This window comes from Microchirus variegatus, assembly GCF_963457635.1.
Source record: "Microchirus variegatus genome assembly, chromosome: 2".
In the NCBI taxonomy this organism is placed as follows: domain Eukaryota; kingdom Metazoa; phylum Chordata; class Actinopteri; order Pleuronectiformes; family Soleidae; genus Microchirus; species Microchirus variegatus.
The window spans coordinates 41,537,830-41,609,125 of NC_139803.1; the positions used below are offsets into that span (position 1 = coordinate 41,537,830).

The 71,296-nt window shown below is 42.8% G+C and overlaps 5 protein-coding genes across 5 annotated transcripts; 3 read left to right on the forward strand and 2 right to left on the reverse strand.

Annotated features, from left to right (window-relative positions):
• Positions 1–11,387: 11,387 nt before the first annotated feature.
• On the reverse strand, positions 11,388–19,239 carry LOC310940154 (vang-like protein 2; the record flags this gene model as incomplete). Its single annotated transcript, XM_083905086.1, has 8 exons — positions 19,145–19,239; positions 14,141–14,391; positions 13,913–14,036; positions 13,205–13,812; positions 12,643–12,779; positions 12,418–12,553; positions 11,870–12,125; positions 11,388–11,645 (listed from the first exon to the last, which is right to left on the reverse strand). The coding sequence occupies exons 2-8, from the start codon at positions 14,209–14,211 to the stop codon at positions 11,388–11,390; spliced, it is 1,590 nt and encodes a 529-aa protein (XP_083761212.1). The 5' UTR covers positions 14,212–14,391; positions 19,145–19,239.
• A 5,317-nt stretch (positions 19,240–24,556) lies between these two features.
• arhgef11 (Rho guanine nucleotide exchange factor (GEF) 11) lies at positions 24,557–49,232 on the reverse strand. The gene is made up of 41 exons (XM_083885908.1): positions 48,724–49,232; positions 46,370–46,461; positions 46,177–46,281; positions 45,354–45,403; positions 45,221–45,278; positions 44,936–45,135; positions 44,783–44,854; positions 44,539–44,646; positions 43,313–43,361; positions 43,182–43,219; positions 42,951–43,043; positions 41,187–41,252; positions 40,979–41,083; positions 40,182–40,280; positions 40,014–40,056; positions 39,828–39,924; positions 39,616–39,738; positions 38,332–38,355; positions 38,093–38,219; positions 37,272–37,365; positions 36,964–36,993; positions 36,710–36,839; positions 36,114–36,323; positions 35,078–35,125; positions 34,740–34,888; positions 34,519–34,659; positions 32,924–33,000; positions 32,720–32,845; positions 32,479–32,596; positions 32,235–32,383; positions 31,470–31,545; positions 31,197–31,379; positions 29,709–29,790; positions 29,526–29,606; positions 29,375–29,430; positions 29,109–29,276; positions 27,135–27,383; positions 26,799–26,897; positions 26,429–26,685; positions 24,813–24,948; positions 24,557–24,726 (listed from the first exon to the last, which is right to left on the reverse strand). The coding sequence occupies exons 1-41, from the start codon at positions 48,756–48,758 to the stop codon at positions 24,677–24,679; spliced, it is 4,293 nt and encodes a 1,430-aa protein (XP_083742034.1). The 5' UTR covers positions 48,759–49,232; the 3' UTR covers positions 24,557–24,676.
• Positions 49,233–55,312: 6,080 nt separating this feature from the next.
• Positions 55,313–56,265, forward strand: LOC310939573 (myeloid-associated differentiation marker homolog). Its single transcript, XM_083904354.1, has one exon. The coding sequence runs from the start codon at positions 55,402–55,404 to the stop codon at positions 56,251–56,253; it is 852 nt and encodes a 283-aa protein (XP_083760480.1). The 5' UTR covers positions 55,313–55,401; the 3' UTR covers positions 56,254–56,265.
• A 6,557-nt stretch (positions 56,266–62,822) lies between these two features.
• Positions 62,823–66,651, forward strand: LOC310942077 (uncharacterized protein; the record flags this gene model as incomplete). The annotated part of the gene is made up of 4 exons (XM_083907360.1): positions 62,823–63,044; positions 65,722–65,882; positions 65,985–66,549; positions 66,635–66,651. The coding sequence occupies exons 1-4, from the start codon at positions 62,867–62,869 to the stop codon at positions 66,649–66,651; spliced, it is 921 nt and encodes a 306-aa protein (XP_083763486.1). The 5' UTR covers positions 62,823–62,866.
• LOC310944439 (uncharacterized protein) lies at positions 66,640–70,547 on the forward strand. The gene is made up of 5 exons (XM_083910229.1): positions 66,640–67,847; positions 67,973–68,209; positions 68,314–68,538; positions 68,780–68,822; positions 68,894–70,547. The coding sequence occupies exons 1-5, from the start codon at positions 66,675–66,677 to the stop codon at positions 70,000–70,002; spliced, it is 2,787 nt and encodes a 928-aa protein (XP_083766355.1). The 5' UTR covers positions 66,640–66,674; the 3' UTR covers positions 70,003–70,547.
• Positions 70,548–71,296: the final 749 nt, after the last annotated feature.

A 71,296-nucleotide genomic window follows, 5' to 3' on the forward strand; every position in this document is an offset into this window, starting at 1 on the left:
ACTAACATCATTTGATTGTCTCAAAGTTTTTTAGTGTAAATACGGCTGAGATATTGCCCAACATAAATAAATGAGTTGGTTGAAATACACACGCATTTGACAATTGTGTCACTGTTGGTTACCCATACAAAGACCAAAATATAGCTGCAACAAAAATAGATTTTACTCTTTTTAAGACTTTTGTTCCCAGAGCGAACGCTCAAATAAACACTAGATATGTTGAACTAACACAGAACTTGTGTTATGTCGTGGGCGTGTGTGTCGAGAGGTTTGTGACACCCACAAACACACACACACACACACGTTAGCCATAAGTTTCCTGAGAAGCAGTTAAAGCAGCAGCACTGACTGACAATGAGTCACCGATTCTAATTTCCACTTTCATCGCGGTCAGTGTTTCACGACTGTGCTGCTTCTTCTTTGAAAACGCTCATTGTGTTACTGTATATTTGTGTGTGTGTATATGCCTATATATGTATATATTTATATACATATATGTGTGTATACATATGTGTATATACGCGTATATATGTATATATTACAATGCAAACACTGTCAGTTGCTGGTAAAAGAGTTCCTTTAAAAAAAAAACTTACCAATTTGTTCCTCGTGGCAGAAAATGTCACTTTCCTAAAAACAGCTGTAGAAATATTATATATTATTTTTTTCCCCACTTTAAACAAATCAGTCTTTTAAAACTACTTCAGCCTGAAATATACATGTCAAATATTCTTTTTTTTATATATATATTAACCCTTTAAAGGTCAGTATGTATACACAACTCCATTGTGTTTTTTATGCAAAAAAGAATATATATAATAATTTCCATGAAATACATTTCAGGGTAGAATTTTATAATAATTATTATTATCACAAATATAGGTTTTATAAAAAAATATGAATATATTATGTTTTTAACGTGTCTTTTGGGAAAGTGGCATTTTCTGCCCCTAGGAACAAACAAAGTAAGTTATTGCATAGCTTAGCCACATTAGGCTAATTTAAGGAACTGAGATGACGGTTCTAAACTTTACCAACAATTAATATCGTCTGGGAAATTTGAGCGATATTCATCATTCAACACAGCCAAAGTGGCTTATAATGGCAGGAAATGTCCCGAGGAGCTGTGTTCAGGGTTGAGTAGGTGTGCAGTTTAACACACACCGACTCATATGAGCGTTTTTCAGAATCCTGTCACTTTACTACACGGTTGAGTCAGGAACCTAAAATTAGCGTCTGAGGTTATGGAGATGTCATGTGAAGGAAACAAGAGCTGACTGTTGACAGGAAAGAAAGAAAAAAAAAAAAAAACGCACAGTGGGAAATTATATTGTACTCTAATATTCTGTCACATCATGTCGGTGTCACCACATAAAATTCCCTGCCTTCACGTCTTGTACTTGACAGAGTTAAAGCCACACTCTACATTTCTCTTTATTCCAGAGCGCATATTGGTCCTTATTGATGTAACAGTCAGTGTGTTTACATTTTTCTAGAATAGCTTTCCATATCTGGCTGTTATTGGCAGTGTACTGCATGTTAAAATAGTGTATTAGCAATTTAAAATTAGGTTGTTTTTTTTTAGAAAAGAACACTGAGACGGTTGTACACGAAGACAAGATTTTGCATGTTAAATTTGAAATTTGAACAGTATTATAACACATATTTAAAATTTAAACATTTGTTTGAGTATTTGTCCCAAAACAGGCCAAAAAACTGCGCGAGTGAGATTACCGTAATGACCACTTTTTCCAATCGTACAAACCGTCGTGCAATTACGGCAATAAGTCCAATTTTAGTCGGACTAAGACAATAATAAGTCCCTCTTAACCCCTCCTTAGTTCGACTAAAATCGAGCAAGTCTTAGTCGGACTAACGTACCTGGATAATGCGACTCATAGTCTGATTACTCCTGCATGTATATGCTTAGTCGGACTGGAGTCAGACTAAGCCGGTTGCCTTTCTTAGTCGGACTACGGCCTTAGTTCAATTAAACCGTGCATGATTTAACACTTTTCGAGAATGTATTGAACTCTTCAAATGTTAAAATATGATTTTACTATAGTCTTAATCTGAATTGGTGTCTGTGAGCAAGATAACTCGAAAAGTCGCGGACGGATTTGGCTGAAATTTTCAGGAAATGTCCGGGACACGAAACAAGTGATTAAATTTTGGCCGTGATCGCTGATCGCTTTTGTGTTTCAGATGTGGAGGCGTCCGAGTGTCCAAGTGTCGTCCATAAACGAGTGGGAGACACCGTGGAGTTTTCGTCGTGTTTACCACCTGAAGGCGTCAACTATGCTATTTGGAAGTACAATGATGAGATTGTTGCAGAATTGAATGAAGATGTAAATGAAACTTCTCAGTTCAAAGACAGAACGAGTCTAAACCCTACAAACTTAAGTTTAACATTGACACGTCTGACACTTCAAGATTCTGGTGATTACAGTTTTATCTCCGAAGTAAACGACGTACAAAGGACAACGGTCACCATCACTCTGCAGGTTCACGGTGAGAGGCTATTTGTTCAGTGTCAGTGATTCCTAAAATGTCCCAAAAAGTTGTGTTTGTGCGATGTCATGTGGGAATCCTCAGACCTTACTGTATCCTGTTTTCCCCCAATCTCCCCATAACAAGTAATATTACCATCACAATGACTCTGCCGCTGTAAATCTGTGGTGAAATTGTGCTCTGGTCAATTCACTACAAATTCAAATGGCCTTTTTTTCTCTCCCTGTTGCCTCATTAGCACCCTTAACTCCACCCGTCCTGACTGTCAACTCCAAATGGAACGCCTCCACTGAATCCTGTACTGTTCTGCTGGATTGCAGTTCAACGTCCGACAGCAACGTCAACTACAACTGGACTGTGAAGAACCAGACCCACAGCGGCTCCAGGCTGCAGTACACCGTCACGCCACAGGAGGGAGGAACCACATTCACCTGCACCATTTTTAATTTGATCGCCAATAAATCTGCCTCGAAAACGGTGAATTGTGACAACAGCACAGCTGAAAAACAAGGTGAGTCGCGTCGATTGATGAATTCATCACAGGGATAAAGTGACTGTTAGCTGCTGTTATAGATGGCTAAATTCCTGTCTTCTTAAGGCCCTGGTATACTTCTGCGCACAGACCCAACACACACAGTGCCAATTGCGTCATCAACGTGAATTCCGTCATCAACGCAAATTGCATCAACGCTAACTGCGTCTTTAACGCAAATTGTGTCAACGGCGCGAATTTTGTCATCAACTCGAATTGTGTCATCAACACAAATTCCGTCATCAACGCAAATTGTGTCAAAGCTAACTGCGTCATTAACGCAAATTGTGTCAACAGCGTGAATTGCGTCATCAACGCGAATTCCATCATCAACGCAAATTGTGTCATCAATGCAAATTGCGTCATCAACGCAAATTCCATCATCAACGCAAATTGTGTCATCAATGCAAATTGTGTCAATGCGAATTGTGTCAACGCTAACTAAGTCATTAACGCAAATTGTGTCAACAGCGTGAATTTGCGTCATCAACACGAATTCCATCATCAATGCAAATTGTGTCATCAATGCAAATTGCGTCAACGCGAATTGCGTCATCAACACGAATTCCGTCTTCAACATGAATTCTATCATCAATGCAAATTGTGTCATCAACGCGAATTCCGTCATCAACACGAATTCCGTCTTCAACATGAATTCCATCACCAACGCAAATTGTGTCATCAACGCGAATTCCGTCATCAACACGAATTCTATCATCAATGCAAATTGTGTCATCAACGTGGATTCCGTCATCAACGCAAATTGCGTCGTCTACGCGAATTCCGTCATCAATGCAAATTCCGTCATCAACGCAAATTCCGTCTTCAACGCAAATTGTGACAGCGCTAACTGCGTCATTAAGGCAAATTGTGTCAACAGCGCGAATTCCATCAATGCGAATTGCGTCATCAATGCAAATCAACAACTCACTGCCATTTAGAATCTAATGAATAGAAAATGTTGCATGTACGTTTTTTTTGTCAACTTCTGGCTCCTGATTGGAAACATTTCTATTGTCGTAAAAGAAGAGAAAATGGTGAACAATCTGTGAATAATAACTTAACTGGTGAACGCCTAAATGAATTGACTTCAAACTAAAGATAGCAAATGACTGGCTTTTCCCCAGTGTAGATTAAAGACACTTAGCCACACCCCTTTGTTGTGATCGTCCACAACTATTGGGTTAGGACAAATTCCTCCGTTAGCGCTTGACCGACGGCAGCTTTGAGGAGCCATTTTGACATTTGAATTATTCCACCAGAAAACTTCCCTTGGCTCTTGACTGCGGTGGCAGCGGGAGCTTGTTTGTCCATCATCATCATCATCATAACGCTTATCTGCGTCTGTCTCTGCCAACGGAAACAAACTGGTAACAAACTATTATTACGCCCTTTTGTTTCAGCACCTTTAGTTTCTTTATCCTTTAACCTCACTTCCTTCTTTAAACCTACAGCAGAAATCGACTCACACGACCCGACGGTGTACGCCGATATCTCTGAATTTGTAATTGAAGATGTAAGTATTGAGGTTTTTGCTTTTATACTTAACCGGATCGTACCAGAAATCGATGCATTTACGTTCCTGTGCAATCTCCAGAAACCCACTCACCCACAGTCGGAGTATGCCTTCGTAAGAGACCACAGACCCAACCCGGACAGGCCGATGGTAAGAACAAAATAAACAGCAGAAACAGATCAAGTGTTTTGGGAATTAATTCTTGCTCTTGACGTTTTTTTTTCTTTCCACTCCCGCACGTCTAGCCCCATTCAGTGTACGACAAGATCCAGCTCAATCGTGTGAGGATACCTCCGGAATCGCCCTACCAAGACGTTTAAGTGAGCCAAGCCCACAGCAGACCAGGATAACATCACCCTTTTTTTTGTGTATTTAATGTGTAACTGTATTCTCAGAATTTAAGAGTGTATATCTGTAAATATACAAAGTCACCCACGTTAAACCGTGTTTACTCTCGTTACTGAATTGTACAGATGTGTTTTCCGATTACTTAAAAAATCTTCCAATGGCTTTTTTTTTAATTTGATATAGAATTGTATATATATATATATATATATTAATATTTATGTGTGTATATATAAAAACATTCTTTTCACCTACATACACCGTATAAAATGAGTACAATACACAAATATTTCAATATTTGACTTCCATCTGGTCCCCCACTTTTCAAATTTAATAATAATGTACATTTTAAGGATGGTACAAAAAACAACAACAAAAATTAACAATGACTATAGATATATATGTGTATATATATATATACAGTGTAAAGAAAGTCATTGAGTGAGTATTGTAATGGAAAATTCAATTTCTTCGTCTCAGAGCGAGACCTTTTCCTAACACAAGATGCCAGGTCCTTTTGTGTATTCAAATTATGTTGTCGAGACTCAACTTTGCACCTAATTATACAACGTCCTGCAGGATACCGCTGTGTGGGGGTCGGCCCACGATATCTGCAGTAGACAAAGGGGTCTGAAAGCACGGCCTGAAGGGGCAGACCCCTGTAACAGACAAAGGCCATGCTCTGGGTCTTTCTTCGTCCTTTGCAAACAAAATCAAACCGTGGCAGAAGTCTCTATTTTCATTCTTCACCGGCAGCAGAAGAGAATTTCCACAACAGTATACAAAGTATAAAAATAAAAAACTATAAGAACAGACGAGATCAAAGCTCCCGAGTTTCCTCGACAGGAAAAGCCCATGGACACAGTTTGTCTAAAACAGAATGGAAAAGGAGAAATTATTTTGTGCAACAAACAACATTTCCATCTGAAAAATGGTCACGATGAGAACATACATACCTTTAAGGCACGGCAGTGCTATTTGAATAACTAGAGATACGAGGACCAAAATCAGTGTCACGGCAGCACAAAGGCCATATCTGCAATTGCAGCAATTCTGACCAGTCGGACTGGCTGGATTAACCTCTGCAACTGGAAAACACAAGAGCCTGAAATCGACAACACTCCTCACAACAGACTGACTCCAAGTCACAAACTCAGAAATGAACTGAAATTCTGAATAAATAGTTTTTTTTTGGTTGTATCGAGTTTAAAGTCGACGTATCGAGATTAAATGATATATTTTGAGATTAAACACTGTACTTTGAGAATAAAGTTTCATGTCGAGATTAAAGTCCATATATCCAGATTAAACTTTGAGGATAAAATTTCATATTGAGATTAAACTGGACATTTTGAGATTAAACTTGAATATTTGAGAATGAAGTTTCACGGCGAGATTAAACTCAATATTTCGAAATTAAAATTTCATGTCCAGGTTAAACTCTGTACTTTGAGATTAAAGTCGACATCTCGAGATTAAACTTGATTATTTTGAGATTAAAGTCGGCATGGCGAGATTAAAGTTGATATTTCCAGATTAAAGTCGATATTTCCAGATTAAAGTTGATATTTCCAGATTAAAGTCGATATTTCCAGATTATAGTTGATATTTCCAGATTAAAGTTGACATGTCTAAATTGAACTCGGTAAAATGATGGAAGGATGAATTTCAAGAACAAAAGTTTCATGTCGAGATTAAATTTGGTGTTTCGAGATTAAAGTCGACATTTCCAGATTAAAGTCAACGTGTCAAAATTAAACTTGGTATTTCAAGAATAAAGTTTCATGTCCAGATTAAACGCGATATTTTATCTCGACATCATATTCCAACATGATCTAAATCTTTAACACGTCATGTCCAGATTAATTTTGTCATGGCAAAATCGTTTTCTTCTTTCTTCCGATGAAATAGCGAGAATATTAATCCCGAATGTTTTTACCACAGTTTGGAGTGACAGACGTTGAAGTCGTCTCCCGGCTTGTGTTGCTGGTGCAGGTGAACTCCACGGGGCTCGTTGCGTTGCCGAGAACTGCTACGAGGAGACCCGACGCCGTGGTTAGCGTGACCGGGGGTTTCGCCTCCCAGGAGAAGTCGACGCCTTCTTCCTGAGAAGAGCATCTCAGCATCACGGCGCAGCGTCCGTCGTCGTACAAACTCACGTGTGTCTCCACAGACGGTTCCTGGAGGCGCTCTGTGCAGGAGAGATGACGACGTATTTACGTTATATGTTATATCCTCAACAAAATTGCTAAAAAACCGTCCTGTCATGCTAACATGCTAACACGACTTAGTTTGGACTTAAGGAAACGTTGAGTTTTAGAGTCTACGTATATTTCTATTCTGGTTGTCATGTTATGTACATTGTGTCCCTTTGTGGCTTGTCAGGCGCGACTTCCTGTTTTATTTTTTTAACTTCCTGTCTCATTTTCCTGCCTTCATGATTGTCTGCTGATGTGGTTCACCTGTGTCTGGTGAGGTTTCTCCCCTTGTGTTTCATTGTCAGTTTGTCTCTGGTCGTTTGGATTCTGCGATTTTCTTTTAGCTTTGGATTCTGCGATTTTCTACCGTTGGATTCTGCGATTTTCTTTTAGCTTTGGATTCTGCGATTTTCTACCGTTGGATTCTGCGATTTTCTTTTAGCTTTGGATTCTGCGATTTTCTACCGTTGGATTCTGCGGTTTTCTTTTAGCTTTGGATTCTGCGATTTTCTTTTAGCTTTGGATTCTGCGATTTTCTAGCTTTGGATTCTGCGATTTTCTAGCTTTGGATTCTGCGATTTTCTACCGTTGGATTCTGCGATTTTCTACCGTTGGATTCTGCGATTTTCTTTTAGCTTTGGATTCTGCGATTTTCTTTTAGCTTTGGATTCTGCGATTTTCTAGCTTTGGATTCTGCGATTTTCTAGCTTTGGATTCTGCGATTTTCTACCGTTGGATTCTGCGATTTTCTAACGTTGGATTCTGCGATTGTTTAGTTTTGGATTATGCGATTTTCTACCGTTTTATTGTGCGATTTTCTACCGTTGGATTCTGCGATTTTCTTTTAGCTTTGGATTCTGCGATTTTCTAGCTTTGGATTCTGCGATTTTCTAGCTTTGGATTCTGCGATTTTCTACCGTTGGATTCTGCGATTGTTTAGTTTTGTATTATGCGATTTTCTACCGTTTTATTCTGCGATTTTCTACCGTTGGATTCTGCGATTTTCTAGCTTTGGATTCTGCAATTTTTCTAGCGTTGTATTCTGCGATTTTCAAGCTTTGGATTCTGTGATTTTTCTGGATTCATTTAGAGTCTCAACAGTTGGGTAAGTTTCTTTGTTTTGTTTGCATTTTTTGGCTAAACCTGCGTGACATTTCAGGCCTGTGTTTGTGGTTGAGTTAGCTTCGCATATCGAGTCATCAAACTACCCCCACGACCACGCAGGGACTGCAGTTTCCTGCAAAACTCGACACAAAACTCAAGAGTAACCGACCAACCGTACAATTTGACCAACGTGACGATGCCTCGATCAAAGGGAATCGATAGCATTGCAGTTGATGCGTCAACCACGGGGGGGCGATCATTAAATCATCGGTGGCTATAACATCGTTGATTTTAAGTAACGTGTTAACTGTTTTTTAGCAACACAAACCTAACTTCAGTTCAGTTTCAGAACTTCCTAACCCCCCCCAACTTACGTCGAACTGTGAGCTTGCTCTTGTGTATTTCGTTGTTTTTCTTTGAGTTCACGAGGCGAACGCTGTATTCCATGGCATCTCGTTCGGTCACATGATCTATTGTTAAGTCACCTGGACGGAGAAAAATGAAGAAAAACAATGTTGTAACAACGTTAAGGCCCATTTACAATCGTCCGTCATTGTTTTCCTTTTTCACTTAGTCTTGTTTCAAATGTCCTTGTTAATCTTCGTCATATTTAATCATTCACATTTTTAGAATTCAAGGTATTTTAGTCTGAATATTTCTGGCTTTTCTAAATAAGAGAAAACAAAGTTTGTTACTGTGCTCAAGTACAATGTTCATGTGTTTTTGCACTCTTCGAAATAAGGGTTCCAAAAGGGTTCTTCTACAAGGGCTGAGGTTCTACCTTGAACCATTTGCTTTTGGGTTCTTGGTAACACTGATGGTTCCAGTAAGAACCATTTTGATCCAGAGAACCCTTTAAAACCCCTTTGCTGAACAAGGGGTTTTAAAAGGGTTCCTGGTGGAACCCTTCAAAATGGTTCAGGACAAGCCGAAGAACCTTTTACTTTAAAAAAGAACCTTGTTAAAAAATCAACTGAGTAACTTTTACTTTGAAACAATCTACTTTTTAGAGCAGTACCTTGACTTGTACTTCAGTAAACTTTGATAAAAGCGGATGTGAAAGGGACAAAGATCTCTCACCTGTGGAGACGTTGAGGCCGAGTCTTCCGAGAAACTGACTCGCGCGGTTCAAGTTCATGAGTCTGTTCCGATATGTGGCGATTTGTGTGTTGTTGGCGAACGTCCACCACTCGATTTTCTCCAGAGTCCACGTTGGGTCTGCTCTGGAGGGCAGGACCACGGTTTCCCCGTGATACCCGCTGACTTCAGCAGCATGAGTCTGAGTCAGAGCCTCTGTGAAGACGCAAAGTGAAAGAAAGTGAGTTTGACGGGAGACGTTTAGAGTTCAGCTCCACCTTCTTCAGACTCTCTATCGTAACCGTAACGGAACGTTAGCTGACTTTTCACATTTTTAACGTCCTGAGAATATTTTTAGAAAACTGAAATGGAAATAACCTACCTTTGAGAATTAGGAAGACGAACAGCGTTGATCTCAACATAACGGAGGCAAATTAAAACAGGAAGACGGGGAGTTCCTCTTAACTGACAGCATGTGCAATGTGGCTTTATCACACACACACACACACACACACGCGTGCGCAAAAGGAAGAAAAATAACCTTGTGGTTATTAACAGTCATTTACTCGTAAATGTGAGCGTGACACTTAGTCCCGAGTCAAACATGGACCGTGAAGGCGGTTTCTGCCATAAAAAAAGAGCTATTAAAAGTCATAATTATGAGATAAAAAAAGTCATCATGAGATAAAAAGTCAAAATTACGAGATCAAAGTCATAATTATGATTTAAAAGGTCAAAATTCGGAGATAAAAGGTCATAATTATGAGATAAAAAGTCAAAATTATGAGATAAAAAGTCAAAATTATGAGATAAAAAGACGAAATTATGAGATAAAAAGTCGAAATTATGAGATAAAAAGTTGAAATTATGAGATAAAGTCGAAATTATGAGATAAAAAGTCATATTTATGAGATAAAAAGTTAAAATTATGAGATAAAAAGTCAAAATTATGAGATAAAAAGTCAAAATTATGAGATAAAAAGTCAAAATTATGAGATAAAAAGTCAAAATTATGAGATAAAAAGACGAAATTATGAGATAAAAAGTCGAAATTATGAGATAAAAAGTTGAAATTATGAGATAAATCATATTTATGAGATAAAAAGTCATATTTATGAGATAAAAAGTCAAAATTCTGAGATAAAGTCAAAATTATGAGATAAAAAGTCGTATTTATGAGATAAAAAGTCGAAATTATGAGATAAAAAGTCGAAATTATGAGATAAAAGGTTAATTATGAGATTAAAAAGTCAGTATTATGAGATAAGAAGTTGAAATTATCAGATAAAAAGTCAAAAAGTCATCATTTAAAAAAGAAGTATAAAAAAAGTCAAAATGATGAGATAAAAAGACGAAATGATGAGACCTTATCAGCTTGTATTGTTTTCCATTTTATTATTTACTACTTTATCTTTACCAATGGTTTGTGCTTCCAGGCCACCGTAGTGCATAGGAAGGGAGGGGGGAGGTCATGGCAAAAGTCACAGTTCATTATTATTTTTCTTTCCCATCTTTATTTACAGTCTGCGTCCACACAGCAGTGCTGCTTCATTCTACATCATGTATGTCTATACTGCACACGTGTCACCACAACACAACAACAAAGAGCAGGTACAATCAGACGTCCAGTGTTTTCTTCATTCTTCACACCTCGAGTGGCAGAAGTATTTATTTACGAGAAGCTTTGACCTCACGTCTCAGCAAAACTGTCCCGGGAACAGTTTCGTGTTCAAATGATGACGTTTTTTTCTCCCGAGAGAGAAAAAAAAGCTGGTGGGAAACGAAGCTTCACGAGCCTTTGAGCTCACGTCTGTTTGGTAGAACAGGAAGTGGAGGCGGTGTGAGGTGAGCTTTACTTTATCATCAAGTCAACAGTCAGTGCTGCGAGGTCAAAAAGGGAACAACAAAGTCAGTGAGGAGTCATTTCTGTGACCTCGCCCATCGACAACATGAAAACGTCGCACAGTAGACGCAGAAATGGACGTCTGACTTCAAACTACTCAAATAATCCACATTTCTACACGTTTTGTACAGTACGATAGCAAAATGTTTATTAAAAAAAAAAAAAAAAAGAAGACAGATACGTAAACGTTTCCCCGTCCTCTTACACCGACGTTTCCGACTGCAGCTTCATGACAAACTTGTGATTCTTGGGGTCGACGAACTCCTCGGCCAGATGGAGGAAGGGCAGCGTCGTCACCGTGGCGACCAGGGAGAAGTCCGGGCGCTTCAGTGTGAAGACCTGGCCTTGGCGTAGCGACGCCGTCACTGGCTCCTCACTCACGAGGGTCCACTGGCGCCCCCTGCTGCCGTCCTGGTACTGGAGGGTGGGACCTGGGCTGAGGTAACACTCAAGGAAAGCCTTTATGGACCAAAACAAAACACATAGTTTAGGATTAGCTGTATTTTTAATGTTTTTGTTTTTTTTCAAAATATGAAATATATTAAACATTTTAAATAAGTGTTTAATAGTAAAATCTGCGTTTTTAGCTAACGGGCGACACAGGAGGCGCTACGGCCGATAAACTCTTGTTTTCATCGGGTCGTTTGTTCTCTCCTGTGGTTTGAAATGTGTCGTTTGATCACCTTGGGCGTCATGTTGTGCGTGATGCAGAACTGCAGGTGGTTGATGATGTTCTCCATGCTGTGGTAGGACTGCTGCCGGGTGGCTCGCAGGTACTTCTGCATGGCCCGCGCCATCGGGGCGAAGATGGCCTGGGCCGCCTCCCTCGGGTCCATGGCCTCGCCGCGCGGGTGTTTGGGTGATGACACTGTCGCCGCCGCCTCTTCTTCCTGTTGGCGCTTGATGTGGGTGAAGGCTTCCTCTACGGACACCACCAGTCTGGGAGGAGACATTCCAGTGAGAGTCAGACACCAAATGCCCCATTCAATACTTTTGGCGCTTGACCCATTTTTGCTTTGCCATTAGTGATGGCACCTCTGGTGCTATGTGCTCTGGCGAGGTTCTGATTCAATATTAACTGCCGGCCACTGATTGGTCGGAGTGAGTCATCACTCATGAGCGCAACGTCCGACACAAGAATCATACCCAAACAATGCCGAACTGTAGATCAGTATCTCCAACATTTTGCAAAGGAAATGTCTACAATCGTGGCATCTGTGTCCATATTTACCTGGCCTTGCGCTTGCGGACCCTGCGCTCCACCTCGGCCTCCTCGTAGTAGTACTCGCTGTAGGAGTTGTCTCTTTTCCGAGCGGTGGCTGCGATCACGGCCCTGGACTGACCCGTGGACGCGTTGGTGCCGTTCTCTGCAAACACCAGCGAGTTTAAGACAACCTTAGATCGTCTGACTGACGGCAAGAGGAACCTGAACTAGACGGGAAAGTGTTATTTTTACCTTCTCCTAGATTGTAGACCTTGAAGGCCGACATCTTTCTGGTGAGGATGGACTTGGGCAGGTTAAGCAGCGCTGGATTGTGGACCGGGAAGTCGCTGTAGTACTGGTCCAGAAGCCACACTGCCGCCCTCTGAATGCTGCACATTTCAAAACACAGCGGTTATTGCGCTTGTTGTGCACCCTCGCTGCACACGACCACAAGAATATGCACATTAGGGAAGTGGTAAACCGCCACAGGCAGAAAGAGCATGAATTTAGAGAAAATATCTGCTGCAACCATGCAGGTAGCATTAGCAGCAGTATTAGCATATGTCTGCGGAAGATTTTGGCTGTGGCCTAGTAGAAAACATCCAAAATGATGTCTGATGGTTAAAAACCCTAAACACCTAGAGTAGCAGAGGTCTTAATCATAAGAAAGTGGCTTCACAAGATGCTAGTACTGCGTTGTATATCGCAGATCCTGGTAAACTCGTCCAGGTCCTCCGGGTCGGGTATGGTCGGTTCTCTACATAAGTCAAGAACTACTGAAAACTACCAAAAATGACGAGGTTCCCAAATTTACCTGAGATGTCCCACGCTGTAGAAGCGACTCGCTCCGTCCGTTGTCCTCACGACTTTCAGCGAGAAAGCGGGCTGCAGCTGTCTGATCTCCAGCAGCACCAGGGCCAGGTACTGAATGAACAGCAACGCGTCCACCAGGGACGCTGCGTATCCCACGATACCCCTGTAGTCCGTCTCTCTGGGCTCCAGCACCCGCACCCCATAGAAGAGCCAGTAGGACGCCACAAAGAGGAAGATCAGCACCAGCAGCAGACACCGGAAGATGAAGAACCGCGGCAGCGTCGCCCTGGACGGGCGGAGGAAGAGCGCCCAGGTGGAAATGAGCAGGATCAGGAGCTTAAAGGCCAGAGAGATGTAAAGACCCTCGCACGGAGTTCCGCAAGGGTCCAGTTTGTCCCGCCACAGCAGCTGTGGGAGTGCCAGAAAGGCCAGAGGAGTGACCATGGCAAAGAGGCCCAGGATGGCGGTCAACACGACGCCAAAGTAACGGCGACACTCCAGCGGCGAGGTGTCCTCCAAGTCCTTAGAGACGCGCGTCAGGTCCTCGTTGGAGATGCTGTCCACGGAGGTACCGGTGACCACGGTGTTGGTCTCGCCCCAGTTGTCGTCCTGTGGGCAGAGAAGGAGTCAGTACCTGGTTTCTCTATTCTATTATCGCTATTTGGAAATGCTGAGGCTCATGGGAAAAATGCACAAATTAAAACCCGACCCTGTCGTCTCCCCTGGTGGACTCGGCATCCAGCAGCGGTTCGCCGGGAGCCAGGATGCTGACCGTTTTGTCCCCGCGGACGCTTCCATCGCGGCTCTTTGTGCGATGCTTGTCCCTCCTCTCTCTGCAGAGACGTGACAAAAAGTGACTTTTATTACCGACAATAACGTAGCTCATACTTCCTGTCCTGGACTTGTTGATCCTTGAGTTGCTCCGAGACATCCGTACCTGTGTTTGCGGGACGTTCGCGAGTGCGACGACTTGTAGGAGTACGCCGAGTACACCGACTCGCTGTCCATGTCGGAGGCTGGCGGTGGGCGGGGTTTCCGAGCCCCTCCTGCCCCTGAGCCGCCGCCGCCGCCGCCCTTCTCCCAGACCACGCCCAGCTGGCTCTTGCAGTCGCCGATGGACTTGGAGGAGAGGACCAGAGGGAGGCGCAGCAAGTCCACTTTACTCCTGAGGGAATCTATCTTGGAGGCCTGGGGGAAAAGAAGGGATGAAGAGGGAACAGTGAGGAGGAGAAAGGCCAACGGTCATTTGTCATATCGGGCAGTCGAGTAAACGCATATCTTACAGGAGAACAGCAGTGAATGAGGTTCCAGTCGCACACAGGACAGAACTGAGCCTTTTCTTTTAAGCAAACTCCAGTGATTCGTCCCCTGAGTGCATTCTCGGCCAATAAAGGGCCTTCTATTCTAGGCCGCAGCGTAGACGACAGGCGAGAGTGCAGACACAGCATCAGAGCAGCTCTGAAATGTCCCAGTTTTTGTTTTGTTTTTTTTGAGAGAGAGACACACAAGCCAAGTTTAAAAACTGTGGACTCTGTTCCAACTGAATCATAATCACTTGAAAACCACCGTGTTACTACGGGCCACGCCTCCTTTTTCCAGCAGCGTTTCTCGCCGCGGCTCCGCACGCTATACATAATCGTCCAGACGCTGCATTCTCCAACAGTCCCCCGTGATCTCCAGGGGCAACCGAGCTTAACGACTACAATGGGGATGAATGGGAGGCCGTGGGTGAGAAAAGTCAGAGGGGGGAGGGTGGAGGGGGGGGGGGTGTGTCAATGGGAACCACAACATTTAGACGGCCAATCATTTACCAGGCTACAATTCTGATTTGATGGGACAAACCAAGTTGGGTACTTTCCAAAAAAGCGCACTCCTAATCTAATAACACGTCCTCGCGCTGCCTATTTGTACAATCTCAGCAAATGCTTTTCATGTGATTTTCTATATGGACTCTTCAGTTCCAGACAAGCACATGCATCAAGTAAAGGATACGATATACGTCCCCAGAAGATCTTGCTGCCAGATCCTTCGCCTAATCCCCCAGTTTAAGTACAAAATGAGCTTGTGTGATCCTCTGGGGATTCCCCCGCTGCTGCTGATGATGTATAAACGCATCGCACATCCGGCTGCCTTTGAATCCAAATCTTCGGACACATTTACCAGGTGCTTCAAAAGCTAGCACGTGTTGTGTCACCCACTGCTGTTTTGAAGCCTAGGGGTTAGCATTCTAGCCTGTGCCTGTCTATCGGACTCTAAACGGAACCATTATTTACAATATAGACATATGGCACCTTTTAAAGACCTCAAAACTAATGATTTTTTTCCATAGTCCAAGTCCATAGTCCGACTAAGTCCGGCAATCGGACAGCTTGACGAGTCTGAGTGTACATGCGGAAGAGAAAATCGATTTATTCGCCGGGTAGGTCGGCCTCCGGCGAACGGTTATATGGATCGTGCTGCAGTTCGGTGTGTTTACAATAAAATACTATATATATATATATATATATAATAACATTATACAAAATAGACATAAGGCACCTTTTTGAAGACTTCAAACTAACTTCTCATGAAAACAAGGCCGTAGTCCGACTAAGTCCGGCGTGTACATGCGGAGGAGGGAAGGTCGGCCTCCGCCTCGATAGGTGGCGCTGTAAGGATCGTGCCGCAGTTCGGTATGTTTCTGTACCTTCTGACCAAAGAAAGACGGCATTTCGGCGCAGAACGACAAGTCCGACTCCAGTCCGACTTGGAGTATACATGCAGGAGTAATCGGACTACGAATCGTGTTATCCGGGTATGCTAGTCCGACTAAGACGAGCTTGATTTTAGTCGGACCAACTGACCAAATGACTGTCTTAATGTGACTAAAATCATACTTTTAAGTGTTTCCCAGTTCCTGCACATACTGTATGTCTCATGTTTTAGACGCTGAAGTTGGAAACAATGACAACAAAACTGCTGTTTCAAGCCTTAACGCAGCAGTTTAGCTAATCAGGACACAAGAGTACGACACACCAATGCTCGTGCGACTTTAAAACCATAAACTCCACACCAGGTCACTGTCTCTCTGTCCCGTCTGAGTCGATGCCATTGATTGGCTGCGATGAGCCGCTACCCTGGTGATGATGAACACTGTTCCAGCATCATCTGAGATATGAGAGAATCCTTCATGTGTCGACAGGAAACAGATCAGAAAATCTCTCTCTCTCTCTCTGGTGATTCTGTGATTGAATCACGCCACGTTACGTCATCATTTTACTGTAAATTGGCAGTAAATTGATTAAAAAATGTGAGTGCTGCACGAGTTACGAGCAGCACTTCCTGTAGAAATAGTGCATTTCCTGTAAAAGCCACAACAAAACACACAAACGCAGCGTTTTATTGTGAAATCTAAGACGGCATTTATTTAGCCTTTCTGGAGCTGTCCAAGCCGAGCTGAGCCGACGCTAAAATGTGTCCTCGCTGGAAGAGTCGCGAGCGCGGTGTCCGACAAAAGAATCAAACCAAACAACGGCGAACTGTTTGGACAGAGTAATCTTGAAAACATCTGTTACTCTCCAACATTTAACGAAGGAAACGTCTAAAATCTCAATATCGTGAGATATCGCGAGCCGCAAACCCGTTCAGTCGGATTTCAGTTCAGTACTGAACAAATCTTTTTAATGAATTGATTCTAATGACTCAGTTACAGTTAGTTGACGACGCACTCTTGTTACAGAAAACCGTACCAAACCGCGCCGAGTCAAACCGTGCTGGTACTAGGTAGTGGAAAAGCGGCAACAAATGCAACTCATTATTAAATATTGTATTATATATATGTATATATTATTTACTTATTTACTATTTTTCCCCATTACATACATGATCATAGTTTTTGAGTTTGTTCAACTTCCTTAAATTACGTTAAAGCCATTTTTTGTTCAGCGCTAGCAGCAGACTAGCTTAGCAGTTGGACTCTGTTAATGCTAAGCTAGGCTTAAAAGCAAACACTCCTACCTGCGTGTGAAGTACACAGCTACAACAATCAGCAGGTTAGCTTAGATTAGCACAAGCACCGGAAATGGGTGACGGCAGGAAGTACTGAACGAATCGTTTTAATGAATCGATTCTAATGATTCAGTTACCCCAAAAAATAACTGCTTTACGAGTCGCTAGTTTGCGTGTGTGTGTTGTGTATAAAACGACGCCGCGGCAGTGTTCGTTGTCGACGTACTCTTGTAACGAAAAACTGTACCAAACTGCGGTGAGTCGAGTCGCGCTGGTACTGGGTAGTGGAAAAGCAGCAACAAAAACTCATTATTTACTTTATTTTACCCGTTACATACATGATTATAGGTTTTTTTTTGGTAATATTTCAACTTCCTTAAAGTATGTTAAAGCCATTTTTTGTTCAGAGCTAGCAGTATACTAGCTTAGCATGGCAGTTGGGCTCTGTTAATGCTAAGTTAGGCTTAAAAACAAACACTCCAACATAGCTACAACAATCCGCATGTTTGCTTAGATTAGCACAAGCACCAGAAATGGGTGATAGCAGGAAGTACTGAACGAATCTTTTTAATGAATCGATTCTAATGATTCAGTTACCCCAAAAAATAGCTGCTTTACGAGTCGCTAGTTTACGTGTGTGTGTGCGACGCGTATGAAACGACGCCGCGGCAGTGTTTCGTTGACGACGTACTCTTGTAACAGAAAACTATACCAAACTGCGGTGAGTCGAGTCACGCTGGTACTGAGTAGTGGAAAAGCAGCAACAAAAACTCATTATTTACTTTATTTTACCCGTTACATACATGATTATAGGTTTTTTTTGCTAATATTTCAACTTCCTTAAAGTATGTTAAAGCCATTTTGTATTCAGAGCTAGCAGTAGACTAGCTTAGCATGGCAGTTGGCCTCTGTTAATGCTAAGCTAGGCTTAAAAACAAACCCTCCAACATAGCTACAACAATCAGCAGGTTTGCTTAGATTAGCACAAGCACCAGAAATGGGTGACAGCAGGAAGTACTGAACAAATCTTTTTAATGAATCGATTCTAATGATTCAGTTACCCCAAAAAATAACTGCTTTACGAGTCGCTAGTTTACGTGTGTGTGTGACGCGTATAAAACGACGCCACGGCACTTTTCGTTGACGACGTACTCTTGTAACGGAAAACCATACCAAACCGCGCCGAGTCGAGCCGCGCTGGTACTGGGTAGTGGAAAAATCGGCAATAGATGCGCCGTAGGGAAACGCGTAGCGCAGCTTTGAGCGGTTCAATCGAGACTTGAAAAGCGCTATTGACCAATTACCGCAACGACACCGACATTTTTCCTAATGTAGCGTATTCGATATCAACACGAAAAACGCAAATACGCCAATTTTCCATGTGGATGAAACTCTACACCCACCGATATAAACACATTAAGGCTGTGGTTCCCATGTGTGGCCCCTGGGGGCCTCCAGGCCTCATGGTGGCAGTGAGCCAATGAGGTGTGGCTGTGGATGCTCAACAAGCGTGAATTACAAACATCAGAGGTTTTTAAGGTTTTAAGGTTAATCTGCGACCAAACATGGAGATGAGGCTGTAATCTGTGATTTGAGAACAAAGCAGAACACACCCAGACTGACGACTGAGCAGGAAAGTCACCAATAAAAGAACTAAGAAATATATATTGTATGTATACACACACATATATATATATATATATTTACGCCAAACACGTGTTCCATTTGGCACAGTGTGCGTAAAAACGCAACACGGATAAAGCGCGCGGTGAAAGAAAGAGAAGGAAAAACGGAAGAAGAACCAGCTCCAAACTGTTCTGCTGCAATAAAGACATTAAAGATCACTCGCGTTAATCTGTCAACTCCTTCGTGGACGGATTTAAAAACAAAGTGCAGTTAAAAACAACAACAACAACTTCTTTAATCCGCGATTTTTCTCGCAGAGAATTCTCACCTTTCTTCCCACAGAGAAACATCCACAGTCCGGAGCAACAAAGAGCCGACGAAACGTCTCCAAAAAAAACCACACACCAAGAGTCTCCAAACGCCTCAAAATCCACTTTGTCCACGAGCGAAGTCTAATCCGCGGACGCACTTTCGCTTTTTTCTTTTCCGGACTCTTTTTTTCCTGCGTGTTTCGCCTCAGAAAGAAGGTTTTCTGTGTTTCGGATCGAGGCGGCGCACAAAAGGCAGCGGCGCGCAGCAGCAGCAGCTCATCCCCGGCTCCTCATCTGCTGAGAGGGAGGAGACACAGAGGAGATCCCGCTGAGCTGCGGGGGGAGGGAGGAGGAGGAGGAGGAGGAGGAGGAGGAAGCACTGGATCACATCCTCATCCCGCGTTTCCGGGGAGGGTGACTATCAAAATAAAAGCAGCACGACAGAAAAACAATTTTCTCCCTCTAATTAATTTAAAGGTGCATTATGTAAGAAATCTAAAGAAACTAAAGGTCATAAAATCCTCCCTAATATGTCACAGAGACTCAGGAATAATGTTCATATAACAAACTGAACTCACCGACAACAACAGTACAGACAAATTATTTGCATTAAAAAAAATCTTTGTGTGGCGCCACCTACCGCCGTCTACCGATCATTACGGTCAGTAGAGTCTCGGCTGCCGAGCGACCCACGGGTTGCCAGTAACGTCAGAAAACGACACCGAAAAGAACCTCGGTGTTTTTGAATTTGAATGTAGTAACCGTTTTTGGCCACATTCTTACATATGGTGCCTTTAAATTATAATATAATAATATATATTTTAATAATATTTAATAAATTAATTTAAATATAAATAAATATATCAATATTAATAAATTCATTTAAATAAATTAATAAATAAAAGTAGACGTGTTAGCGACACACTATATAGCTTAGCTGTAATAGCTTTTAAATATTGAATGAAGTGGTGAAACCCATTAATAATGGACGGGACAGTAAACAGACGAGTGGACGACAATGTAACGAGAAGGAAGTCGTTTGTATTAATATTTTAAATAAAAAACAACAAACTATGCGATTGTTGTTGTTTCGCGAACATCGCTAACAGATCAACAAAGACAACTCATTATACATTATTTTAACTTTCTTAATGTATGTTTTTAGCTGTGTGTGAAGTTCAGAGCTAGCAGCAGATGAGCTTAGCTTAGCATAGAGACTGGAAACAGACTACAGCCAGTTGGGCTCTGTTAGTGCTAAGCTAGGCTTAAAAGCAAAAACTTAACTCCCGACTGTGTGTTAAGTACATAGCTACAACAAGCAGCCGGTTAGCTTAGATTAGCACAAAGACCAGAAATAGGTGACAGTGGGGCTGTGTTTATGCTAAGCTATATGTATTTCTTTGCTGTGTGTGACGTACAGCGCCAGCTCAGGCAGCAGACACGCTTAGCTGAGCATAGAGTCTGGATACAGGCTACAACCAACTGGGCTCTTTTAATGCTAAGCTAGGCTGAAAAGTGTTTATGCTAAGCTCTTTCTTTTTTTTTGCTGTGTGTGAAGTACAGTGCCAGCTCGTGAAGCAGATTAGCTTAGCTTAGCATAGCGACTGGAAAGCCAACCTGGCTTTATTAATACTAAGCTAGACTTAAAAGCAAAAACTAACTCAAACTAACATAATAATATTTAAAATAAATACTTTTTTTGAACATGTTTTAAAATCAAAGACTCAATTTCCGCACAATTTTTTTCATCCAGTTTCTTTTTTTAATTTCACAAAACACATGTATTCGAAAAACACGAGTTCTTTTTTTTTTTTTCTTCTGTGCAGCTAACAATCTCAGCATATTTTTTTTTTTAAAACAAGGGCAAAGAACAAAAATAATTTATACATCCTTTTTTTAAAAAAAAAAAGAAAAAAAAAAATCATATCTACAAAAATAAAATCAAATACAACGACTAAGGCTTTTACAAAAAAAGAAAATGAACATATATAAACCAAGTGGGTCTGATTTCTCTATATTACACGAGTGGAAAGAATAACATTAGAATAAAGACAAAATAAGCGAGATGATACAGATGTGTGTATGCATACAGTAGTTTGCACCGTGCAGGGAAGTTTAGTTTGTGCAACATTATTATTATTATTATTATTATTATTTAAACAAAAGGAATCGGTTCTAGTTTTCTTCACAGCCCAGTTCAGTTCAGTTTGGGCCACGATGCTGATGTCGATGTGAGGAGAGAAAAACAGTGAAGGAAAAAAGAGAAAAGTGGAGGTAGAAGTCGAAGAGGAAAAATGCTGGTAGAAGAGAAGACGTCGGGGGGAAAATACGAGATTTTTGTGGACAATAATGTTACGTTTAACCGGTTCGAGTTGGTCGAAGAAAATCGTCACATTTGACGCGTATATTGAGATAAGATAGATTTCTTTTTTTACATTTTAGCACTTGACCAAACCCGGTATTAACATCCGTTCTCCGTAATCTGATTATCTGACATTAAAACGCGACTCTGCTAACCCCTAACCCGTTCGTATTAGCGCTGCGCAAAAGGTTAACGCACGTTAACGCATGACACGTTAACGCGTGACACGTTTCCGTGACGACTGACCCGGAAAAAGACGCGCAATGACGTCACGTTTACGTGCCGCGACACCGGAGTCCAGGCAACGTTTACCAGTTAGCTCCGTTAGCTCCTTTTAGCGCCGTTAGCGCGCCTATAGTGGAACTGGAGCGGTCCGTTTTAACGAAAAGAGCAGCGCTAACAAATAACCAGCGTACCTGTGTAACTGCGTATGTGTGCGTGTGATTTTAAAGTTTAGCGTTACTTTAGAGACTCATTATAACAATCGGGGAGTCACGCTAACGTGACGCCACGCGCGTCTTTTACCGGTCAGTCGTCACGGGACGCATCGTGGTTTAACGTTGACATGTTAACATTTCGTACATCATTATCTCTTCGTTTCTAACGTCTTTCGGAAGAGTTCGGTGTTCGCGACCGGTCCGAACGAGGTCCTGATCGTCATTCCGCTGGTTTAATCTGTGGAAACGTTCCACAAGGAAGTGAAATATCTTTTTTGACGTTGCGTTAAAGTTCGGTATCGGTGTGTCGTCGGGTGCAAATATTTGAAGCCAGCTCAAATAAAAATTCAGTCCAGTGTGATTCTCTGCAGCGACATATTACCGCCTAGTGTCTAAAGGAAGAGTGGCTGCAGTGTCAGTCTGCGCTGGTTATCGGAGTCTCAACTCAAGCTAACAAACAAACAAACAAACAAACAAACAAAATGTTTTCTTAGTGTCGGGGAGAAACTTTTCCAACCTAGTTTCCAAAAATACTTCCGAGTCCAGCTAGAATTATTTATTTTTGCTTTCATGCAAAGAATTAAGATCAGCTCGGCTTCCCACGTCTGCGAGTGAGCTGCGGTAAACGGCGTGTTAGCTTAGCTTAGCATAAAGACATGAAAAGGAGGAGAGAAATAGGGCCACACACAGGCTTTGTTTATGCTAAGCTAAGTTTGAAATTTTTTTTTTCTTCCTTTCACACAGAAATCACACTCCGTGTGTGTGTGTGTGTGAATTAGCCAATAGCATGTTAGCCTAGCATGATGACTGGAAACCGGGCTACAGCCGGGCTCTGTTCATGCTACGCTAAGTTTGACTCCTTCTTTTTCGTACTCTCAAACCCTGTGTGTGTGAAGTAGCCAACACCACATTCGCTTAGCATGAAGACAGGAAACGGAGGAGGGAAATGGGGCTGCAGCCGGGCTTTGTTTATGCTAAGCTAAGTTTGACGTTTTTATCTTACTTTCACACAGAAATCACACCCCGTGTGTGTGTGTGAAGTAGCCAACAGCATGTTAGCCGAGCATGATAACTGGAAACTGGGCTACAGTAGGGCTCTGTTTATGCTAAGCTAAGCTGTCACGGAAAGAGTTCTCTCCCAACATCTTTGTGTGAAGTAAAGAGCAGCAGGTTAGCTTAGTTAAGCACGATGACTGTAAACTGGGCTACAGCCGGGCTCTGTTTATGCTAAGCTAAGTTTGACACTTTTCTTACACTCACACCCTGCGTGTGTGTGAAGTAGCCGACACCATGCTAGCTTAGCGTAAAGACTAGAAATGGAGGAAAATTGGCTACAATCCAGCTCTATTTAAGCTAAGCTAAGCGGTCATGGAAAGAGTTCGCGCCCAACATCTTTGCGTGAAATAAAGAGCAGCAGGTTAGCTTTAGTTTAGCATCGAGACAGGAAAAGGACACCAAGTGGCTACAGTCGGGGGTCTGATTGTGCTAAGCTAAGCTAACTAGCGGCATATACATACATTAGAGTGGTTTTGATCCTCTGAACAAAGCTTTTGCTTTTCCTCGACATAAATACAGTTTCACGGGAATCTCTTATCGGGGAAGCTACTTAGCGCAAAGAGTCCATTCACGTGTTTTGGATGTGAGACGATGTGATGGAAACACCCAGAGACGCTGGTCGATGTCAACGGTAACAATATTTGGCAGCAACGCGATGAACGAACAGTTGCTGAAAATTCAAGTTTGAATCTGTTTTTTTTTTTTTTTTTGCACCCGTTTCTTTAACGTTTTCCTCTGACGCCGACATCGAGTTCCAACACTGGAAATAACAAAAAAAACCTGCCTTCAGCATTTCAGTAGTAAACAGCAGAGTAGTGTTTGTTTTCACAACTTAAAACAATAAGGAAAAAAACAACAACCATGTAACAACGATGAATGCGGTGATGACGGGCAGCCATTTTGTAGCTTAAAAGAAAGGCGGAATCGGAAATAACAAAATGGCCGCAACTGTTCCCACAAATGGCTCAACCATAGTGGTGGTGGGGGGGGGTGGTTTATGAACTCATGTGTTTGTGGTGTTGTTGTCCTGACCCAGTGCAAATAACCTGAATTCTATGTAATTCTATGATACAGACACAGTCCGTCGGCCGCAGCGTCACGTGACCTCAGAGCGAAGCGTCCAGTGGAGGAAGTGATGGCGGTGGACCCTCGGTGGACCCTCTGTGGGGGGGGGGTGTCGGCCCCTAAATGCAGCCCCCAAAGGTGCAGATTCAGTTCAGGATGTGCATGCCAGAGAGGGATGCATTGTGGGTAAAGTGCTGGGGTGGTGGTGGTGGTCCCTTGGATATTTTTTTTTTCTTCTTAAATTAACATTTCAACATTTTCGTCCCTGCTTCCCGACACATCTGTCCGTCCTTTCCGTCACAAATATCCAACTCGGTCATTCTTACTTTCACTTCTTCTTTTCTCAACTTGTCTTCAAACCCTTTTTTTTTTCCCCTCTTTGTTGTCGTCCTTTCATCCTCCCCCCCCCCCCTCGACTTCCTCTTCTTCCCACCTTAAATGAGTCTGACCAGATTGTCGGTGAACGGTGGGAAACAAAAACAAAAACATATATAACAAAGGTTCCTCTTTTCCACTGGTCGGCGCATGCGGGGACGAAAGGGGGAGGGGCAAAGGGAGGCGGAGCTACAGCGCGCCGAGTCTGACAGTAGTTGCATATGTCGATATATGTCTCCGTCTGTCGAGTGACATCAGAATCCCGTCGACTGAATCCTGGGCTCTGCCGGACTCCCTTCTTTTCCTGTTCAAAGGAGGAAAAGATTAAACAGATTTAACGTGGAATAAAATAGAAGAAATAGAATTTAAAAATAGACATCCACCGCTCACCATCTCCCGAGCCACGGTCCAGAGACGGCGTCCTGGAGACGGTTGCCGAGCGACACTGTCGTTGGTCCTCTGACTCCTGATTGACAGGCGGCTCGGTGAGGGTTTTCAAGAGCTTGTGATGAGCCCGCTCGATTTCCTGTGGAGAGATTTGTGTCAGCGATAATAACGGAAGTTGGCGTCCAGGCACCGTTTACCGGTTAGCTCCGTTAGCTCCTTTAGCGCTGTTAGCGCACCTACAGTGGAACTGGAGCGGTCTGTTTTCTTAAAGGAAAAGAGCATCGTACAAATAACCAGCGTACCTGTGTACTGCGTATGTGTGCCTCTGTTTTTAAAGTTTAGCGTTATTTTAAGAGACTCATTTCGGGAATAACGTAAACATGACGCCACAGATGTGTCTTTTTCCGGTCAGTCGTCACAGAAACGCGCCGCGGGTTAGCGTCGTTAAACTCTTTTCGTTTTATGAACGGACCGCTCCAGTTCGACTGTAGGCGAATGTAAAGGAGCTAATGCAGCTAACGGCTAACGTGCCCAGCACTATTTCACTATGATTTAATCTACAAGAAGATCACTTTTTTTTGGCTCGTTATTCAAAATCTCTCCATGAAAACCCTTTTTAGAAAATCAGTACAGTAGTGTTTCCTTCCAGAGCGTTAAGTTTTTCAAAGAAATACAATTTCTTGAGCAAGAAGTATCTCACAAATGATGGTAAAAACTAGTATTGAGTTCCAAACTCAGTATTTTAATAGTACAAATTGATTAAAGCCAACTGTTGTGTATTTATTGTCGCGAGTCATCTCGGCTTAAATTGACAACTTTGGCCATATCGTACCATTTATAAATCTGCATTTTTGTCGTTTTAAAAACTATAAATCGTACCGTTCGGCGCCGCTTCTCAAATGATTAGCTTTCTCCATAGTTTACCGTTTTAAATATGCAAATAAAATCTTCTCCATTCAGGTGGAATGTGAGCAGCAACCCCACCCCCAAATTTGCATAATTCAGAAAAAAAAAACTAATAACAAAAAAGTAGTGCTGGGACATGTTTACGTGACTCCCGATTGTTAAAATGAGTCTCTAAAGTAAAGCTAACCTTTAAAAACAGAGGCTCACATACGCAGTAACACAGGTACGCTGGTGGTTATTTGTAGCGCTGCTCTTTTCCTTTAATAAAACAGACCGCTCCAGTTCGACTGTAGTCGCGCTAATGGCGCTAAAAGGAGCTAACGCAGCCAACGGAGCTAACTGGTAAACGGTGCCTGGACTCTGGTGCCGCGACATAACGCCGCGTGCGTCTTTTTCCAGTCAGTCGTCATGGATACGCTGATGACACGTTAACATTTGACAGCACTATTTCATATATCATTATCTCTTCACAAAAAAACATGTTTCTAACGTCTTTCGGAAGAGTTTGGTGTTAGCGACAGGTCTGAACGAGGTCCTGATCGTCATTTCGCTGGTTTAAACTGTGGAAACGTTCCACCAGGAAGTGAAATATCTTTTTTGACATTGCGTAAATCGTTAGCGTTGACGCCGTTAACCGCCGTTAATGCGTTAGCATGCCAGGCACTATAAAAACAAATCAAGTAAAGAGGCTAAAAGACAGAAAACCACTCCACCTTCAGCCGAAGCAACTTGCTCATCAAGCCCTCGATCGTGCGGAAAATCTGGTCCACGTTCTTGATCACGTGACTCTGCTGCCCGGCCTGAAATCGACCCGTTTCTTCTTCTTCTTCTTCTTCTTCTTCAGCCTCTGATTGGCCGCGCTCCGGCGCGGCACAGACCGGCGACGCCGCTCCCTCGTCGGGTGTATCGTCGAGGTCGTCGGTGGCGCTCTCTCCCTGCTCCGTCGGCATCACCAAGTAGAAGATGTTTCCTGACGACCACACAGACGAGGCGGTGAGCGACGTTAGCATCAATTACAGACTAGGCGATCAACATCTGTCACCGCGTTATTGGCGATGTGAGAATCTCTACTGACTGAATTACCCTGCGTCGTGGCCCCGCCTCTCGGCTTGGACGATTGGTCGGAGGAGGAGGAGGAAGAAGAAGAAGGAGGAGGAGGAGGAGGAGGACCCGCAACCACAGCTATGTAGAGACGACAGACGTGTGAGGAAGGAAACGTGTGTGGAAGAGGAACGAGAAGAGTGTATGAGTGAGAAGATGGAAGGAAAAAAAAGAGGATAAAGTGAGTAAGAAATAATATAATAAATGATTTAAAGTGTGCAGAAAAAAAAAACATGCAGAGGAGAGAAAACCGTAAGAAACACCCAACACCTTTAACTTCAACCGATATCGGACGCAGCCGCGCGGTAACTCAGTTACCTTTCCTCACGACCTGAACGCTGGGCTGCTCGCGGCGCGGGGCGGTTGGCGGTGGTGGTGGAGGAGGAAGAGGAGCCTCTTCCGGCTCCGCCTCCAAGTCGTTGGCGGCGACGCGGCCGAGGACGGTCTCCAGAGACTCGGGCCGCCGCTGCCTCTCGTTGGTGGGCGTGTCGTCCGAGTCGCGGCTCCAGCCGTCGTCGACGTCGTCGTTGTCCGGGTCGCGCAGGATGAGCCGCCGCAGGGTTTCCACTGTGTGCGTAACACAAAATAACCACTTTTAAAATCACGCGAATTAGAGCTAACGTGTTAGCATTGAGTTAGAGCTAACGTGTTAGCATAGAGTTAGAGTTAACGTGTTAGCATAGAGTTAGAGCTAACGTGTTAGCATAGGGTTAGAGCTAACGTGTTAGCATAGAGTTAGAGTTAACGTGTTAGCATAGAGTTAGAGCTAACGGGTTAGCATAGAGTTAGAGTTAACGTGTTAGCATAGAGTTAGAGCTAACGTGTTAGCATAGGGTTAGAGCTAACGTGTTAGCATAGAGTTAGAGTTAACGTGTTAGCATAGAGTTAGAGCTAACGTGTTAGCATAGAGTTAGAGCTAACGTGTTAGCATAGAGTTAGAGCTAACGTGTTAGCATAGAGTTAGAGCTAACGTGTTAGCATAGAGTTAGAGCTAACGTGTTAGCATAGGGTTAGAGCTAACGTGTTAGCATAGAGTTAGAGCTAACGTGTTAGCATATGGTTAGAGTTAACGTGTTAGCATAGAGTTAGAGTTAACGTGTTAGCATAGGGTTAGAGCTAACGTGTTAGCATAGAGTTAGAGCTAACGTGTTAGCATAGGGTTAGAGCTACGAGTGAGCATAGGGTTAGAGCTAATGTGTTAGCATAGAGTTAGAGCTAACGTGTTAGCATATGGTTAGAGTTAACGTGTTAGCATAGAGTTAGAGTTAACGTGTTAGCATAGGGTTAGAGCTAACGTGTTAGCATAGAGTTAGAGCTAACGTGTTAGCATAGGGTTAGAGCTACGAGTGAGCATAGGGTTAGAGCTAATGTGTTAGCATAGAGTTAGCATAGAGTTAACGCGACGTGATTTTGTCATGTCCAAAATAAGCAGCTCACATGTAGAGCTGAAAAGATTAATCGATTCATAACCGATTACTAAATGAATAGACAACTATTTTGCCAATCGATTAATCGGTTTGAAGCTTTTTTTTCTTGATTAAATCGATATTTCTGATTGTTTCAGCTTCTCAAACGTGAATATTTTCTTTCGTTTCGTTGCTCCACAAAACAAAGAAATCATTAAAACTGAATCATTTTTGCATTTTTGGACAAAAACAAAGACATTTGAGAACATCGTCATTTAATGTCAGTGAAGCTATGATGGGATATTTTGGGTTTTTTCTTTTGTTTTTAAAAGCCCAATCCTGTAACTAAGACCCTTATTAATACTTGGAATATCTTAGAAGAGCTGTGCCGTGTGAGCACTAGCAGCTGTGTGACGGACGAAACCTCAAATGTTTGGGCTCACTTAGAAATGTCGTTATTTTTGAAGGAAAATCACTTTTTTTCAATGAATATGACGTTAATTATTTAGAAATACACTCTTTACATTGTTAATGTGGTAAACGACTATTCTAGCTGCAAACGTCTGGTTTTTAACGGAATATGTACATAGGTGTATAGAGGCCCATTTCCAGTGTTCTAATGGTACATTGTTTGCTAATTGCGTTAGAAGGCTATTGGATGATTAGAAAACCCCCTGAAAACACTTTTGCTGGTGCTAAAAATCATTATTTCTCATCTTGTCAACGTCTTGATTATGTTTTCTATTCATTTTGCAACTCTTTTAATGAAAAGTCGTGTGACTTTTCATGGAAAAGGCAACAAAAATTGCATAGGTGATCCCAGTGTGCTGCCAATTTCAATCCAAAATCTGGTCAAAAAAAGTGATATCCTCTGCTCTCCACTCACCGTCCTGCAGCGCCGCCTCTGCCACACACGATGCCGGCCTTTCTCCGCACATGAAAGATCCCGATCGGTCCACGGAGGCGTCGTCGTCGTCGTCATCGTCGTCGTCGTCGTTGTTGTTGGAGGAGGAATGAGTCTCCATGGAGTCTGACTGCTCCGTCATCGAGCTCTCTGCAGGATTTAGAAGGATGAATAAAGGCGGTGAGCGACCGAGCTTTTTGCTTTCTTACGTTATTACGTGACACACGGCGCGATGTCGTGGTTATTACCTGCGTAGACGTTGCTGCCCGTTGAGACTGGAGATACGCTGCGTGTACTGGGGGAACTACACACACACACACACACACGACAGACGCTTTATTCAATGATCCTGAAACTATACTTCTAATTAATCATCATGAAAGATTTAAATGTACTGACGGTATTGGTATGGATCCATGATTGATCATGGGCGACGAGCCGTCGGCAGACGACACCGTCTTTTCAAGTAATTCTTTCCACCTGGGAGAGATAAAAAAAAGATCCACGCGGCGTGTGAAGCGACGCGCAAAAACAACACAAAAACGTGTACGAATCTGAGGTGAAAACAGAGGCGGCGCTCACGTGTTTTTCTCCGACGCCGTCCCGGCCACCAGCTCGTAGATCTGCCTCTCTGCGGTGCTGATGATGTACAGGGCTTTGTTGTCTGTGGAAAAGAGTTGGTTAAAGGGATCGTTTAGAACCTTGAGGACACTTTAACGAGCCATTAGATGGTGGTTTTTCAACTTGAAACCTATGTTTTTTTTTTTTTAAACCACACACCGCCCTGCACCAAAGACCGTTGAGAAAACCAGCGCTTTTAGCTCACAGTGACGCAGGAGCTGCTGTTCTGCTGCTGCATCACTTTGGAAGTTTGTGTCATTCAGAATCGAGACGGATGATTGAAATTAAAGCTGCTACAGTCTGATGCACTTTGACAGTGAGATGACTTTCTTCTCAAAAACGAAAAGTATCTCAGAATGACTTGAAATTTGCCGTCATAGTAGTCGGCATCGCCCTGAACAAGGATCCGTCGAAAATATTTGTAAATTTCTTAAGGAATAATTTTAATGAATTTTTGAATTTCAGGATATGATCCATTTGCCCTGATGCACTTTGACAGTGAGCTGACTTTCTTCAAAAAAAGAAAAAGTATCTCGGAATGACTTGAAATTTACCATCATAATAGTCGGCATCGCCCTGAACAAGGATCTGTTGAAAATATTTGCAAAGCTCTTAAGGAATAATTTTAATAATTTTTTGAAATTCAGGAACTGATCCATTTGCCCTGATACACTTTGACAGTGAGCTGATTTTCTTCTCAAAATCAAAAAGTATTTCGGAATGACTTGAAATTTACCATCATAATAGTCGGTAACGCCCTGAACAAGGATCCGTCGAAAATATTTGCAAATCTCTTAAGGAATAATTTTAATGATTTTTTTGAAATTCAGGAAACGATCATGGCTCCCATGATAATTTCCTGAATTTCAAAAAAATCATTAAAATTATTGCTGCTCCAGCAGTGCATGATTTTCTCTATGGACTTTGGTGTGAGAAAGTGAGATGTTTACGAAGCAACGCAAGCGTCAATTAAAGCTTTAAAAGTTGATGTCTGATGGTTAGCATGTACTCAAGATATGCTATGGGGTCACCTATACCATTTTTGTTGTGTTTTCCATTAAAAGTCAGACTTTTATTCATCAAAAGAGTTGCAAAATGAATAGAAAATATAGTCAAGACATTGACAAGATTAGAAATAATGATTTTTATCTCATCAACGAACCAGCAAAACTGTTTTCAGCTGTGCTAACATCATAGCACAAGGGTTTTCAAGGGTTTTCTAATCATCCAATAGCCTTCTAACGCCATTACAACACTGGAAATGGGCCTCTATACACCTATGTACATATTCCATTAAAAACCAGACGTTTGCAGCTAAAATAGTCGTTTACCACATTAACAATGTATAGAGTGTGTTTCTGATTCATTTAATGTTACATTAATTGAAAATAAGTGACCCCAAACTTTTGAACGCTCGTGTATATTCTCACTGTTGTGTGTTGTCTGTACCTGTGGCTACCGATCGGACCAGCAGAGAGTCCAACTTCATCACGGGGCTGAAGGAGGTCTTGCTGTCGCCGCTGACTCCTCCGCCTCCTCCCAGCCAGCGGGAAGGATAACGCAGCTGCAGCCGGTCGTCCGGGCCTCTCTGCAGGAGGACGAGGCAGTCGGAGAGCAGCAGAGCTTGGATCTCTGGTGGACGGAGGGGAAAGAGCGGTGAGCGAGGGGGGAGGGACCGGGAACTGTAACGGTAAAAAGTGTCCAGTGCGCGCAGGTACAGACCTATCTGCTTGTCTTTGCTCACTTTCCAGGTGAGAGGACCTTCATGGATCAGTCTCTTTGAGTTCAGGTCCAAACTCTGAGAGAAAGAGAAGAAAAATGTCACAATTTGTATCTTTTCTTACTAGCCATTGGCAAGTTAACGGATGAAGTGTTTCCATGATGACTAACGCGCGTGACGCCATGTCTACGTGCCGCGACACCGGAGTCCAGGCACCAGTTAGCTCCGCTAGCTGTGTTAGCGCCGGTTAGCACGCCTACAGTGGAACTGGTTTTAATAATCTGTTTATTGAATTACTGTCTGTTAAACGAAAAGAGCTGCGACACAAATAACTAGCGTATCTGTGCCTCTGTATTTAAAGTTTAGCGTTACTTTAGAGACTCATCTTAACAAATCGTGAGTCACGTAAACATAACACACACGCGTCTTTTTCCGGTCAGTCGTCATGGAAACGCGTCATGCGTTTATGTGCGTTAACATTGACGCCGTTAAACTCTTTTCGCTGAATAAACAGACCGCTCCAGTTCCGACTGTAGACACACTAAGCGGCGCTAAAGGAGCTAACGGAGCTAACTGGTAAACGGTGCCTGGACTCTGGTGCTGCGGCACGTAAACATGACGTCACACGCGTCTTTCCAGTCAGTAATCATGGAAACGCGAAATGCGTTAATGTGTGTTAACGTTGCTGCCGTTAGCCGCCGCTAACGTGCCCAGCACTATTTCTTACATTTACTAGAACAGAAAAAACAACAGAATTATTCCCTGACCTTGAATTGAGGGGCCGCATCCAGCCTGCGCTGATATTGGCTGAGGCGCTGCCGCTGTTCCGTTTCCCCGACGACCTCGTTGACGACCTGCAGTATCCCTCGGCAACAAGCCTGGGCGCGCTGCAGCGCGGGGAGGTCCGACGAACCGGCTGAAGGAGAAGTCAAAAATTGTGTCTTACAAACACGCGTCGCAGAAATGAAAAGAATTAAGACGGACAGACGGTTGGAACGCGACCATTCTCACCTTCCGTGTGTTTGATGATGTTGTCCAGCAGCAGAGGATATTTCGTGAGTCTCTGCATCTCGGACACCAGCATGTCTTTGAGCTGCAGCCTGCGACAGTGCCGACTTGACTCGCACTCCTGAATAACAAATGAAAATGAAACGTATCGAATTGTGACCTTAAAACCAAAAATCGGATCGAATCGAGGATCGTATATATTCAAACTCTTGTCATATTGCTATCAAAGATAGCATGTTCGTACCTGGATGACCTGAGTGAAGCGAGAGTCTTTGCGTTTCTTGTTCTTGATGAGCTCCAGAGCCTGAGACTGCTGACTGCACAGCTGAGACGCCTGCTCCTGAAACTCTTCTCCAGCTGCTCCTTCAAACTACAAACGTACGCCAAGTTAAACAAAACAGTCATCGACGAACATGAGGAGGAGAAGATTCATCTAACTCTAACTCACCCTGGCCAACATGACGTCCCCGATGTCCTGGACGACGGGAGTTTCTCTTCGCTTCTTCATGGCCTCGCACAGACTCGCTGCAAAAATATGCAACACAAAGGTGACGTTTATGCAAATGTATTCAAATAATCCATCACAAAAGAATTTAGGTCAAAGGTTAAGGAACTCCTTGAATACCAGAAAGAATGTCTTGAAGCTTTTACTTCAAAACTTCAGACTTTTGTTTGTAGAAACAAAGCAGCTCCAGATAGTGCCCTCCCTAAATCAAAGCCTTGTGGCCTCCCTAAATCAAGGACTTGCGACCTCCCTAAATCAGGCCATTGTGGTCTCCCTAAATCAAATCCTAGCGGCCTAGCGCCCTCCCTAAATCAAAGCCTAGTAGCTTAGTACCTTCCCCAAATCAAGCATCCCTAAATCAAATCCTAGGGACCTAGCGCCCTCCCTAAATCAAATCCTAGGGACCTAGCGCCCTCCCTAAATCAAAGCCTAGTGGCTTAGTACCCTCCCTAAATCAAGGCCTAGCGGAGCGGCCTCCCTAAATCAAGTCCTAGCAGCCTAGCGCCCTCCCTAAATCAAGGCCTAGCGGAGTGCCCTCCCTAAATCGAGACCTAGCGGAGAAGCCTCTCTAAATCAAATCCTAGCGGCCTAGCGCCCTCCCTAAATCAAAGCCTAGTAGCTTAGTACCTTCCCTAAATCAAGGCCTAGCGGAGTGCCCTCCCTAAATCGAGACCTAGCGGAGAGGCCTCCCTAAATCAAGGCCTATCGGAGCGGCCTCCCTAAATCAAATCCTAGCGGCCTAGTGCCCCCCCTAAATCAAGGCCTAGTAGCTTAGTACCTTCCCTAAATCAAATCCTAGCGGCCTAGTGCCCCCCCTAAATCAAGGCCTAGTAGCTTAGTACCTTCCCTAAATCAAGGCCGAGCGGAGTGCCCTCCCTAAATCGAGACCTAACGGAGAGGCCTCTCTAAATCAAATCCTAGCGGCCTAGCGCCCTCCCTAAATCAAAGCCTAGTGGCTTAGTACCCTCCAAATCAAGGCCTAGCGGAGCGACCTCCCTAAATCAAGTCCTAGCGGCCTAGCGCCCTCCCAAAATCGAGGCCTAGCGGAGCGACCTCCCTAAATCAAATCCTAGCGGTCTAGCGCCCTCCCGAAATCAGGCCTTGTGGCTTAGTACCCTCCCTAAATCAAGGCCTAGCAGAGCGGCCTCCCTAAATCGAGGCCTAAGGCCACAAAAACCAGCTGATTTTAATTTTAAAGTGATTATACATTAATTCAAACTCACTTTGCACCTAAATCCTTTAAAACCTTTAAAACCAATCTCCAATCACGTCGTGTGACACTGCGGCAGAAAATAAAGGCTAAAACACATATTGACACAGTGGCGCCGCAGGCTGAGTTTACGCTCAACAGTTATGACCTTTGCTTAGTATTTGCCTTTGCTTATTGTTATTTACCTAGCAACAGACCGGCCTGAATACACACGGACTCCGAGTACAAGTCAATCGGTTGAGCAAAACAAACAGAGAAGCAGAAACAATCTCACAACGGAGACGAACTGAGGCGGTGGACTTTTCATTTTTGACTCATGTGGACTGACCGTGGAGCTCGTAGACCTGTGGCAGGTTGGGAAAGATGCACGCCAGCTCGTCAGAGTTCAGGACCGACCTCATCTTCTGGAAAAAGACCTGGTCGAGGACGCGCAAGGTCCTCAGGTGGGACACTTCTGTGGTGAAGAGCTCTGGAGTAACATAAGAAAACATGTCATCAAATACAAGTGCGTTAACGCGTATCAACAGTTCCTTCATCGGTCGTACGTACCGTAGATGACGGCCTGTCGGTCCACTTCTCTGGGGCTGAGCGTGGCCAGAAGCTGAGGAGACGCCGTGTCCTGCCAGTTCTGAGCGTCGCACGCCTCCTCTTCGAGCGCCGCGGCGTCCGGCAGCAGCGCCAGCGGAGAGTCCACGCTCCTGCACGGTCACACACACACACACACACACACACAGGGACAGTATATGAGCTCAAAAGCACACGGGACGACTGTGGGGCACTCCCTAACGGAGACGCTTTCAAGCTTCGACGTGAGCAATTTCCACTTCCTGTATTCCTGTAAGTATTTTGTCACTCGTCGACAGGGTGGGAACGGCGTGGACACTCACCTGCGTCGAGAGTGCGGGGTGTATGGGGGTGTAGGGTTCTCTAGAGACCTGAGTTTGAGAGAGAGTGGAGAGAGAGATGGGCATGAGATGAAAAGCGACACTTCAGATGCGATTTATGGGATGTCAGTCTTTTCCTACGGGGGGAGGGAGCACATTCAGCATCCTTATTTGTCCCTGTTTATGTCGTGACAGTGCGGACACTGCTGGTAACCACAGTCTGAGACATATACATTTGTCCTTCTGGGTGAAATCATGGTCAAATCTACGATCTAAAACATACATTTGCTGTTTTTCTTGTAATTTTCCAGCGGGAAACTGACATTTGTCTCTCCTGCACCAAACCCCATAGAGAAAATCAGTGATTTTAGCTCACGTGGACACAGGCGCTGCTGGTCTACTGTGGTCCTCATTGGTCAGTTTATGTCACTCGGTGATGGAGGCAGCAGCGGCGGCACAACTGCTGTGTGCTGTGGTGTTAAATCGCCGATTTTCTCTATGGACTTTGGTGCAGGGAATGAGCAAGTTTAAAAAAACGCGACACAGACTTCACTTGCTAGGCTCGGAGGTGAAGTGGCGACCAATCTTAAGATAGCATAATGCAGTGGCTAATGTGGGTTTTTCCCTCGTAGCCACGTTTTCTTGCCGTGGTGTCTCATGCTAGTTGCTAGCAATGACGCAGAAATATCCCTTTAAGGCATTGGTTCTCAAAGTGCGGCCCGGGGGCCAATGGCGGCCCGCAGAAACATTTCTGGCGGCCCGCAATGAATTACAGTTGATAGTTTTAATCCAGTAGCTTAGCTTGTTAAATGTTTATTGGACATTACTGGATACAGACCAACAAGTGTAAACTGTACAACTGCAATCTGGTCATTAAAATGATTACAAATGGGATTCCTTTCTGTTTTTTGTCCTTTTTTTTTTTCTTTTGGCGGGCCCTCAGTCCAACGTTGGGTTCCTAAATTGGCCCTCAGGTATCAAAACTTTGAGAACCGCCGCTTTAAGGCTTCTACAAGGTCTGTAGCGACGCCATCGTTACCGTGCGGAGCTGCTGGACGCCGACGACGAGGCGCTGTGCTGCAGCGGCCGGAGACCCGGCCCCTCCCTCTCGTCCCCGCAGTCCTCCATGTCCACGTCGCTGCGCGAGCGCGGGACGGACTCCGTTCCCGAGGCGGCGCCGCGCCGGCGCCCCTCCCCCTGCGCCTTCAGCGACTCGCTGCGTGCCAGACGCACCGAGACCGTCGGGCTGCTGCAGGAAAAGCCAAAAATACAAACTTTGAAGTTGGTTTCGATGAATCATAAACACACTCTATACATTGTTAATGTGGTAAACGACTATTCTAGCTGCAAACGTCTGGTTTTACATGTACATAGGTGTATAGAGGCCCATTTCCAGTGATCTAATGGTACATTGTGTTTGCTAATTGGCTATTGGATGATTAGAAAACCCTTGTGCTAATGATGTTAGCACAGCTGAAAACAGTTTTATTTAGAATAAAAATCATGTTTTCTCATCTCGTCGATGTCTTGACTATATTTTCTGTTCTTTCTGCAACTCTTTTTAATGAATAAAGGTGTGACTTTTAATGGAAAACACAAAGAAAATGAGTACATCCGTGCCCATCACAACCGTACCTGTCCATGCTGTCTTCACCCAGGCTGCTGGTGGAAAGCCTCTGAGGGTCGGCAGCGTCGCCTTCCTCCTCTTCCGTCTCCGTGTGATTCTCAAACTGCTGAATTATGTTCCTCACGCTGCCGGGACGGACTACACACACACACACACAAGAGAAGAGGTAAAAGAAAATGTTTAATCTTGTTTAATCCAAACAAAAAAAAGTAGCTGAAGAACAAGACTAGCAAAACAAACAAAAGAAAAGAAAAGAATGTACCTTCGTTGGGTGACAACGGGACATGGAATGCTATGAAAAACCAAAGTGAAATGAAATCAGAACAATGACGACACCGATGGGAAAATCAATAAATGACAATTAAAGGGCAAACAAAGGGCGAAAACAAACGTATGTGTTAGCGACGGACCGATGCTGTCGTGTGACGACGATAACTAGGGCTGCAACTATTTTTATAGTCCATTGATTCAGTTTGTGACGTGAGGAAAAAACTCATTGATCTTTATTTAAATATATATATATATATATCCTTTACACGTGCATGTGTGTGTGTGTGTGTGTGTATTTACTGGACTGGGATGTGCTCCGGGGTTTGCCGATGTATTTCAAGATGGGATTTCTCTTCTTATCCTCTCCATCCTTCTCTTTCTTGGCGCCAGGCAGCTGCAGAGAGAAGAACGACGCAGATAATCAACGTTCGCGCCTTATTCGTTTAGTGAATTTCTCAGAAAACGTCTAAGAAAAGCTACTTTTCTACCACCGACGCCACGACATCATCTGCGTAAAAGACCACGCCAACTTTTAATTGTATAAATAGTTGAATTATAGACAACGAAAAGTCTGTAAAAGTAGAACTTTATGTGATGTAAAGCAGTATTTTTGATTACTCGACAACAACAACAACCCTGATCTTCTGTGTGTTGAAGTCATTTAGATAAAAAAGATGCAGAAAATGGTGTCTTTGTCTTTGTTGTGATCTGAAACCGTCTTGTAAGACAACAATAGTTGCAGTACATTGACCGTGGTATATAACTGAGGGGGCGCTAATGAGATATATCACAGAAATAATGACTGTTTTATTCAGTGAATCTCTTCTTACATCTAAGAAAAGCTACTTTCCTACCATCAACACCACAATATCATCTGCGTAAAAAAAACACAGGCAGTATTTTTGATGATTCAGAGCTAGTGAGACAGTGTGAAGCGTCATTTCAGGGTTTAAATTGAAGATTTATATGAACTGTGAAACAAACGGCAACACAACCACATCAGTATCAGCCACAATTTCACATCTGCGCATGATTTCTTATCGTATGTTATCAGCCGTACGACTCGCGATCGTGTGCCGTTACCCGGAGCTGAGTTAATTAGCGTTTTGTTCCATTCCTACCTTTTTGGTCTTTAAGAACGCGAGCCACTTCTCCTTCTCTGTGCTCAGACCGGGGAAAACCTTGGAGTCTCTTAGTTTGATGCCGGAGTGACGCAGATAGAGGAGGACGGCCGACGCTAGGGGAGAACTGTGGGGGGGGGGGGGGGGGGGAGGAGACAGAGATGGAGCAAACATGATGGAGGGATGAGGTGAAGAGGAAAACAACAGGTAAGGAATGAAAATGAAATAAGATTTTTTACCTTCTGTCTTCTTCGTGCTTTGATCTGGACAGAAAGGGAGACACGGAAAAGTAAAAGAGCTTTTAGCTTTTAGTGCGTTCAGGTGCAAAGTAGTGTCGCAGTCACAGTTTGTAATAACACTTTTTATTGGCCCCCCCTGCTGTTGCTAAGTAAACCTGACTGAACGTGTTCACAATCGGTAACACACGTGTGTAAACATATTTAAAAGATGGATTCAGACAAAGAGGAAAAATAAACAACAACCATGATCTTCTGTGTCTTAGATTAAAAACTGCAGGAAATTATGTTGTGAACTAAAACTGTCTTGTAAGACAGAAATCCTGCACTTTTAACATCTAAAACATTAACGTTTTGTTTTCTTCAGTTAGACAGATATTGTGACATATCGCTATATCGTTGTATCACTGTACTGCTGTATTGCTATATCGTTGTATTGCTATGTCGTTGTATCGCTATGTCGTTGTATCACTGTATTGTTGTATCACTGTATCGTTGTATCGCTATGTCATTGTATCACTGTATTGTTGTATCGTTGTATCGCTATGTCATTGTATCATTGTATCACTGTATTGTTGTATCGTTGTATCGCTATGTCATTGTATCACTGTATCGTTGTATCGCTATGTCATTGTATCACTGTATTGTTGTATCGTTGTATCGCTATGTCATTGTATCACTGTATCGCTATGTCATTGTATCACTGTATTGTTGTATTGTTGTATCACTGTATTGTATCACTGTATCGTATCACTGTATCGTTGTATCGCTATGTCATTGTATCACTGTATCTTTGTATCGATATATCATTGTATCGCTATATCATTGTATCGCTATACTGTTGTATCACTTTATCGCTGGATCGGTGTAATGCAGTATCGATATATCGCTGTATCGCTGTATCGTGGACCATATCGTATCGGTGTATCGATATATCGGTGTATCGCTGTATCGCTGTATAGCTGTATCGTGGACCATATCGTATCGCTATATCACTATATCTTTGTATCGCTTTATCGGAATATCACTATATCATAATATCGATATATGATAATATCGATTTATCATTGTAACGATTTATCGTTGTATTGCTACCTCACTTTGTCGGTGTAATGCAGTATCGCTGAATCGCTATATCGTGTATCACTATATCGTTGTATCGCTATATCGTTGTATCGCTATATTGTTGTATCGCTATATAGCTGTAACGTGGACTATATCGTTGTATCACTGTATCGTGGACCGTATCGCATCTCTACATCGGATGGCGAGGTGCCCTGCACTCACAGTATCTCCCAGAGGGCGGTGACCTGTTTGTCCACCACCTGTCTCTCCTTCACCGGGTCTCCGTCCAGGTGCTGCAGGTCTCCTTCTCCAAACAGCGAGCCCAGACCCATCATCTGCTTACTCCTGCGATGGAGACACAGATTTAAATGAGCCTGAACTCATAATAACATTTCAAACGTCTCTTGCTGCTGTTCCAGACAAAGAAAACCTACCTGTAGTCCTGTATCTGGTCCTGAATGTCGGGCAGGACCAGCTGCTGCAGCTCAGACAGAGGTCCTCTGATGTCCTCCTGGGCGTGTAATCGACTCTCTGATGGGAGGACGGACGGTGGACGTTGAGTGAGACAACAAACAGTTAAGTCTATAATAATTCACGTAGCCGGTTCGATTAATTCTTACCAATATCTGCGAGGTAATCCTCTCGTACTTTGATTTTCAGGGGCTGTATGATAAAGTAAGAGTATGAAATACTTTCAATTAGGGTTAAAACGATGTTGAATGGTAATTTTTATTGTGAAAAACGTATTTACAAAAGTAGAATTCTAACTAAATCACGATGGTACTCACGGCGTCCGGGTCCAGAAAATGGGAGCAGATCTGAGGTGCGAGAGCTCGGGCGTCTTTCGAGCTGGAGCCCAGGTACGCCTCCACGGACAAGTAAAACAGCTGCAACAGACACAAAATGTCGTGAATGGTTTTGGTTAGCGTCGGTTAGCGACATGTCTTCTTGTCTCGTTTTTCCGTATAAGACCCTGACTGAGGGAGCGTTTGTGTGTATACAGCTGCAGAGCAGAGGAGGACGACGGCGACTCGAAGCGTTTATCCCAAATAAAACTGCTGCACAACTCGGTTTTTGAGCGATAGAATCCACGTGCTTTCAATCACTCAACTTGTTAGCGGTCGGCTCGCTTTACTCGCGCTGTGTTGCGCTTGCCCGTGACATTGTGTGAACTTATTTGACCAAAAACATGCTTTTTTGCGACAACATTTGTGCCAAATTTTAAGAGGATTTTCTCAATTTGTTCTTCAAAATGTACAATTTATTTTTTATACGTGGACAAACAGCCGTTTGTAGGCACTCTGTGTGCAAGTTTTTTTAATTTTCCAGCTTCTAACATGTGAATATTTCCTCCAAATAGGAAATAAATGATGAAAACCGATGAATAATCTTAGTTTGTGGATCAAGCATCAAAATATCCAGGTTTGGTAAACACTGATCAATACTTTTAAACATTTCCTGACATTTTACAGACCCAACAAGTTCTCTACAGATCAGTCAATTGTGAAAATAATAATAATAAAGTTCAGCACGTTATTATTGTGCATTAATTCAAACCAAACTCAGATATATAACCAGGACTGACCAGAGGGTTGGGGTCCAGGAGTTGAGTGAAGATGTATCTCATGAAGACGGTCATGTGCGCCGGCCGCGATTTCAACAACTCGATGTCCTGGAACGGCCCGTCCATCTGAACGTGTGCGACAGAAGCAAAAAAAAAAAAAAAAAAGTTTGAATGACGAAAGTGTAAAACAGAGCGAATGTGAACTCAAAACGTCTCAAATTCCTCTCACTTCATTGAATGCGTAGCCGTCATCTTCGTATTCCTCCTCGGGGCCGATGATCTGGGCTTTGCCGCCCTTTAAACACAAACGCGTAGGTTTAAACACACACACACACACACACACACACACACACACCCTGCTCGGCACAAAACGACGCAAATACGAACGAAAAGTCGAGGCGATGAAGCATCGAGAGGGAACTGAGCTTCATTTACGAAGAGCTAAATAATCCTCTGTCCTGATAATTCAGGTATGATTCGATTATGAAAATGCCGAAAAGGAGACCTTTGAAAGTGCAACCCGACCGATTTGGCATCAAACTTCTTATGACCGTAACTTCTAGACCAGGGGTCTCAAACTGGCGGCCCCCCCAATCGATTACATGCGGCCCCCCCTTAATATCATATCATCTGTTGGTTTTTTCCCCCACTTTTTGTTCTCTAGGCCGGCCCCCTCTCGACCACAATAGATGCTCATTGGCCCCCAGGTCATTTGAGTTTGAGAGCCCTGTTCTAGAGCGTTTGGGATATTGAGAAAATTCCAAAAACTATGGACTGGCGATCTGTCCTACACTCTTAGAAATAAAAGTGCTAAGTAGAATCATATAAGGTTCTTCGTCTTGTCCTCATAGGAGAACCTTTTTTGGCTCCAGGTATAACCTTAACCCTTTTGGAAGGTTCCACCAAGAACCCTTTTAAACCCTTTATTCAGGAAAGGGGTTTTAAAGGGATCAAAATTGGTTCTTACTGGAACCATTAGTGTTACCAAGAACCCTTGAAAAACCCTTTCTTCGGGAAAGGGTTTTTCAGAAGCAAATGGTTCCAGGTAGAACCTCAGCGCTGGTAGAAGGACCCTTTTGGAACCCTTATTTCTAAGAGCGCAGGGTGTCACTCCGCCTTTTCGCCACCGTGCGACCCTCGTGTGGAGGATATAGCGGTAGGCGATGGCTGCATGGATGGATGGATAACCGGAAAGCAGAGAAATTGTTGCAGCGTTGAGTCCGTACACTAGTCATTACGGTAGAACCTCATGTCTTCCACAAAACGACCGTCCAATCACAGAAAAGTTGGAAAAAGGGAAGATAAATCCAGGCGGCCTGGATATCATGATGGTCCTGAGACCAGAATGGTCACAACATTTAGTAGAGACACGGATTTCTTGTGATACAGAGCTGAAAAGCTTGTCCGGACAAACTCATGAGCAAGTGAAGTCAATGCAAAGTGAGTTCATTTTTACGGAGTGAGGACATTTTGGCCGGTCCTCACTATGTTTTCATTGAAACCACTTCCTTAGGTTGCTTTAACATGCTATACTCAATTTGTCAAAAAAAAATCTAATTTTGGACGACATAGTATAGTATGACGTTTTTGTCAAATTTTTGAACAAAAATTGTTGGTCAATTTTTTTTTCAACTTTTGGATGACAAAGTATAGTATGACTTTTTTTTGTCAAATTTTGTACCAAAAATTTTGGGTCAAATTTTTATTTTCAAATGTTGGACGACATAGTATAATATGACGGTTTTGTCAAATTTTGGACCAAAAAAAAAATAAAAAAAGTTTCCCAGCCCTTTTTGCTCTGGGGCTCCACCTGCAGACATTTTACAGTACTGCACCCAGTAGTTCTTTATAGATGTCATTCATGAAGTAGATATTTGTAATTGTGTTGATTTCTAAAGTGGAAATGCTGGTCCTCACTTTGTCAGCAACCCAGTCCTCAGTATGCAGCAAGTACAAGAATGTGTGTGTGTGTGTGTGTGTGTGTCCGTCTCACCGAATCAGAGAGGGTGTGTGTGTCGGAGCTCTGCCGTCGGTGAAGGGGGGTCCTGAAGGAGGATGAGGGGGAGGAGTGGGGACTCTCAAAGGCCTGGGGAGGAGGGGAGGAAGGAGGGAAGGAGGGAAGGAGGGCAGGAAGGAAGGAGGGAGGAGGAGGGGGGGAGCGGGATGAGTGGGACCATCGCAATCTCGCCGGTTCATGAAAAAAAGCAACGGTGAGCGTCCTTACCTCGATGTCGCCTTCGCCCGAGTCCACCGACAGTCGACCTGACGAGAAAAACGGTTCGGTTTGAACAACTGGTACGACGTGAATTAAGAAAACTTTTCAAAGGAAAACAAAAAAAGGTGTAATGCACAAACCTTCCCCTGCTTTGACGTAGCTCGTGATGGATTCGGCTCGCGTTCCCTCCTGCAGAAGCAGATTAAAAGTTAATTTTCCTGCTTCGGCAACAAACGACGGAAGATGAAATGACAACGACGAACTGGTTTGGACAACGGGAAATATGCTCTCACGCGGATTTGATTCTGTTTTTGCCTAAATGTGACAGAGATTAAAGCCGCACGTCCTGTCTTTGTGTTTGACGCTGGTGCTTTATTTACACATTTAAATTCTATACGCCCTTCATTAGAAGATCATATTAAAAGATCTTTTGATATCAGATAATTTCCATCGAGAGGATTCTTATAATCATGGGATATTTTGAGTCCCGACCGGGATTCAGCAAAACCTGGCGGCCATTTTCCACAATCGGCCACAGCCAATCAGGTTGGACTCTTAACGAGCACATGATCGACGAGCAGGTGAGCGACTTCCTGCTGTGGGAGAGAAGCAGCTTCTGGTCAGTAAGTACCAAACATTTCTGTCGGGTTTCTTACAATTCTGCTCAAATTAGACAATAACTGGCGTTTGTTTAAGTGAAAACACAACGCTGTGCCTCTAATCTGATCTAATCCTTGTGTGGGAAATCGCTTATGATGAAGGATAATCTCCATTTGTTTGACTGTGTATACGTTCTACATCCAATGAAAAGTCTTGTTTATGTTCCTTCTGAATGAAAACGAACATTTATTCATCAAGTTTTAATGGTTGCATGTCTTTAAAAACTGTGTTGTTTGTTTTCCCCACTGCTTCAAACGTGTAAAACAAACCTAAACTTTTTTTTTTTACAGTTTGTTGTTGTACAGGAGTGTGTAGAAACTCTATATCAGCTGTATTTTTACTTCTTATTTTCCAATATTTAATATTTTGTATGTATTTTACCAGATATCTGTCTTTTTGGCTAAATCCCATACAGGTTTAACAATAATGATAAACTTTATTCGTATAGCACTTTTCATACAGCGATTGCAGCTCAAAGTGCTTCACAATAAAAGGAAAATAAAGTTTTAAAAAGCAATTAAAACAGTAAAATACAACACAGGGTGGAATAAAATGGCAAACGGGTTAAAGTCAGGAGGTTAAAAAGCCTGTTTTATCTTTTAAAAGAAACTAAAAATACAAATAAAACGCATCACAGGGCGGAATAAAAAGGATCGTAGACGTATCGTGACTCATTTTATGTCTTTTTGTTTTAGCGTCTCCTCACCACATCTTGCTGAATCTTCACCCTGACTTGACGCGCTCGCCTCTTGGCGCTTTCAATCCGCTCCTCCAGCGACGGCGAGGGGTTCCTCAAGCGCTCCTCCATCAGGTCCTGTGGAAACCGGGGGGTCAGGTCGGGGTTATTAACGGCGGATTTCAACCACGACAAAATCACCGTCAGGTAGGAGCCTGAGGCTCTGTGTGTGTGTGTGTGTGTGTGTGTGTGTGTGTGTGTGTGTGTGTGTTACCAGCAGTTCAGCTTCTTCCTGCTCCAGCATTTTCCTGAGTATCTGAGTGGCATGTTTTTGAACTTCCGGGTCCTGAAATGAAGCGCACCGTCAAGAAAAAAAACGCCTTCTCACGTTTGAAATGAGCTCTTAAATGGATCATCTTTAACTCGCCTGTAGTGGTTTGGGTCCTGTGATTCTTTGGGAAGAGTTGCTGCTCAGTCCAGAGGGCAGAGGTGGCGGCGGAGGGGGCGGAGCCTCCCCACCAAGAGAGGTTCTCTGATTGGGTGTGAGGTGGGTGGGGAGGGGCTCTAAGGGCAAGGTGGCAGCTAGCGGGGGAGGTCCCTGTAGAGTCAGAGCGACGTACGTTCCGGCTATAGGTGAAGACGTGCAGAATTAAGAGTTTAGACAAATGAAACTTGATGATTAAAACTAATGAGCAATATATTAAAAACTCACATTTGATGAGCTTTACCACCTCCTGATGAGACATGGACGACACCAACAAGCCGTTCACCTGAGACAAGAAGGAACGGTGAAAACAGAAGGCAAAAGAACAACGTTCAGTCATATGACCGTGGTCAATAAATACCTTTATGATGCGGTCTCCTTCTTGGACTCCGGCCTTGACTGCTGCACCACCTGTGGAAATTAAAAAATAAATAAAAGGTCATAGGTAAAATAAGATGCTTTAAAACAGGGAATTTTGAATCCATAGCTATAAAATAAGACGTGTATGTATGGAATAAGACTTTGATTATTTATTCTTAAAGCAACAATATGTATTTCCACAATCCTTAGCTTACAGAACACGCAGTATTTTCCACATTTTCTACATTAAAGCCTCGTATATGTCAATGATTTCTTCAACGAGTGGATAGATAATAATTATAATATTTAATCATCTTTGACAGTCAAAAAAATCATTTTCAATAAAAGGTTTTCACTTGTCCTTTAAATACATTTCTCATTGAGCAGTCATAATGCAACACTGCCACCTACTGGATTACTTGGAATGTTACATGCGTGCCCAACAGAGGAAAAGGGCTCAGTATGATAATGAATGGTAAAAAATAAATAAATAAATGTGAGGTAAGGAATGTTTTGTGGGGGGGTTTAATTTGCACAAATTTGTACTTAAGATCCTGAGTGTTAGTATTTTTTTTATACAGTAAAGAAAACCCCTAAAAGCACTAAACCTTTGACAGTTATAGTTACAAGAGGACCTGATGAGAGTTAACTTTTTAAATACAGCCCCCCCCAACGCGCCGACTGACATTTCCTGATAATTTCATCCGAATCCGTGCGTGATTTTTCAAGTTTTGTTGCTAAAAGACAGACAGACAAACCTCCTTAGCGGAGGTAATTAAGCAAAAACAGCAGAATAACGGGAGTAACAAGTGTGTGTGTCTCACCTGGTCGCACATTCTGCACTAGCTTGACTCTCTCTCCACACACCGTGAAGCCAAAACCGAGCTGGTCCTTCTGCACGACCACACATCTCTGCACCAGACCAGTACCTGTGTGAGGAAGACGCAGAAATGTATAAATAAAGAATGCTATATATGTACCTCCGTATCGATTTGATTGGGAAATTGTAGCAATTACCTGCGCAATCGGCGGAGATGTCGGCCGGAAGCTCCCTCTGCTGGGTGGTAGAGGATTTGCGCTCCGAGTCCCCAATGGTCAGACTGCTGAGCCTGCGAGGGAGGGACGGAAACATGACGTTATGGAACAGTGATCGGATTGACGATAGGGAAGGAAAAAAGGGAAACGAACAAAAGACGACAACGATGGAGGAAACAGTGACTCAAGATTCATTTGGCCAAGAAAAACGGTTGACGGACAAACTCACCAAGCAGCAAAGGGGCTGAAAGCGAAGCGTGGCGAGGAAGAAAAAACAGAGTAAGACAGTGTAATTTCAGTATGAAGCCGAGTCTTGGTGCAAAACTATTCAAAAGGACGTGTGCGAGTGAAGTTCACACGATCCCCACGCCCTCTTTATACTCTTACACGTTATTGTAAACATTGACAAAAGCCGTGAACTCTCCCAAGAATATATTTATTTAAGGATATGAATAGCACAGGAACACAATGTAAACAGTGACGTTGCAAACGGTATTTCAAATGTGACACGGCGTAATTAAACGTTTCATATTGATTTAAGAGGGCGGCAACAACAACAAACCACCTCTGGGTTCTATTGTTAAATATTGATTAAATATTGATTGATTTTAGCCTTTTGAATGTTGAGGATTTGCCCTTAAGACGAGAGATTTAGAATTTCTGGGAAGAAGAAAATGCGTAGAAACACTGCGATAACCTGTGTAATCTAATCTATTGTGTATTTCAAACCAAAACTACCAAGTGGACAGATAGTTTGAGTAAATAGTATTACTGTGTTAATCAGTTGTGTTTTTTTCAGTCCAATCCATCAGTATCACCATCAATATTGGCCCAATTAAAGCTGTAGTATGCAGATTAGCCGTTAAATGCTAACAATACGGCACGGAGACTCTGGGTCCTGAGCTCCATCGTGACAGATGAGTAGGAACAGACGCGCAAAATTGATACCAAAGCTCCGCCCACATTGACACGTTTCGTACCATTTAATTATCAGCCTATTTTAGGTTGCTTTGCTAAGATATTATCGAGTTATTGATCAATAACTAGCCAAGCTTTAATAGGATCAGATCAACGCATGTAGATTATTTTCTAAATTTATTGATTAGTTGTTTGGTCCATAAAATGTTTTTTTTTAAAAATGTCGATCAGTGTTCCCCAAATGTCAAAATTATCTCAACTGGCTTTAATGGGTACATTTTTGTCCCCAAGGTTCTGAGTGTTAGCATTTTATTCACACATAAAGTTATACATTTCAAATAATACAAAATCTTTGGCTCATTTCATGCCATATGCTAAGCGGTACCACCATCTGTCCATGACATTAAACCATCCCCACCCCCAGACCCAGACAATGAGCTATGACCTGAAAAGCTGTCCTACCTGAACAGGTGGGCATTTCTCTTATTGGCTTCCCTGCTGGTCACATGACACACACACACACACAGACAGTGGGAAGCAGTGGGCACATGCACAAGAACAACACAGACAGACAGAAAGAGAGAGAGACGAGTTTGACAGCAGGCAAAACAGGAAAGACGTGATCAAGACAAAGAAGCATCAGACAAACAATCGCGGAAACAGTGGCGATGAACAGCCGCGACACACAAATGAAGCTCAGTTGGTGAAGTGTGTTTTTTGGCACATGCAAAGCTACAACGCAGCAGGTGAAGCCGCACAGAAATGCAGTTTTTAATGTAAAGGCCCATATGATGCTAAGCATTGGTATCAGACCAATCCTGGACGAGATTGGATTGGATAGTGATGTCAACGGTGTGGATGTATTTTAAGATAAACTATAGCCTGGTCATTTGTGTTATGCTACTGGAGCGTTACATGCTTCTGAAATGTCTTGTTGTGATATCAGAACAACTGTGTGGTTATATTTCAAAGAGGTAAAAAAAACCGAATTCACTGATGTTGACGTCAGGAGACAATGAAGATGGTGATGTGTGCTCTGTATGGGACCCAAAAAAGTGATATCGAGCCATTCCTTTGCGTTTTCAGCTTCCTAATGTAAATATTTATCTGGTTCCTTTGAGTAAAATTAATTTGAGAACATTTTGAGGTCTGGGAAACTGACATTCTGTGGACCAAACGCGTACTCGATTAGGCGAGAAAATACTAAATACTGTGAGATATTTTGCTTAAACTTGGTTCCAGGTCAGATTCTCAGGCTGCAGTTTTATCACCTGCCCGTAAAAACAGCCTGTCTGACTTGTTTTTCTGTGACCAGACTGGGAAGTGAGATAAAGACGTCTAGTGGCCAACAATGTGGAACAAGCTGCTTAGATGTTAACAGATACTCGTCTGGGAGTAGGGGACCAGGAAGCTCATACCTGTCCAAGGTAGAGGTGGGTTGGCGTAGACTCATGTCTGCAGCCTTGTCGCACGCCTCTGCTTCCTGCTGTGGGGGTCGGCGCCGTCACTGAGCCTCTTTTATCACCATCCCCATCTCGTTCCTAGCTCAGGTCTGGGTCCACGCAATGGGGGGGGGGGGTTCCTCTCTGTTCGCGCTCTCTGATCAGATCCTCAAGATACGTGGAAGCTGGTCTGATCAGACAGCGTGCTCCTCATGTTCCCTGCCCAACCCCAAGGTGATTCCAGCAGTGAGGTGTCAGTAGGATAAAGAAGAAAAGTGCTGCTAAAACTAACATTCAAAGTAGAGAAAAGGTCCTCTGCCGCGTCCGCCCTCCACCTGATCACATTAGTGGTTTGAGATAAATACTCCAGCACAGACTGTTAGTCCTAGTCCAGCTGGATGTAGTGGTTGATAAAAGACAGTCTGCTTCCTCACAGGTCATCAGTCATGAATGAATGGCTGATGGGTCTCGTCCTGCTGCAGGGATTTTCATGTCTTTTAGTGTCTTAACATATTGAATATTTAGTGACAGCTTGCAAAAAATAAAAATAAACACAAACTATGACCTAAATGACTATTGTTTACATGAGTGCCAACTGACCTAAGATTAGCACACCTACCATGAAGACTCGTTTCAGTCATTTACCTTCACGTCAACTTCTAAAGTCACGTATGTAGATTAAATCTACATTGCCGTAGTTAATAATGGCAAACTAGTTTAAAAAAAAACCAACAACCTGTACCTAAAGTTGATTTAAAATGTCTTTCCTTGCCCTCCACTGTACCTGGCACACACATACATGCTAACGCACTGTAAACAAACAGGCAGGTTACCCGGCTTTAGCTAGTTCGACCCCCAGGGTTTAAAATAACGTGAAATAATAATTTTAAAAAAACGTACAAGATAAAATATCAAGGTGCTTCTAGGTTTAGATGTGTGGTTTGTCCAATTAGCAGACCCAATATATTATAACGACTATCTGAGGCGGCCTGTTATATAAAGCTAGCGTTAGCTTACAAATGTTATCATGCGCAGGCCGACGTGAAGCCGCGGCATGGCGCTGGCGCTCACGCAGCCTCGAAGAGCGACGTATGCGACCTTCAGCTGCACCGACGAGTCGGTCCTTCCTCGGAGCTAGCTAACTAGCAAGCCAAGTCTGCAAAGAATTAAAGGCTGGAGCGATTTTTAGTTCCTTTTCAACTACATGCCAGTAGTGGGGTGTTGTGGTGGTGGATGTGATAGCACTCCGGGTAAATTCCAGCTCGATAAATCCGACTTTTGGTGCAAAAAAACCCCACAGGTATTAAAGCTACATGTTAGCCGGCTAGCTAAAGGCACTGCGGCTACAGCAGAGCTCCACCTCAGATCTTCTTCTCCCCCAAAACAAGTCGCATAGATCCGGTTTGGATTTGCTTTCCCTCTTCCCCGGTCGAGCAGAAGATCCGGAGTCAAGTCGCGATCTTAGCAGAATATATTTATTGCCCTTTACTCCCGATTCTTGTGATTCACGATCTCTGCTGTGTTGTTATTCCTGCTGTCTTGACTGGCTGCTGATCCACCACCATGTCCTCAAAGATCGCACAGGAGGAAATCTGGACACAACAGCGCCCGCGTGTGTCTAAACCGAGGTACTGCAGCACACTTACATTACATTAAATAGTTTAGCAACTACAATTATTTTCATAACTTCATCTTTGTCTTGGGCAAAGTGACGAAACCTTTCAATGTTGATTATACAAAACCCTAAACCTGAAATAATATGTATTTTTATTTTTCACATGAGTTTTGGTTTTGCATGTACCCATCATAAGTATAAGATGCTAAGTCATAATAATTAGATGCTATGTCATAACAATGTGATGCTATGTCATAATGGGGTGCTAAGTCATACTTATGAGATGCTAAATCATCATTATGAGATACTAAAATGCAAAGTCATAATTATAAGATGCTATGTCATAACAAGATGCTAAGTCATATGATAAGTCATAATAATGAGATGCTAAGTCATGATTATGAGATGCTATGTCATAATTATGAGATGCTGTCATTATCAGATGCTAAGTCATTATAATGAGATGCTAAGTCATACTTATGAGATGCTGTCATAAGTATGAGATTCTAAGTCATAATAATGAGATGCTAAGTCATAACGATGAGATGCTAAGTCATAATAATTAGATGCCAAGTCATAATTATGAGCTGCTAAGTCATAATAATGAGATGCTAAGTCATGCTAAGTCATAATTATGAGATGCTAAGTCATAATTATAAGATGCTAAGTCATAAGTATGAGATGCTAAGTCATAATTATGAAATGCTATGTCATTTTGAGATGCTAAGTCATAATTGAGATGCTAAGTCATAAGTATGAGATGCTAAGTCATAATAATGAGATGCTAAGTCATAAGTATGAGATGCTAAGTCATAATAATGAGATGCTAAGTCATAAGTATGAGATGCTAAGTCATAATTATGAAATGCTATGTCATTTTGAGATGCTAAGTCATAATTATGAGATGCTATGCCATAACAATGATGTGCTATGTCATATTGAGATGCTAGGTCATAATTATGAGATACTAAGTCATAACGATGAGATGCTGTCGTTATGAGATGCCAAGTCATAATAATGAGATGCTAAGTCATAATTATGAGATGCTAAGTCATTTTGAGATGCTATGTCATAACCACGATGTGCTATGTCATATTGAGATGCTAGGTCATAATTACGAGATACTAAGTCATAACGACGAGATGCTGTCGTTATAAGATGCTAGGTCATAATTATGAGGCACTAAGTGATAACGATGAGATGCTACGTCATATTATGAGATGCTATGTCATAACCATGATATGCTATGTCATATTGAGATGCTAAGTCATTATAATGAGATGCTAAGTCATACTTATGAGATGCTGTCATAAGTATGAGATTCTAAGTCATAATAATGAAATGCTAAGTCATAACGATGAGATGCTAAGTCATAATAATTAGATGCCAAGTCATAATTATGAGCTGCTAAGTCATAATAATGAGATGCTAAGTCATGCTAAGTCATAATTATGAGATGCTAAGTCATAATTATTAGATGCTAAGTCATAAGTATGAGATGCTAAGTCATAATTATGAAATGCTATGTCATTTTGAGATGCTAAGTCATAATTGAGATGCTAAGTCATAAGTATGAGATGCTAAGTCATAATAATGAGATGCTAAGTCATAAGTATGAGATGCTAAGTCATAATAATGAGATGCTAAGTCATAAGTATGAGATGCTAAATCATAATTATGAAATGCTATGTCATTTTGAGATGCTAAGTCATAATTATGAGATGCTATGCCATAACAATGATGTGCTATGTCATATTGAGATGCTAGGTCATAATTATGAGATACTAAGTCATAACGATGAGATGCTGTCGTTATGAGATGCCAAGTCATAATAATGAGATGCTAAGTCATAATTATGAGACGCTAAGTCATTTTGAGATGCTATGTCATAACCACGATGTGCTATGTCATATTGAGATGCTAGGTCATAATTAAGAGATACTAAGTCATAACGACGAGATGCTGTCGTTATGAGATGCTAGGTCATAATTATGAGGCACTAAGTGATAACGATGAGATGCTACGTCATATTATGAGATGCTACGTCATAACCGTGATATTCTATGTCATATTGAGATGCTAAGTCATATGATAAGTCATAATTATGAGCTGCTATGCCATAATGAGATGCTATGTCATAGCAATGAGGTGCTAAGTCATATGATAAGTCATATTTATGAGATGCTAGATGTTTGCTATCTCATATTTCATGACTTACTAATGTATATTTTTATTTTTTCAAGTGCTCTTCCTTCAGCTTCCGTACATTCCAAATGCGTTTTCTTTTTTTTGTCATATGGATGGAAGCGATGAGAAACCGCACCTGATTGGCTGATATAGAGAGAGAGGGTTTCACCGCTTATGACCAAATATGGTCAGCGTGGGCCGTGTGCAGCGGAGGTATGATAAGAGATGCACGCGCCGCCGCCGCCGCCGAGTTACAACAAGAACTTTTAAAAAACCCGAACAAAAGGACGCGAAGGAAACCATGAAAGTAAACACCGAGCCCGTGAAGGTGAGTTTTAAACTGAACTTTATTCGTCTGCGTGTGAACAAATGTCGAATTTGCCCGCTGTCAATCATATCTTTATTTTTGGAACTGTGATGTTAACGTTGGCTCGCGCTGTAAATGGGCGCGGTATGTCCGCTATTCCAGGTCTCATTGTGTCCATTAAACGGCATCTGAAAGTCAATATAACTCATCAGGTTTCACTAAAGTGGTGTAAATTATTCTTCAGCACAACAAGATAAATGTTAATCTGTGTGAATATGTATTAAAAAAGCACGTTTTTGTCATTAAAATGCCCCCAAAATGACAACTAATACAGGAGTAAATTAATTCATAGCAGTGGCAGAAGCACTCAGTTTTTGTTTATTTAAAATTGAACGGCTTTGGTATGTGTGGTATGCACATTAGAAACCAATAGAGTCAACCAAAGGTCGGTTTCCTGTCAGCAGCAAATCTTAAAACCACATCCTCCTCATGCGTAAACTTCACATCTGTGTCAGGGACCAAATATTATTCCGCTAAAACTGAGGAATTATTATTATTTTTCCTCAAAATGGCCTAAGCAGAGGCGGTTCTAGAGTCTGTAGGGGCCCTAAGCAAAAAATCCCAGGGGGCCCTTCCTTCCAACCAGTGTTCGTCACCATTATGTTACAAATAATCTGACACCAATGAAAAATGTATGAGTTAAAAAAAAAATGTTTTTTTCAAAATGAATGAAATAACATGGAAAAACCTTGTAATTTAAAAAGTATGTGAAAATATAAATGTAAAGAATAAGAAAAGACTGTAAATAGCTTTTAAAAACGATATAAACTAAGTCAGTAGTACATTACACTGTAAATGACCTACACTATGAAACAATATAAATATATAGAACAATAAAATACTGGAAATAACTGAAAAAAAGCAGTTGCCTGTGCCCCAGAACTTATTAAACGTGCGCCTGGTGGGGAAATTTGTCTGATTGGAGGTGGAAAATTGGAAGTGGTATGTTCCAACAGTGTCGGAACGGTCAAAGTCGACGACGCGACTTTGCTTGCTAATCTTGTTCATTGCAGCTCAGCTAACGCTAAAATACACAAGTGTCGCATGTCGTAGCGTCGAGCGCAAAAAAATGTCCCATTGAAACACATTCAAACTGCAATTTTTTCCATCTCGCTTTCGTTATTAATTTTATTTATTTATTATACCCAGGTGTCAACCTGGATTTTTGCTTTAATTAATAATTTTTACTACTCTCCACCAGATGGCGTCACATATTCGGCGTATTTGAGATATTGACGTAGCCCACACTGTGATAATACGTTGAAAATAATTCCTGTTTTCTGTTCGGCTGCTCAATGGAAGTACAATAAATGATGTATAATATTTTTTATAGCTTTCTTTTATTTTTTAGCTATAGCGGTACTTAGCGGTATCTGTAGCATGTGTCCTTTTAGCGTGGTTCTAACAAACACTTGAAGTCGACGACGGTTAGTTTGAGTTCCTGCAAAAGCCATTAAGCTCCACTTCCTGCAGGTGACTCCATCTGATTACACAGAACAGGAAGTGTGGCAGCCAACGTCATGAACTCGTTAAGTTTGTTGAATCGGGGTTTTTTTTACGTTTGAGGTTTATTTGTAAGTTCCGTTAGCAACGTCCTGTAGCTCTCACTACACGGTGAAACACTACTAAATATCTATATTAAAACACCAAACGGCACGAGAGCCATACACACAGATTGAAAACAGGTAATTTCCTTAATATTTGTTATTCATACAAATACGAAATTAAAGCAGCGCTTGATACACAAAATGTTCTTAAAGAAAATCAATACAAAATTCAAATGTTATCTGTATAATGCAATATCACATACATACATTATCTGAAGACACTGTACATAAAACGTGATATTTGCCATGTTAATATAGAGTAGTAATATCATTTAGTCATATTTACATGTATCTTAAATAAAATAAGCACTAAGTAATCATTTAATGTGAAAAAAAAACCGCCCGGTTTATTCAGGATAGAATTAAGAATTTGTTTGAAATTAGTGGTAGTTATTTTATTTACAATAATAATCATACATTCAAAGTTGACTGCTGGAAGCCAAATTTAAAAGTTTGTTTATTTTTTAACTCAAACTGACATGAACTTAAAGACCGTCACACGTTGGCCACTAGAGGGCATCAGGAGTCAATACTCTGGATTTTCCATTTCCTTCATTCTTTGTTACCAGTGCAGGTCACAGCTCGAACAAAGGTTTATCATTATAATCATAATAATTAGTCATTGTGAGCCTGGACATGTCAGTCCGTGATGAAAAACCAATACATATCCAAAAGTAGCAGCAAAAATGTCATAATTTTTTTTGAAATATTGCGTAAATATTCACGTTCACCTCCTCATCTTTCTGTCTTTCGTTTCAGAGAACGTGATTTCGCCGCCAAAGCAGGATCCGATACCCGACTTCAAAGACTCCTCTGGGTCTGCGTTGGCTTCGCAGAAGCTTCTCCGACTGACCCGCGACGCGCCCGTACGTCCCATCATGCCTCTGATTAAGTTCCCCACGTCGCAGCTGCTCTGGCTGCGGGTCGCCGCCCTGCTCTTCGCCTGCGTGGCGTTCAGCGTGGTGGCGCACGCAGGCGCGCTGTCCCAAGGGGGCTTGGCCGACTGGTGCATCTTCTGCTGGGCGTTCAGCTTCGCGTGCACCCTGCTGGTGCTGCTGGTGGAGCAGCTGGGCCTCCAGGCCCGAATCCCGGTGTCCTGGTCCAATTTCCCCATCACCATCGCGTGCTACGCCGCCCTCCTCTGCTTCTCGGCCTCCATCATCTTCCCGCTGTTCTTCCTCAAGGGCCAGCGCTACACCAAAGAGGTGCGCGACCACCACATCGCCGCCGCCGTCTTCTCCTGCCTGGCGACGGTGGCCTACATCGCCGAGGTGAGCCTGACCCGAGCGAGGCCAGGAGAGGTGGCGGGCTACATGGCTACGGCGCCGGGGTTGCTGAAGGTGTGCCAGACCTTCGTGGGGTGCATCATCTTCATCCTGGTCAGCGACCCCGTGTCGTACGAGCAGCACGCGGCGCTCAAGTGGTGCATGGCCGTGTACTGCATCTGCTTCATCCTCTCCATGGCCGTGGTGGTGCTGTGTTTGGGGGAGTGCACCGGCCGCCTGCCCATCCCCTTCTCCAAGTTCCTGTCGGCGTACGGCCTCCTGGCGGTCACCATGTACCTGACCGCGACCATCATCTGGCCCGTGTTCCAGTTTGACAAACAGTACCAGGGCAGGGGCCGCGAGGCGACGAGCGTGATCGCCGTAGCGGCGCTCACCGCCCTCAACTTCCTGCTGTACCTGGCCGACCTGGCCTACACCGCCAGACTAGTGTTTGTCAGTGTGTGAGGAGATGAGGCGAAGGAGTGGAAACGCAGGGGAAAGACGATAAGCTTTCGCTGCTTAAGTGTGAAATGCTCTGGATCAAAGGGATATTTCAGGTTTTTTTTTTTGGGCGCACAACAATTCCTGGGTATGAACAGGATTCTTAACTAGGATTCTCAAGTCACTAACCAAAAACGAGTCGGTTTGAAAATGAAATTTAATGGAGCACGGTGACGATCAAAAACTCAACAACATTGTAAGGTCGCGTTGGGAGATCCTGGAAAAACCATTTGAATTCAGACTTCCCTCCGAAGCTCCGCCTCCAGAGCACAGGAACGCGCAACAAACACAGATTCACGAGTGGTAACTTTCTGTGTTTTTTTTCCCGGTGACCTAGCGGCCCGCTAGAAACGGCGCCACCATGGCGTCACTTTGCAACCCTTTCTGTCGCCACCATTCGAACGCAGCGCCGATGTTCACTCTTGGTCTTGGATCGCTCCGTATTAGCCTTTTCCTTGGCGTTTGCGATCAACACCTTGTTGGCAGCTTTTCTGCCGTAACTGTCTCGTTGAATTTTTAGCGAGCTAGCCTAGCACAAGCTGCCGCTGTCTTCTGAGCGTGCGCTTATCAGTAACTTTCGGTACTTTTCGGTGACGCAAAGTTTTTTGGATCTTTGCTCCTATGACAACGAGAAAAACAACGAAAGTTCACAAAGACATAAAGTGAACCTAGCGGCCCGCTATTAACGGCGCCACCATGGCGTCACTTTGCAACCCTTTCTGTCGCCACCATTCGAACGCAGCGCCGATGTTCACTCTGGTCTTCCATTGCTCCGTATTAGCCTTTTCCTTGGCGGTAGCTTTACAAATACAACTTCTTTCGTTTGCAATCAACACCTTGTTGGCAAGCTTTTCTGCCGTAACTGTCTCGTTGAATTTTTAGCGAGCTAGCCTAGCATAAGCTGCCGTTGTCTTCTGAGAATGCGCGATCAGTAACTTTGCGTACTTTTCGGTGACGCAAAGTTTTTTGGATCTTTGTTCAATTGACAACGAGAGGACGAAAAACAACGAAAGTTCACAAACGCATAAAGTGAACCTAGAGGCCCGCTATTAACAGCGCCGCCATGGCGTCACTTTGCAACCCTTTCTGTCGCCACCATTCGAATGCAGCGCCGATGTTCACCACCTTTTCTGCCATAACTATATGAGACAACGGCAACTTGTCTCATATAGTTACAAGTTGCCGTAACTAACTTATGCTAGGCTAGCAAGCTAGCCTAGCATAAGTTGCCGTTGTCTTCTGAGCATGCGCGATCAGTGCCTAAAGAGGGGTACGCGCATTCATTATGATTTGGATGGTGGTTTTACAGACCTGTCCGCTCCACAGCTAGCAATACAGTAAAGAATGTTCCGGAAAATTATCTCGCATTTCACTGTACAAGTGCCTTAAAGGTAGGCTAACTAGCTGCTACGCTAACAGCTGGAAGATTAATGTCCTAATGCCTTGGCGTAGCACCAGAAATGACTTATGAATCGACATCACTGCCAAAAATGATACAGGTGAAGAAGAAGTTGGCGTCTTCACCCGGGGTTTTTTTTAATGCTAACTGGAGCCCAAAACAAAAACATTTTTAATCCTAGAATTAAACCGGTCTTTGACCAGTGGGTGTGGAATAATTGGGGATTCCCAATGTATTCAGAATTTCCCAGGGAACACGCCCTACCCTTGACTCGTCGTATTTGTTTTTGTTCGGTTATTATCCGTGGACATTCCGCTGTAGAACTGGTATCGCTAACAACAACTCGCCTAAAATCATCCACAATGTTTTTTTTTTTTACAAGATATCCCATAATTAAGCAGGTGTAGAGCTGCATAAAAACCTGAACTATCCCTTTTTTTTCCCAAAATGCTTGTTTGCTCACTTGCCATATATGTGTTTTATCATGTGCACAGTGCATGTTTTTTTTTATATCTATACATTTTTCATATATCTTTAATGACAGTATTTTAACCTCAAATGTGACTTTTTGTTAATCATGAGGCGGGAGATCCGAACTATGGTTATTTGTGAGAAAGAGAGAGGACGTGTGTTTACTTTTAATTTAAATGAAGTCAAACACACTGGAAAACACAAGGAATGAGGAATTAGCGGATAGAAATCTATTTATCATGGGAGAAATATGTGAAAAACAACAGTATTGACACCTTTTGAATGATTTTTTTAACATATATATATTGGAAAACCAATAAATATTGTGTGAAATTATCTATTCGCTTTGTTTTCTGGTGATATTGTAAAACTTAAGTCAAAATATGCACAGGTCCATGCGCTAACCGTCCACTTTATTAGGTACAGAGGACGCCTAATTAAGTGGCACTTGACCCTTTAGCACCGAGCATATAGCGTTTGAGCTAGCTACCGTAATTACGCTGGTTTGTGCTATCGCTTAAACGGTTTCTGAAAAGCTAAGAAGTCATGGTTGTGTCAAAGCCGTCAAAGTCAAAGCCGACGTCATGGTTGTGATGCTAATTTCACTCAACGTTGGAAAAAAACTAGTGCTGTGCAATAGTTTAACGCGTGACACGTTTCCATGACGACTGACCGGACAAAGGCGAGCGCGCGCGGCGTCATGTTTACGCGCCGCGACACCGGAGTCCAGGCACCGTTTACCAGCTAGCTCCGTTAGCTGCATTAGCGCCGTTAGCGCGCCTACAGTCGAACTGGAGCGCTCTGTTTATTAAAGGAAAAGCGCAGCGCTAACATATAACCAGCGTACCTGTGTAACTGCGTATGTGTGCCTCTGTTTTTAAAGTTTAGCGTTACTTTAGAGACTCATTTTAACAATCGGGAGTCGCGTAAAAACATGACGTCACACGCGTCCTTTTCCAGGTCAGTCGTCATGGAAACGTTGAAGCGTTAACGTTTGACAGCACAAAAAAAACAACGCCTGTTTTTGGGACAAAACTCAAAACAAATGTTATTTTAAATATGTTTTATACTCTTCAAGTTGACAAATTCTGGTGTTTGTGTACAACTACAGTTGTTTTTTCTTCATTTTAAATTGTTAATACACTATTTTGACATGCAGTAAATTGTAATTAACTGCCATTTTTTGAAAGTTATTCTGGAAAAATGGGGGAAAAAGCACTTAAAATAATAATCCAGACGGACATTTTGAGGCTCAGGTGTCCTAAAGAGTCAATGTTCGCTAGCTTAATTTTTCGTGAGTAGACTAAATTGCAAATCTACAGGCTTCAAAATGAGATTTACAACCAGTAGCCGCTTGATTGCCGTCAATAAACTTGACTAAATGTTGCGTATTGCACCTTTTCACCTTATCAACGCGATGCTAGGTTCAACAGGTTGTGTTTGTCTGCAGGCCAGAGTCGCTGCCTGCTCCTGTTATCTGCCGTAAACAAATAAAACTCTTTTATTATTAATGACCGCGCCTTAGGGATTATCTGTCACAGCGGCTGAGTCACAGCCGTGCAGCTGCGAGGATTCGCCTGGAAAGCTTGCATGCCTTTATGCACTGAACCGAAAAGGAAAACGAAAATAGCGCAGTTGGTTCAACGTGTTTGATGAGTTCATGGTTTTGGTTCTAAATCTGTTGGTTTGTCTTCAGATTGTTAGGATTAAGCGAAAATGCATTTTTGACGACTTTCCTGAATTTTTCACCAAACAGGAAGTCGGCCATGCTAGCTTCGGAGTCCGTCCTGACGATGTGCGCATGTCGTAAACGAACAAACTCATCTGAGCACGTTTATCGTACAGGCATAAAAAGAAAACGCGTCAATTTGACGACTTGACTCGGTTTTTTTTTTTACCTAACAGAAAGAAGGTCATGCTAGCTTTGGAGTCCATTTTGCCGTTTTTGCGCGCGTCGTAAACTGCATTTTTCACCAAACAGGAAGTCAGCCATGCTAGCTTTGGAGTCCGTTTTGGCGATTTGCGCGCGCCGTAAACGAACAAACTCATCTGAGCACGTTTATCGTACCAGCATAAAAAGAAAACGCTTCAATTTGACGACTTGACTCGGTTTTTTTTTTACCTAACAGAAAGAAGGTCATGCTAGCTTTGGAGTCCATTTTGCCGTTTTTGCGCGCGTCGTAAACTGCATTTTTCACCAAACAGGAAGTCAGCCATGCTAGCTTTGGAGTCCGCTTTGGCGATTTGCGCGCGCCGTAAACGAACAAACTCATCTGAGCATGTTTATCGTATCAGCATAAAAATAAAACGCGCCAATTTGACTGAATTTTTTTTACCTAACAGGAAGTCGGTCATGCTAGCTTTGGAGTCCGTTTTGGCGATTTGCGCGCGCCGTAAACGAACAAACTCATCTGAGCATGTTTATCGTATCAGCATAAAAATAAAACGCGCCAATTTGACTGAATTTCTTTTACCTAACAGGAAGTCGGTCATGCTAGCTTTGGAGTCCATTTTGGCGATTTGCGCGCGCCTTTAACGAAACAAACTCATCTGAGCGTGTTTATCGTACCAGTGTGAAAAAAAGTGTCAGTTTTGCTCAACACAAAATTATCAAAGGACGCAGCCACGGCAACCATCGGAACTTTGGCGAATTAGTTTGCCGTGAAACAGGAAGTGGGCTGTAACTTTGCCGTACAAGTTGACCGATCGGCTCGAAACTTCGAACTTGACAAAATGCAAAGTCGGCCATTTTGAATCTTGCTGTAGTTTCATCTAAAACCAGGAAGTGCCCTGTAAATTAGTAGTTTTTGTAAAATTTTGCTCTGTTTAACAATAGTAATGATACATTTTATTTGTTGGCGTCTTTCTTGACACTCACCATATTCAATGCAAACATAAAAATGTAAAAAGTATAATAAAAGACCGTAAAATTGAACAGTGCAGAGTATGCCATTCTGATGACATTCAGGTGACTTTTTATTTTAGCTTGGATTTGAAATGTGGGAGTTGGCATTTACTTTAACTTTATGAAGCGGAAAATCCTGAAGATGCATAATAAACATTTAAAGGTACAGTCTGCACAATTTAGCAACATGTGTTGGTGAAGTTGCATGTAGCCTTCGGTTAGCATCAACGCTCAGAGGATGTGTCCACTGTGGGCCACCGTAAAAAAAAAATTTTTGTTTACATGTTTTGGTGCCAAGAATCTTAAAATTAACCGTAAAACAAAGCCTGCTTTGTCGACGAGGACCGGACTAACTGGTTTTGTGTGAACCCTTTTGTTTTTTGGTTTCGTTTCTTTGTAAACGCGTGGTTGCGCGAGAAACGGCGACCTCGCCGCGCACACGTTCGGATTCAAGTCTGTGATGTAACTCGGCGTCATCTTGCTATCGTTACCGATGTTTTATGTGGCGGAAACTAAAGGTTGCACATCGCTAACTCGCTAACTCTGCTACGCTAAAGTCCATAAGGGGAAAAAAAAATCGACATTTTTAGCTCGCAGGTTCGTTGGGAGCTAAACTGTCTATACTAGGGTGGCCATACGTCCGGATGACCCCGTCCCCCTCTTTGGAGTTACACTGGAAGCATCCACTGCCCTAAGATCTATAGTTTTACAAATAATTGGCTAAAATCGGTGTCGATCAAATCTGTCAACGAGGCTTCCATGTGTTGGTTTCTGTCAATTTCACCTTTCCCCTGCAACAAAACAACTCCTGAATGCTGCCAGGAAAGAGCAGAAATATTGCGTATTTACATTTACAACTATGCGTTTTAGAAAATACAAATACTGTGAAGAAAATACTTGTACAATACAATATAGATAGATACTTTATTGATCCCGTTGGATCAAGATTTGATCTCAAGTGGACCGGACCATTAAAATAATACCGATAAACAACAAGATATCCAAATTTTTTCAAATTTTTTTTACATGCAATGAAGCGTCTTTTTTACAAAACCTGAAATTTCTTGAGGGGAAAAATAGGTGCAATTTCAAAAATATTATGCAAAAGTTAAGCGTTTTACGCGTGTGCACAAAACATTGAGTCACAGGTGTCTGAAACTGACAAAATGTGTATTTAAATTCAATTTGACCCAGATTTGGACCCCTTGAGTGGGCCGGTTTTTGGACCCGCGGGCCGTATGTTTGACACCCCTGCAGTAGAGTATCTCATAATCACTAGCGTCCTCATATACCGTTGTTATCGTGGACAAGTGCGTCCGTCGTTTTTTTCGGTGCTTATCTATACCGAACATGAACATTTTGCACTTTTTAATTGTTAATACACTGTGTGTCTTTATATAACTCCTCTTGTGTTATTGTTTCTTGTTTGACTATTATTCGTTATTCATGTTTTGGATGTTGAAAACCGTGGCACAATTAAGTATTGTCACTAAGGACAACATCAACATTATCGTCTTGTACTTTGGACCGTGCCAAAGCGTTGTGTTTTATTGCAGCGTACGCGTTTCCAACCACCGACCGCAGCTGATTGCAGAGCAAAGATTTACCCCTCGGAGCCACTCGAGGGTTAACGACACACCAGATAACTAAATGGTGCTCTGTGAAACCTCCTCTTTTGCTTCCCCCTTTCCCTTACAATAGCTGTGTGACTCAGCAGAGACAGATCACACACACACACACACACACACACACACACTCTCTGCTACACAGGGCCAACGTTGCCGTAGATCCTCTTCAGGATCATGGCTGACAATCACCCGTATCATGTTTTCTTTGACTGCCCCGTCGTGCTGGAGGAGCAGCAGAGGCGGCGGCTGCAGATTTATCTGAGTCTGCGAAACAAGTCGGGAGGAGGCGACTGTGGGCCACTGATCAGAGTCGACGACAGAGTCTACAGGGTCGCTTACAGCACGGAAAAGTGTAAGTGTATTCTCACCTGTGTGTGTGTGTGTGTGTGTGTGTGTGTGTGTGTGTGTGTGTGTGTGTGTGTGTGTGTGTGTGTGTGTGTGTGTGTGTGTGTGTGTGTTCTTGTACTTGCGCCATACTGAGGACCAGTGAGGGTTTTTAACCAACAAAGTGAGGACATTTTTACAGAGTGAGGACATTTTGGTCGGTCCTCACTTTGTTTTCATTGAAATCCCTTCCTTAGGTTGCTATAACATGCTATACTCTGTTTGTCAAAAAAAAAAAATTCAAATTTTGGGCGACATAGTATATAGTATGACCTTTTTTGCTAAATTTTGGACCAAACATTTTGGGTCCAATTTTTTTTTTCTTTTTTTTTTTCAAATTCTGGACCAAACATTTTGGGTCCAATTTTTTTTTTCAAATTTTTGACCCAAAAATATTGGACCAAAAATTTTGGGTCAATTTTTTTTTCCAATTTTGGATGACAGTATAGTATGACGTTTTTGTCAAATTTTGGGTCAAATTTTTTTTTCAAATTTAAGTAGATGTCATTCATGAAGAAGATATTTGTAATTGTGTTGATTTATAAAGTGGAAATGATGGTCCTCACTTTGTCAGCTCTTTTACCTGGTCCTCAGTATGCAGCAAGTACAAGAATGTGTGTGTGTGTGTGTGTGTGTGTGTGTGTGTGTGTGTGTGTGTGTGTGTGTGTGTGTGTGTGTGTGTGTGTGTGTGTGTGTGTGTGTGTGTGTGTGTGTGTGTGTGTGTGTGTGTGTGTGTGTGTGTGTGTGTGCTACTGTTGTTTACACCAACATGTAGCGGACAGGTCTTCCTTATTATGGGGACACAAAGCCAGTCCTCATATTGTCGATCATTTCATTTTTAAGAAGACTGTTTTAGAAGAGGAAGTACCCAGGAATGATGAAGGAAAGTCAGTGTCCGTGTGTGTGCATACTTGCATTTATATATATATATATATATATTTTTAAACAACTTTAAAGGGCTTTTTTAGGTTTAGTTTAGGGTACTTGGCTCGGGAATGCACCGCTGTACGTCTGTGCTGTGTCCTCACAAAAGCATAAAAACAAGTTTCTATGCGACAGTGTTTTTTGCAGTTTCCTGGATTCAATTACATCAACATTCACCGCGGGTCAAAACGCCCCCCCCAGCGTCTCATGTTTCTTGGCTTTTGTGGGGACACGTACGGCGGTGAACAATTTTTTAGTTTCACTTTCATTTTCACTGAACAGAGAGAAGAGACGGAGAGGGAAAAGGACAAAGGTTTATTTATCTAGTTCACTGTACTAGTCTGTTAAAGTATATATAGATGTATATATGTGTATGTGTATATACAATGTGTGTATATGTATGTATATATGTGTATATGTGTATACACATATGTGTATATACGTATATATACACATATGTGTATACACATATGTGTATATACGTATATATACACTTGTGTATATACGTATATATACATACACTTGTGTATATACGTATATATACACACGTGTATAAACGTATATATACACATGTGTATATACGTATATATACATGCGTGTATATACGTATATATACATGCGTGTATATACGTATATATACATGCGTGTATATACGTATATATACATACGTGTATATACGTATATATACATACGTGTATATACATATGTGTTTATACGTATATATACATAAATGTGTATATACATGTGTGTATATATGTATTTATACATATATGTGTGTATGTATATGTGTATACACGTGTGTATATGTATGTATACATGTGTGTGTATATATGTATGTATGTATACATGTGTGTATATATGTAGTATACATGTGTGTATATATGAAAATATACATATGTGGTATGTATGTATATATATGTGTGTATGTATATATGTATGTATACATATATGTGTATATATATATATATGTATGTATACATATATGTGTGTATATATATATGTATGTATACATATATTTGTGTATATATATATGTATACATAATTGTGTGTATATATATATGTATGTATACATATGTGTGTATATATATGTATGTATACATATGTGTGTGTATATATATGTATGTATACATATGTGTGTGTATATATATGTATGTATACATATGTGTGTGTATAATATATGTATGTATACATATGTGTGTATATATATATGTATGTATACATATGTGTGTATATATGTATGTATACATATATGTGTGTATATGTATGTATACATATTTGTATACATATATGTGTGTGTATATATACATATATGTATATATACACACACACACAGTGTGTATATGGATCTATAGAGCTCTATTCTGTGTAAATGCCTCATTTTGGTCACTTTGAATTGCTCTGCAGTTGAAATGTACCGTGTTGGTTAATTTGCCTCGTCTCACATCAGGATAATCCAGATGATCTAAACTGACTTTGAAGTGTGCACTAACTGTCACTAAGACCAGATAAAAGACACAAAAGAACAATGGGTTTAAATGTTGACACGACAGCCTTTTACTGGAAATTTAGTTTTTGTCACTTTATTAACTGCCTGCTTCTCCTGCACCGAATTCCATGGAGAAAATCAGCGTTTTTTTAGATGAATATCAAATATATCAATATCTAATGGTTTTCACAATGGACTGTGGTAAGGGGACTGAGCAGTTTTCGTCCTTTCTTAGCTCAACAAAGGGTCCTGCAGAGGCGTGAGCATGTTGTAGAGCTCCCGGGTGGCTCTCTGGTTTTCACTGTGCGAGCCAGCCTTGAACCTGACGCCTCTGCTCCCATCACCACCACCACCTCCACCTCCACCATGAACCCTGATTCAAGGCGTCCTGCTCAGGTAAGAGTTAAAGAAATGTCTGCATTTCCTGTTGTTGAGAAGAAAAAATGTGATCACATCAATCATATGACACTGCATCATGTCAAATGTGTTTCCCCTCAGTCTATTCCTGCTTCAATACCTCCATCAAGTGGTGAAGAGTATGAACTACACTGTGATACTTACCTCCTTAACTATCTTCAGGAAACATACAAGGCATGGAAAGAGCTAGAGACGGAGCTCATGTCAATGGCCTGCACTGCTCAGCTTTACCCAGAGGAGGGCAGGGTTCTGGTCAGGAGATTAGCTCCACCTGATGCTGCACACGAAGGCACAAACTGGAAGGCTGAGGTGGACGAGCTCTTCGGTGGCTACGTGTGCCACTTTGAGGTGGACCGCCAGAAAGCCAAGGCTTTGCTTGCGTATTGCAGCTCTCGCCTCTCTTCAGATCAGGTGAAAGTGTACGATGAAATCGGTATGGCTGTCGTGGTTGGAAAACACGCCCAGGTCAACGCCACGTTGGTGGACGCGGGCGACTTCGCTCGTAAATGTCAAGCGTCCGTTTCGAACGAGAGGCACACCGCCACTCGGCGACTCGGTGAGGCCAAACTCCGCCTTCTGTGGCGAGGATTGGAGAACGGTTTGAGGGAAAAATGTCCAGGTGTTAAAATCACACGGGGAGATGCAGGTCAGGTAGTGTTGGAAGGTTCTGTGGGGGAAATTGTCACGGCTGGTGACTGGATATCTGAAAAAGCGAGTCTGGTGTCAGAAAGGACGGTTTCTAACTTGAGCCGACGTCTTTTGGCGTTTCTCATGAAAGCGTACGGAGGCCGAGGGATGCTCGGCGACTTCCTACAGCTTGGTGATGAGGTGGAAATAGAGTTGCAAGACATGGAGCTGCATTTCTTTTCCGTCTTTGTAGATAAACTAGATGTTGCAGAGGCAGCGCTGCAGGCTGAATTCAAGGAACTAGACATTGAATGTAATTTGTCAGTGGAACTACAGAGGATACTGAAGTCCAAGACAAATGAGATGAACCGGTGGCAATGTAGGGTCAATGTCCTGTTTCATTCCGACACCACTATATGTTTACTGGGCCACACCAAAGAGGTTGAAGACCTGAATAAAACTGTCGCAGAGTATATCTTTCTAAACTCAATCCCTCAAGGGCCTTCCGGCAAAGTGACTGAGGTCAGAAACCTGCTGGGTTCATCTCTAGACCCATCAACTGTCGCGGGGGGAAACGATTCCAAACGGGCGGCATCTTCTTTGAATGAAGGAAAAGTTGCCAGCTACACCCTTTGCGATGGGCTCCAGGTAGTGGTGCGGTACGGTGACATCACCAAACTGGAGGCTGAAGCCCTGGTTAACGCTGCCAACGAAGACCTGGATCACAGTCGAGGCGGCGGTGTTGCCGCTGCTCTGAGTGCAGCCGGCGGTCCTGATGTACAGAGGGAGAGTAATGACATAGTCAAGCGCAATGGGAAAATACCCGTAGGTGAAGTGGTCGCGACCACAGGGGGCGACTTGCGCTGCCAGAGACTGCTGCATGCTGTCGGACCTGTAGCTGGAGAACCAGCTAGCAGAGGAAGGTCGTTGCTGAAGAAAACAATACGCGCCGCTCTGGATAAAGCTGAAGGAACGGCGATGGACTCGATCGCCATACCCTGCATCGGCTCAGGGGCGTTTGGCGCTGCCGCCTGCTCTGAGGCTATTGCGACGGCCGTGAAAGAGTTTGATAGTGATGGAGAGAGAGAGAGTCTGCGCAACATCATCCTGATTGATAACAGAGAAGAGGTGGTGAGGGCCATGCAAGAAGCGTGCGACAGGCTTTTTCAAAGGAACAGTGCCGAATTCGGTTCACCGAGCGATTCGGAGTTCCGAATGGATTTTGACTCTCCATACGCAGACAGAGGAGCCGCCGCTGGACCTCCTGCAGACGGTGTCCTTGTCGAGGTTGTTCAGCAAGCCATCGAAAACCAAACGGTGAGTATCTTGAATCCGATTAGTTCTACAGATGGCCCAACAGTGCGGTCTCAGCCTTGCCCTTTCAGTAAAATTGGTCTGGAACTGCATTCAATTTCCAGTTTGATCCTCTGGTTTCCCCTTAGGTGGACGCTGTCGTGTGTCCCATGATTCGACACTATCCTTTCGACACCAATGTTGGAAGGGCTTTGGCTGAAATCGTCGGATCCCAGTTGACCGATGGGTTCAACAGAGCAGCAGGAGACAATTCGTTCCCTGGTGATGCAGTTCTGGTGGAGGGCTTTGGAGGACATCCGTTCAATGCAGTGTTCTTCCTCAACCTATGTTCCTATGATGGCGATGAAGACGGAGTCGCAGTCCAGGTGAAACAATAACGAAGGAGTCTCACTGCTTTCACAAGCTTTTTGCTTTATACACAATCACAAGCACGTACCATCAGAAATCATTAGATTCTGGCCTTTTGCAGGTTTTGAGAATGGCCATCAACCAAGTCCTGTCTTCCTGCGTGGATCGCGGCTTTGGATCTGTTGCGTTCCCTGTCGTCGGAGCTGGGATCGCCTTGCAGTTTCCCAGAAGCTTGGTCGCCAGGGTTCTACGGGAAGAATTTCAGGAATTTAAACGGAACCAAGTGAACAGAACGCCATTCCTGATCCGAATTGCCATACACCCCACTGACACGGAGGCTGCCGAGGTAATGGAAATTGTTCTATAAATCAGGGGTCTTCAATCCTGGTCCTGGGGATCCACTGCATGTTTTAGAAGTTTCCTTGTAGAGGCTTCTGCAGAGCAAGGAAACTTCTACAACATGCAGGGAAGTGAAACCTTTAATTGGTCAAAATTCAGTAAGCAACAGAAATTATTAGCTAAAATGTATTCTGCATAGCTGTGTATGCCTGGAATTGCTATTTTACACTTGATCCTTGTCTCTGCAGGTCTTCAAAGAATCTCTGAAAGATACTGATCAACCAGACCAAGGTGAGTATAGATTTTTGCACAGACAAGAAAGACCAAATGCACAACACTGAATTGTTTATTTTTTCCTCCAGTTTCGACGCCAACGAGGATCTTCTTGCTTGGAAAGACTGGGTCGGGGAAAAGCACCCTGGCTAACAGCATATTTGGGGTAGAGGATTTGTTCCCCACGAGCTCTGCATTCAATTCGAAAACAAGTCAGTGTAAGGCAGAAACACGATCCGTCGACGGCAGAGACATCACTTTGATCGACACCCCCGGTTTCTTTGATACAGACAGGCCGGCGGAGGAGATTAGGCTTCAGATAATGAGGGGTATCACAGAGTGCGCGCCGGGGCCTCACGTTTTCCTCATTGTGCTTAAAATCGAACGGTTCACTTTGCAGGAGCAGGAAGTCATCGCCGAAATCCAACGGAACTTCTCCGAAGACGCGCTGAACTTTGCCGTCATCGCCTTCACGCACGGTGACCGACTCGACGAGGGGAGTGAGATTCAGGACTTGATCGGTGAGAACAGGAAGCTGCAACGCCTGGTGCAGAAGTGCGGCGGCCGGTACGTGGTCTTCAACAATAGCCCGCGCAAGAACGAACCGCAGCGCAACTACAGCAGCAAGCAGGTGGAAGAGCTTCTGAGCACAATTGACGAGATGATGGCCGAGAACGGCGGCTTCTACAGCAACAAGACGCTGCGAGAAGTGGGGGACGACATATGCAACGAGGTAGATTGCATCAGACAGTCGTCGCCAAACATGTCCCAGGAAGTCATATTGAAACAAGCTAAAATCAATGTATCGAACAGACTTTTGATTAATGTGACAGCAGTTGCGACAGGAGCAGTGCTAGGGGCGTTTTTTACCGCGGCTTTTATATTAGGATTGGATTTATCGCCTGTGGGCAGCCTTTCACAGTTGGCTAAAGCCAAAGGCCTCCAAACGGCAGCAAAGGCAGCCAAAGGATTAGTAACCGGGGGGAGAATGAAACTAATAGTTGCCGGAGTAGCGGTGGGAGCAGGAGCCGTAGCAGGTGGTGTCGCCGGATACGATGCGGGCAAAGACGCGAACACGCCGGCGGAGGCAGCTGAGATGGCCTGCAACAAGGTCTGGAATGTAAGCAAGTCGATGAATGTAGTCGAGTCGATCAATTTAGTCAAGTCGATCAATGTAGTCAAGTCGATCACGAAGTAGTAGCTGTGTTTGTAGCCACTTAGCGGCCGCGGCACATCGGCAAAAACATCTCAAAGTGATAGTTCGGGTTTTACCGATGTGCGGTTGCGTTGACTTAGCCCGGTTTCAGCCCGGGAAGCAGCTAGAGTTTCCTCTTACTATGAGCGAGAGAGGGGCTCCTTTCATAGCTGATTCAATAATCACTACTTTGTTTTTTTGGTGCCTTCAAATGTTTGACATTGATATTTTTGATAACAGAACAACAGTTTTCTGTTGTAAATCTAACTTTTCGATTTGATTTTCATTTCGTTTTTTTTGTGCTGCATAATGATTTGCCTTATGATTTAATAGCACTGGTGTCTTTCCGTAATACAAAAGCACCAAAAATGCAATATTGACTTGCACTCGAATGCTTTGTTTCATCCGATGCCAATGAAACTTTCTGGCAAAGTTTGTAAACTTTATAACCTGGAGGCAACTGCAATTGATTTTGTAATAAGACGTTGTTATGAACACACAACAAAACTCTGTGTCAGATTACGATCTGAGAATGACTGTATCGCAGTATTGACGTATCCCATGTTTTGCGTTGCAATCTTATCAAGATTCATACTTTTATTTTGACTTTTAATTGTTTCATCTGTGTATTTGCTAACCTGGGGTGCGGGGTGTACGTGGATGTGGAGATTAATAAAGTGACAATCACTTCGCACAATTTTTGCAGCGTGCAGTGTTGGAAATTGTATGATTGATTGTTTCTATGTTGCCTGACAAATAATATTTACAAGCGCACAGAGTTTCCACCAGAAACAAAAAGTTAGATAAAGATGCAATCAAGATTTCAAAAAAAAAAAAAAAAAAAAACCTTCCGGGACACTTTATCTTACACGAGTCTTGCACGACTACATCTACAAGATGGTATAGATGTGAATGTTTGTCTTTAGTTATTCGCAGTAGCCAATGCGTCGAGGGACTGCTGGGATGAGGAGAAGGTGTACGCAATATAGTTTTCCAGTTTCCAAACTGGAAACTGGAGCGTCTGTTGCTTTGTAAACCACTCACCACGACCGCACCAAAGTCCATGAAGAAAGTCGATGTGTTCGATGTGCTGCGGCCTCCGTCTGTGAGTTCAAAAGTGTTCTTCCTTTACCTCGGTAAAGTACAGCGACACTTCTAGAGTCCGCGTGAGCTAAAAACGTTGGTTTTTCTATGGTCTTTGGTGTGGGGGAGTGAGCGGGTTTACAATCATCAGTTTCCACGAGATAAAAATGTGTTTTTTTTTTAACACAGCAAATGTGTTTTTAAGACGGTTTTT

Bases quoted from the DNA above. Each gene is read 5' to 3' on its own strand.
- LOC310939573 (XM_083904354.1), top strand. From the start codon at position 55,402: ATGCCTCTGATTAAGTTCCCCACGTCGCAGCTGCTCTGGCTGCGGGTC.
- arhgef11 (XM_083885908.1), bottom strand. From the start codon at position 48,758: ATGAGTCTACGCCAACCCACCTCTACCTTGGACAG. The intron at 46,282-46,369 runs GTAATTGCTACA...TTCCTCACACAG, and splicing joins CATCTCCGCCGATTGCGCAG to GTACTGGTCTGGTGCAGAGA. The intron at 29,607-29,708 runs GTGAGCGCCGCC...TATCTCTCCCAG, and splicing joins ACGGCGTCGGAGAAAAACAC to GTGGAAAGAATTACTTGAAA.
- LOC310944439 (XM_083910229.1), top strand. From the start codon at position 66,675: ATGAAAGCGTACGGAGGCCGAGGGATGCTCGGCGACTTCCTACAGCTT. The intron at 68,210-68,313 runs GTGAAACAATAA...GGCCTTTTGCAG, and splicing joins AAGACGGAGTCGCAGTCCAG to GTTTTGAGAATGGCCATCAA. The intron at 68,823-68,893 runs GTGAGTATAGAT...TTTTTCCTCCAG, and splicing joins TACTGATCAACCAGACCAAG to TTTCGACGCCAACGAGGATC.